The sequence below is a fragment of the Aythya marila genome (assembly GCF_965140915.1).
Source record: "Aythya marila genome assembly, chromosome: 9".
Classification (NCBI taxonomy): Eukaryota; Metazoa; Chordata; class Aves; order Anseriformes; family Anatidae; genus Aythya; species Aythya marila.
Window position 1 is genome coordinate 22,918,506 of NC_139050.1, and position 72,089 is coordinate 22,990,594.

Here is a 72,089-nt window from a genome sequence, read left to right on the forward strand (position 1 = left end):
AGAGAGTTGTCTTTTAGAACCAGGACTGGTATTTTGTAACCTCATAAGATCAGTCATCTTGAGTGCAAAAAGCCCCATATATAAAATACTCAGTGGGCTTAGTTTATATATGTTTCCATAACAGAATCTACACTGCAGAACTATGATGCTGCTGGCACATAACCTAGATTTGTGGTGGCCAGGCCATGCACTCATCTGGGCAGCTGATGTGGGCACCTTCACATCCAACAACTGGGAAAAAGGCTCGAGGCTGAAAGGCTTCTCTGTGAATCACAAATGACTAGCTGGAGCTGAGGAGCTACTGCTTTCCACTTTGGTGGTGTTTATATCATGCAACAGGTTGCTGAACCATGTAAAGAGCCGTGCCTGCAGCTTATGACTTGCACGCTTTGTGTACCACAGGCTAGTATTTTATCTGGACCATCTCTTAGAAAACTAACTCAGATTTCAACTGCAAGGTATGTTAAAATGTTTCAGGTATTTGGCTTTTATGTTATACAAAACCAGTAAAAAATGAATAGCCTGAAAATGAAAACAAATGGTTTTAAAGAGTGTTGGAAGTATAACACAGAAATTAACTCTTTTGGCACGCATTTAGACTACCCAACCTAAGTCAGTTGGGTAGAACAGCTGGGAAGCTAATGTAAACATTCATGCTATAACCTTAGTGAATGTATTTCTAAAATATAGGGCACTTTGGACAAGAAACTAAAACAATAACCTTCTGCATCCAATCTTATGAATGGACTGTATACCACAGATTTGGTCCACAGGACAGGTGTGGTAATGGTCCTGTATCAGTCTCTGTAGTGGCAAAGGTTTTGGAAATATTATTTCCAAATATTGCGCTTCAGAAGCACACAAGGTTTTTTTTCTTTGTTTCCACGTTACTCTGGCTCACATTTATATCTCAAAATGGTGCGAAAGGTAGCTGTCAAGTAAGCCAAGATGAGAACATAAACAAAAGCTACTGCTTCAGAAAATAAGAAAGTCAATATAAAATGTTTTAGAGGGACTGCTAATGATCTGCTTGATCTTTGCAAAAAGGTCCCTAAGGATCCACTTGTACAGATTCGAAAATACAACATTACTCGTAACAAGAGCTTTTAAGACTGTTTCTGCATTTGTTGGTATGTTTTACCAAAGAACGGTTCTTTTCCTGACATTCATGTATATGAGAAGCGTTGGGGAGTACTATTTTCAACTTAGTGTAAATGCATGTTATTAAAGCTTTAAGAGAACATTGCAGCATATAATAATGTCTGTGCCTCTCAGCCTTGGTTTTTCCTCAATATACTTTTAAGCACTTTTTCTTTTCTGAACTGTGTCAGAAACATAAAAAATCTGTTTCAAGGGGAAAACATTTAACAATATTGTGTCGTTATTAGTAATGACACTTAACCTAGGGACTGACTAGCGGGTTGCTCTGTCCTTGAAAAACCTTAGGCACAAAGTGTAAGAGTAACTGATTAAGGATAAAACCAACCCAAGCTCCTTGATCAAATCAGAACAAGCACAGGAATTTAGAACCTCACTGGAGCTTCAGCAGGGCATCCCAGCCCCACAGTGTTCAACTTCTGAGAAAAGTTGCTTTCTGACCCCTTATGTGTTTCATTGGATTCACAGTGTGGACTCTGAGGTTTGTAGAAATTTTTTAAGATATATAGGCAACAACCAAAACGTCATGGTTGGCAAAAGCAGATGCGACAAAGTTGTCCTGTGGTAGTTATTAAATGACAGAAAGACCCGTGGGTTATAAGGTGTAAAGTAATAGAGCATAAATAAGAATGGTTTAAAATGCAGTTGAACAACTATTGGTTAACATTACAAACACTTTAATTTTAATAAATGGGAAGGAGCATGAATCAATGAATCAAGATTGTTATATATATACGTGCAAAAATGCATTTATTTTTTTTTAAGGCAGTTACTAGAAAGTGTATTTTGCACAGTCTTTTAGACTAGATATATATAATTTTTCAAAGTGGGCTACCTGTTTGTGCCACTTATCATAGCATCTTGACAGGAGATCACACTAATATGCATTATAATTTTTCTAATCCATATGTGCCTGCCTTGGATTAAAGCTTAATCACTCTTTAAAAAGAGTGATCAAAATTCAAGCCTTGTATAATCACCTGATTTCTTAGATAAGTAGTAAAAGATTACCCTATTTTTTTCTGGCTGCATTTTGTCTACCTTCTGTTAAACACCTGCCTTTTGTACTCAGTTATCTCTTATATTCTCCTAGAAGAGAAATGAATAGATAGCAAAATTCTAACCTTGTTCAGTGAGAGTTTAACTATACAGCCTATAATTGCCTTTTTTATCGTCATTATTTTAGTCATAAAACCAGAATTTATCCTTGTATAAGGAAAAATGCAGACTTTAGAAATGTTAGACAACTTGGGAAAGTGAATTATTTTGAAGCTTATTTCTTGAAAAATGCACTGTGGAATAAATTATATACTTTCCTTCAGAAATGAAGCTTTTGCTAATGGTCAGACCATTGTTGTTACCATTAAAATAATGGCATTTCAGAATAAAAAATGTCAGTCAGTAATATACTGCAATGCTGACACTATACTTGACAAAGAATAATCTTTCCATCAAATGTGAGGTCTCAATCTAATTTTCAGATCATTTGTGGGATTAGAAAAAGGTCAATTATTAAAAATTGTAATGGATGTAATGGGCTTAAGCTGCAGCCAGGAAGATTTGGATTAGACATTGGAGAAAAAAGACAGTACGATTCTGTAACAGACTGCTTAGGGTGGTTATAGAATCACCAGCACTGAAGGTCTTTAACGAAGGCCAGACAAATGTCTGCTCTGACAGATGAAGTTAGAGCTGGTCCTTCCTTTGGGCATGGGGAGGGACCGTATGATCTCTGAGTGCCTTCTTTCCTTGTGTTTTGTGATTCTATGTAAAATGTGCCTAGGATCTTAAAATAAACAAAAATGAATGCTTATTAACATGACAGTGGCTGTTAGCATTAACTCGACTTAATCAGGCCTACTGTCCCTTTCTGCAGTGTAATAACAAAATGATAAAAGCAGTGCCTGCAGCAGTTACTTCTACTTATAAAGAAGAGAAAGTTAATCATGTCACATACAGAAAGTGTTTCTTTAAGAATAATAACAATAATATGAAGTTTTTAATGAAGACTAGACATCAAACTGATATTTTAAATTAAAAAATATCCAAAGCTCAACATTATATATTTTCATACTTATAGGAATAATGAGGCCAGAACATTGGGTTGCTCCACTTCAGTGGTTGAATGGGTCAGGAGCTGCTTGTTACTGAGAGAGTGGTTCAATCACGTCATGTATTTGTCTTGCAAAGGAAGGTAGCAGCAGCAGCTTGAAGCTTTCATCAGGACTCCTCCAAGCTTGACCCAATGTTTCAATGAGAAGACCAGGCTTAACTTTTTCCCAGATGGAAATTCCAATGCCAGCTTAATAATGTAAGAGGCTGTCCATACTCTTTTGTTTCATTATTTATTTTTTTAATTTATTGCATTTAAATTCGTTTCCAGTTTTGTAAATGAATATGAAAATTCTGAAAAAAGAGAACACTTATTTTGCTAGTAACTGTATCTTTAAAGCTATGCAATGCAAATGAGTTAAAGAAGATTTAAGAGTCTGTCTGATGTCTAGATTAGCATCTTGATTTTTCATAGATTTTAAAACTAGAGGGGATTTGCTAGACACCATCCGTACCAGGGAGAATAGGATAGCTTTTTGCAGCTTTTTTTCCATTGTCTGTATATCATTCTGATTCTTACAGACTTGACATCTGAATATATGAAAACTTGGGACTTTTAAAATAGCAGAGCACATGTGTCCTTTATTGAAACAGCAAATCCACTCAAAGTCAAACATTTGTACATAAAAGATCTTGACAGAAACGTCTTTCACCATCTTTTCCTTATTAAAAATTTTAAGTTTCATCTGTGAACACTCAGGAAGGTAATTATCAGAGAGGATCTTCTAGCTTTTAATTTTCATAGCCAAAATTTGTATGTTTTTATGACTTTTTTATTATTACAGAAACGATCATGTTTTGAATTCATCAAGTGACATTTTTATAGTATAAAGTCAATCCTTAAGAAACCATTTGCTTGGATTTTTAATAAGAAAATGTTGAAATATTTGTTAAATATATATATATTAAAACATTTAAATATTTATTAAATATATGCTAAATATTTGAATCAGCCTGTCATACATACCAGGAATGCAATCTTCACTCATTTCAGAAGCCTACAATTTTTAATAACAAAACAGTAAGTTCTCTCATCTTTACCGTAATAATTGATGTAATGACCCCTTTATTTCATGTTAGAAACTTGTTATTCTCTATATTAGAATTTCTCAGAAATCTTGGACGTTTTTTTGTTATGCAAGAGTGTTTTTTAGTTTGCTTAAAATGCTACATAAGTGCAGCCAGACTGCAAGTACATATTAGGTGGATCGTTTTCCTCTTTCTCCTGTGTTTATCTGTAGTACCCATGATCTAATGAAGCTGACAAATACTCTAAATGGAAGCAGCATGAAATTGAGATGCACTTTTCTACTCTGAATCTGTATTTAGTTAGTTGGATGATGATACTTGAGATCTTTGTAAAGCACTTTGTGTTCACTATGGAAAAATGCTATAGAAAAAGCTCTATTTTATTTCATTCAGCTTTTAGAGTTAGGTTGCAATTGTAGCATTTTATTACAATATAGATTTAGTATTTATACTATGATGGTATTTTTCCTTTATAAGAATAATCTGTTTATTCTACCCATCCATATGGACTAAATTTGAACACTTTTTCTTGCAATTTTCTATATTTTGGAAATTTCTAAACTCACCCTAGAAAGGAGCAACAATGAGCTATAAATTACTTAGGCTGTACTTCTCTTGGATAGATGGGTCAGGTAGTACATGTATGTATTACATTTGCTCATCAGATAGCTGCAGCTACTAAGGATAATTCTGACACAGCACGTTCTTTCTGCTTTGCTAAAATGAAAGCATGTAATGGGTCCACTAAGCTAAAGGAACAATATTCTTCACAAGCAGTATTACAAATTTCCATGTATGCTTATATATCAAGGATAGATGTTTTTCCTCTTAAAAAAAAAAAAATAAATCTGAAAAGAATCAACCCACCAGTCATGCAATATCAGAATCATGTGCAAAGGTTAAAAAAAAAAAAAAAGAATATGTGTTCCTAAGTCTGCGTGGTGTGAGATGTTGAGACTTACTTTAAAGTACCTTTACACAGTCAGGCTCGTAAAAATGGACATGTATGTCTAGGAGACAGCTGTGGGATTAGCAGGAAAAACAAACAGACAGAAAACCCCAATAAGTTACCCAAGTTTCTTTATAAAGAAGCTAATGTCTATTCTATAACATACTGTAAATTCACTGCCTCCTGAAATGTATACTGCATTTGTGGGTAGCACACCTGTATCAACTCGTAGGTGTAAGGGCATTTAGTGCCTTTGGCTTGTTAAAAATAGCATGCAGACAGTGGTTGTGCAGTACAGTAGGGAAAATGCCCTACCACTGCCAACATCTGCAGGAATGCTTTTCAGCTGTGGAAGCCAGCAACAAAAAATACACTGTGTGCATTGTGGGTGTGTAGTTTTTTAGAGAAGCTTGGTTTTGAAGAGCAATGTTGTGGCAAGGAAAAATCATTGGAAATTCATTGGAAATCACATTACTCTGATGCCATAGGCTACATATGGTTGAACAGATAACTTCTCTTTGAGGTACCTAGCCTACTAAAATGTGTCCAGAATTATTTATTTCTTGTTCTATGACTGAATTGCTAGCTGGACTTGTGCATAGAGCTTAGCTTTATTACAATGGTTTCTCTAGCTACACAATATAAAAATAAATACCTACCATATGTGGATGCAGGGGAGGTTAATCAATTAATATTTATGGAGCACTTCTAGTCAATTTTATAGAAGAGACTGTAAAAATGCTTATACAGATGAGGCCATAAAAACTTGAAATTGTATTCCTGCTAGTGGTAAATTTTTTGGCAGTAATGTCATGCAATTTGTTTTCAGTATGGGCTCAGTCCTTTTATGTAAAGCCTTAATTTAGAATGGGATAAAATTAATCTAGTTTTAGACACTTAAAATTTAAGTGTGTAGTCAAGTAAACAAGCCTAGTCAAGTTTGTTCCTGCTAGAGCTAGAGAGAGAAGACTTGCCCACTGGAGTGGTCTGTCTTCTGCCATTGGCTAAATAGCAATCTAAGGCTAGCCAGGTGCTTAACTTTTGGATTCTGACCATTTCTTGAGATGAATCCCATCTTTCTGATAGAAATGCGTTACTAAGATTGTTACTATGGGGACAAACAGCTTTAGAGTCTGTCTTCACATCTGTTTTTGGAGCTAGCCCAAATCTAGGCAAAGACTGTCTACAGGTGGTACAAAACTATAAGTTTCTTTTAATAGAAGTGCCATTTTTTTTTTTTTTTTTTTTGGTAAGAAAGTACTCTCTGGGCAAAATCTGTTTCTGAAGAATTAAAAGTTAAATTCTGGGTAGCTAGCAAAGTACTGTAGAAACTGTGAAGCTGCAATGCTTGGTGGGCTGAGAGCCGAAATATGACACCCTGTGGCTATTCTAACAAAGCAAGTTGGCCCATGAAATGAAGATAGGAGTAGTTATAGGCCAGCCTCACAACCATCACACCCTTCTGGAGTATTGCAGTATCTTTTTGCAATGAAACTGCTCTATGTGAAAGTTTGGCACCACCTCTCTTGGACCTCCTTATCCAAGGAGGATTTTCTGTTGTTCTGTTTATTCAGTTTTTAAGGCAATACTAATGCTAGAATCCCAAACAAAAATGCTCTTATCATGTAGGTAATGGAAGTATGTCTTATTTCATGTCATTTCATATTCAAAACAATGAATGTATGGTTATCTTTCTTTCAGCTTTTTAAAAAGAGTTGTGCTTGTTGCCACATGAAAGTGCAGGCTGAAGCTTGTTTGTTTAGAAATAGAAGGATGCATGTTCTTCCATGAAGCCTGAGTAAATTTCCTTACAAGTTTGAGTGGGCTGGCAATATAAACCTCCTAACATTCATCACTGAAGAACTTTATAGTCAAGCCTCTTGCACAAGCAGTAACTATAAGTCTGATTCCTATAAGCCTGATTCTAAGTTTCTGAGTAGGAGGAGACAAAGAGATGATATCTCCCATGGTGTAACTTACAGAAAAGTAACTTACAGTGGTTTCTACTTGTATGAATGTCAATATTGAAGAATTTTCATCCAAATTACATGTTCAGATAGTCTCCAAGAGAATTTTGCTTCTCCAAGAGAATTTTGCTTCTGTTCGTTCACAAAATAACTCATATTTGTTGCAAAACTTAAGACTTACCACAGAGTAAGAAAAATAAGCTTTTCTTTTTCTTTTAGTCTGACATTATGGAGTTGACTTGGGGGCCTACCCATTAAAGAACACGCATAATCTTATATTTTAGAACACTAAGTTCATCAGACAAATGCACTCGAGTGTAATGTAGAACTGGTTGGAACTGAAGAACTGTTCGGTAAGCAATTCTAAGACATAATTAACACTGATTTACTTAGAGAATTCAGTTTTCTGGTATGATAATGATCTAACTGTAATGAACCATGTCGTCTTATGGAAAAGAATCAACCACAGTTGTTGCACAGACCTCCTGTGTGTCTTGTCTGACAGCATGCTTTTTTTTTTTTTTTTTTTTTTTTTTCCCAGATGCGTGGATTTGTTTGTACAGAAATGACAAAGCATATCTCTAGTCTTAGTGCCTTAATGTGATAAACATGTTTTCTTTTATGCACAGTAGATACAAGTGCATTTCTGCTTTTAGTTTGTTCCAAAAGAAATTCTAGCTCTATAGTAGTTCTGTATCATTTGGAAGTCAATAAGCATTTTACATATTAAAAAATGAAAAGAAAAAAAAAAAAGGAAAGAAAAAGTAAACTGTACATCTGTTTTACTGCATTCAGTACCTCTGCTAGGTGAGCACAGTCTGCATGGTTTGTAAGTTAAATTCCCAGATGTTTTTATCGCTGATCATGATAAGGATTTCCATACATTCAGTTGGTTTGGAGAAATAATCTGTGTACTGTGTATGATGAATGCTATTTCTTTCTAATAACTCTTAACTAAGAAAAAAATATAAGAAAAGATAATTAAAAAAAAAACATATTTCTTTTAATATCCATGAAACTCTGTCACATTATTAATGATACTGGCACTGAGTTCTGGTAACTCTTCAATGAATGTCCTGTAATTGTAGCAATAAAGTGATATTTCAAAGTTCTGATTTTTTTTTTTTTTTAACATTTTTTTTTTCTTCTGAATGAGTTTATGAATATGTCTATATCTTACTTTTGGACATATTAATTAAAAAAATAAATCACTATTGATTTCCAACCACAGAACATCAATCAGACAAATTATTTCAGCACTTCTCAGTAATAACAGCAAAGCCATTGTTGGTAGCAAGCAAGTCATAGAAATGTAATGTAGAACTCAACAGTAGAATGGCACCTGCAGTCCTGATGAAATCTGCAAATAAGTAGGGTGTAGAAATGGTACCAGTGGCCACTGTGACTGCTGGTAAATGAGACTCTTTTAGGTAGAACAATCTAACCTGATTCTTGATGATATAAAGGATACGTGCCTATGTGTATTCATGTATACATGTAAAACTAAGCAAAAGAGGGTTAACAGTTATACAAACACACCCACCTGGGAGTTCACAATAATACTTTGCAGTTGTTGACTCGTGCCTATAGCCTATACAAAGTTTGCAAATATAACCAAAGACAAACTTGAGATTTCCACATTGTCAAGAACCTTTGCCAGCTGAGGAGGAGATAGCATGAAGGGGAAGCCAAATGGAAAAAAAAAAAAAAAAAAAAAAAAAAAAAACCAACAAAAAAGCAACAACAACAACAAAAAACAAACAACAGAAAATTACTGTATGCTATCAAAACAAGGCTTGCAGTTTGCCTTGTCAGCTTAATGTAAGGCATATTTTTCATATAGAAACTTGATCTCCAGGAAAGGAAAACATATGTTTTCTTTCTGTCATAAAATTTAAAACTTTAATTAAGTTTCTTACTATAAAGGAGGCTCAACAGGCAGAGAGCCTCTCTAAACACATAATTGATAATAGCATACCTGCTGTCTTTTCTTATGTGTAATCTTTACAGCTATGCCCCAAAAAACGATTTGTCTTACTGTGAATAAATATTATTTGGGTTGTACATGAAGAATGATTTCTAAAGAGACCAAAGTTGAAAACAATCACGATTCATAACTCACATACTACTATTATCACTTAATGAAAATACTGTAAGAAATAAATTTCTAGGTTCTTCAAAAATCAAGGTGTCAAAAATCTTCTACTGTTTTCTATCAGAAAACACAATATGCTGACTAAATAATTTAGGCCTCTGTAAAAGATGTTAACACTTAAAATTGCACAGAAGTCAATGTAAAATATACATGAACTAATTCTTAAAAGACAGTCAGTGTGTCAACTAAATCAATATCAGCTGTGAAGACAATCTAGACTGTGGAGATATGTGGAAAAAAATAATTTTCCTTAATTTGAATTTGAGAAAACAGAACAATTTGAGGGAGACTAATATAGGGTATAGATATTTAGCCAAGACATCAAGTATTGAGCTTCTCTAAAACATGAAAACATTTTCTTCAGTATTCTGAGAAAGTAGGTTTTCTATAGCATGAAATGTGAATCAAGATTTGATTTGAATTCTTAAAATTATAAAGTTTTTTGTTTGTTTGTTTCTTTTGTTTTCTTTGGTAAATAATATATGATTGGGACATATGGTGAATAGTCCTAAGCAATGTTTACAACATATATATATATATATATATATATATATATATATAAAATTATTGTAATTCCCACATTTCTGTCTCTACCGGAGTACCACGAAGAAAATTAGGTGAGACTTGTCTGCATCCCATCTAGGTCTGTTGTAGTCTTGATATGAATTTACTTGATTGAATCAATGACTTTTTGGGTTCATAAATATGGTGTATTTATGTAGGTGCAAAGGCGTAGAGTAAAACAACCACTTTGAAGTATTTGTCACAATGTATTTCCAGAACAAGTATTTCAGATATATAATGTCAGCTTTGTTCTGGATATCTGTTCCTCAGGGCTGGTGTTTAACCACTGAGAAAATAACCTATCCTGTGGACTTTTTGTCCAGTAACTTTAACACTTTGAAAGTCATTTGACACTGGAGTGCTATGAAATGCTTTCAACAAATAGATTCATAAAGCGGGTGGTCTAAATGTTTAGTGAAAAAAATACTGAAAACATACATTTAGATAATCAAATCTGATCATCAATCGTGAGTCGATCATGGTCAATTCATGAGCTGTAAATGAGATATATGAGATATTAATCAAATGCGTTAGATGATTTGCTACGTGCTAGAAAAAAAAATCCCTCTTTTTCTGAAATTGAAACATGTATTGCTGAAAAATAATGAACACAGTAGTTATGTACTGAGAAAAGACCAGTATCCCATAGTGACAGGAGTCTCTCTCTCTCATTACTGATTGCAACTATTCAAATACCTTAATGTAAGCATCTACAAAAGTTGCCAAGAGTACTTGAATTAGTCTTTTATATTGATAAATACTGCAAAAGAGACTCTTGCCTATGAAAATATTTGCCAGGTGGCACAGCAGCTTTGCTTATATTAACAGAAAACTTTAATAATTTAATAGTTTTTGGTTAATTCAATGTCTATAGTACTCAGATCAGCAATGCCACGAGGAGGTAATAGATGGTGAAATTATGAAATTATGAAATTTCCTTTCAGGGCTAGTGCCAACACTGGGGAATCCAGTGACTTTTTTTTTTTTTCCTTGCTTCCCTCTTTTGCATTATTCTGAACTGTGATGTATTTTTTGAGATGTACTGACCTACAGCATCAGAAGAGGGTCTCAAGCTCTCTCATGAGCAATGAGCTATGATTCAGAGATTGGTTTTCTTGAAATACTGAGTCATCTTTTCCTTTGTTTATTTATGTTGAGGAACTTTCACATTCAGTAATCATCCCTACTTACATAAATATATAAACACACCACTACAGAGATAAAAGTATAAAAAGACCAGTAAAACTGCATTTCATATAGCTAAACTAGGCATGTGACTGTTTAGATTTCAGGAACAAGCCATTCCTGTAGCCACATTTTGGTGCCATTGCCAGAGATAATTAGCAGTTCTTACTGATTTTTTAAACCACCTGTCCCATTTTGGAGGCATACTTTTAGATGAAAAGGATATTAATCATTGTGGCAATTCAAAGGAAAGGCTGCAACTGAGGCTTGGCTTTGCCTCTCAGAGTAAATCCAAACTAAGAACCTGCAACTCTTATAAAGTAATTAACTTCTTATTATTGCAGTCCTAGTATATGCAGGTGTTTATATTATGCAAAATACAGAGAATCCAAAGTATCTTGTTGCAGAGAATCCAGCAGCAAGATTAAATTAGGTATGAGATTTCATACTGAAGTGTTGTTTTGCGACCCATTATGTGTCAAAAGGTTCAGTACAGCTCTGGAAGATTTTGAAAGTTAGGAATTCATTGTAAACCTCTAAAGAATTCCATCTGGAGCTGCATTTCATGTAATATAGTTATCAGCCAGGTTAAGGAATTTATAAACAGATTGTATATGATCTCATACTACTTCTCTACTGCTGAATGTTGTACCAGGAATGGCAATGATAGCTATAATGATACCTAGAGCTTACTGTAAATCCAGAATTGTGCTTGTCCTGGTTTTGGCTAGCATAGAGGTCATTTTCTTCCTAGTAACTGGTATGGTGCTATGGTTTGAGTTTAGATTGAAAATAATGCTGATAGCACACCAAAGGTTTAGTTGTCATTCAGCAGTGCTTACACTAAGTCAAGGTCTTTTCTGCTTTTCATGCTCCCCTGCAGTGAGCAAGCTGGAAGATGGGAGGGGACAGAACGAGGACAGCTGACCTCAACTGGCCAGAGGGATGTCCCATGCCACAGGGCATCCTGCTCAGCGATAACACTATGGGGAGCTGGCCAGTGGTGGGGGCCACTGCTCAGGGTCTGGCTGGGCATCAGTCAGCAGGTGGTGAGCAATTGCATTGTGTAAAACTTTGTATATTCTCATCATCATCATCATTTCCCTTCCTTTTTTGTCCTATTAAACTGTCTGTATCTCAAACCATGATTTTTACCTTTTTCCCCCTAAGTTCTATCTCCCATTCGACTGTGGAGTGGGGACAGTGAGCAAACAGCTGTGTGATGCTTAACTGCCTGTGGGGGTTAAACCACAGCAGTGTTCTGTGTTAATCCAAACTTGTATTATTTTAACTTGCTGCTCTTCATCCAAGAAAGAAAAAAAAAAAAAATAACAGAAAACTTCTGCTTTAAGAACTAATATATTTTATATTGCTGGTGTCTGCTCAGAAAAATTTTACTTACATTGCCAAAGATTTAGTACATTTCAGTTAGAAAATACATATTTGTTATTTTCCCATCTATGTCCTCATCTTTACTCGGCTTAAAGTTTATTAACATATTTAGTGGAACTATGCAGCAGTTTTATTTTTCCTTGCAGCTCTGTGAGTTTTGGTAATGTAATAGATTGCCTTGGGCAATCTCTCTGAGTTTATCTCTCTCTGAGTTTATTCTTTGATGTAATCTTGTTTCTCTGATGTAAAAAGTACATCTTGATCTGTCACTAAGATGGAAGAATAGAATTTTGTTAATCTGTAATGGATAAATAACAGTGGCTCTCAATGGAGCTTTTTGAGAATATGTTTTTAATTCAGTTCATTTGCATTCAGCAAAACAAAGCATGAAAATTTTTTATTTCTTATTTTATTAAAAAAAAAAACAACAAACTTCTCTGTTTTATCAGGGTCAATCTATGTCAAACTGTATTCTTATAAAACAACCTCAGGCAGCTCCAAACCCGGAGTTTGACTAAATTAATGTAAAAAATGTAGATTAGGTAGGGATATGTATGTTCTTCATACAGCAAGAAATTATTAGTGCTGCATGAGATACCAGAGCAGTTACCCCAAAACTGAATGAAAGAAGTAGAAATCAGGCAAAGAGAGAACTTGATATCTACTGACATACCACCTCTAATACAGTATAATAATAATAATGTTCCTATGCTACATTAGTCTATTTTATTTCATGTTGGAGATTCAGAGGTGTTATTCTAAACCACTGATGTAGGGAGCTAAAGTCCCTTCCAACTCAATGGGAAGAGGTGGACTGCTTCAGACCCGCAGATCTGTCAGTACCTCACCAAACACAAGGCCTGATCATTCCAGCAGGTATTTATTTTGATTAGAGTAAAAATATATACACTTCTTTATTACCGTAAATATGTATATATTTCCATATATAGTATGTATATATATATATATGTACACTTTATTAGTATAAAGATATTTCAAAGAATAACATTGTAATTAGAGTTGCAAGCACCAGTGGTGCTGTAAGAAGGATAATGTTTGGAAGAATGCTTCATATTTAAATTTTTTTAATATTTAACAATGTGAACAAAATAAATCATGTTGATAGGAATTATATTTATTAGCTCTTTTCTTTTTATTCAGTAATATATATTTTATTAGCATGCAGAACTCTTTTTGCCACAGCTCAAAAAGCTGTCTATTATGTCTTATGCTTTACACAGCGTGGCTGACACATTGATCGATTTCCAGCCAAATATGAAACTAAATATCATTAAGGTGTATTGAGTGTATTAAGAAAAAAAGTTCATAGATAAAAAGAGAATTATTGCTGCTTATTTTATTTTAAGAAATTTTTTGGTTAAGTCACATTGCAATGTATTTTTCATGCATTGCACTCTGGTTTTGCTCTAAACATGCTCACACATACATAAAAGATGGAAATCAATATATGCAAAGTTATTTTATTTAAAGAACTACATTACATGTCAACTGGACAAAGCGCCATTTTGGTGTCAGTTTCCCAGGATGTTTGGATTTCCTTTAGTGCAAATCTCTGCTAAACAAATGACCTTTAATAAAGTAGAAAATCACTTTTCATCTGAATGAGCCTAAACAAACTTATACATTACAATGTATAAGCACTGAACTAATTTTTCATTTGTTTTTCTTACATGTCAAATTCCCCAAATCCTGAAGATCTGAGTGCAAACAGGACAAAGAGGATTTAAAAAAGAGAACACTCTCCATGTCATTCACCTGAAGAAGAGATGACCCCTTAATAGGTATGTTGAAGTCATAAAATAAGCCTCAAGGTCCATGCTTTTTTTCTTTTTAGATATAAATTTAATTGGTTTTGTATTCAGAAACACACAAAATCAGAAAAAAAAAAAAAACCAACAACACAATCAAACAAACAAATAGAACTGTAGTCATAGCCTTATCCAGTTTATTCTATGTAAGAATACCCTTTTTAAGGTTGTACCAGTAAATTCAGAAATGCAAATATTCCAGGTGCTTAAACTGTATGAAGAGATCAAACAGAATCTGTAATGAAGCTAGTGTGACTATTCTGTGAACCTTAAACTGCAATAGGAATTTGTGATTATTATGTCTACCTCTGTAACTTTCCAAAATAAGAACTGAGAATTTTCATTAACTTGCTTTTGACCTAAGTGAGCAAGAAGAAAATGATTTTTCTTTAGTAGAAACCCATTTTACTAACTTCCCCTTAAAGGTGAAATACTCTAATATTTAAGGTATATTTTCAAGATACAATCTTGAAAAGAAAATGCAGATAATTAAATGATCACGAACTGTAGTGCAATTTGATGAAAGATGTGATTTAATTAATACATTTTAATGGCAAAAAGAGCAGTTCTCCACCCAAATGCATGTTAATCATCACAGTATGTGTGCTTTATTAGCTGTTGATAACTTAATATTTCTTACTTTCTTCTGCTCTCTCTGAATAATCAGCTATCCTCAATAGCACCAAGTGGAAAGAATGAGTCTGACAGAATGACATCCTCTGCTCAGTATAATAGTATCTTTCTTTTTCTTTTTCTTTTTCTTTTTCTTTTTCTTTTTCTTTTTCTTTTTCTTTTTCTTTTTCTTTTTCTTTTTCTTTTTCTTTTTCTTTTTCTTTTTCTTTTTCTTTTTCTTTCTCTTTCTCTTTCTCTTTCTCTTTCTTATTTATTTATCTATTTATTTATTTATTTTAAGTAATGTATGTTGGCAAAGGGTTGAACAATGCTTGGGACTAGTAGACAAAGCTGAGAAATTTATGAACATGATTGTGTTTGAATGCAGATTCTAAACCTTCTCACTTCTCCCAACCATCCAGTATTTATTTAGTGTAAAGGTACTAAGCAAAATAATTCTTATTGCTGTTTCAGAACTTGCTAGAAGTCTCAGAGAATGGTGATGGCATAAGAACAAATATCCTTGCTGGGATGTTTAAGTAGAATCATAGTTGTATAGTGCACTTAAATGCTCTTATGATAAAAGCTGGCCTAAAACCACCAAGTGGGAACAGATGCAGCCTGGACCTGTTCTGTAAATTTCCCCAAATCTTAAAAGTTTGGCTGTTGTGTTTTTGTTTTTTTGACAGAGCAATGAGGTTCCATTCTGTCCAATACTGTCATATGTGTGTGAGAAGAATTTGAAAAACATCTGTAGAAAATTCACTAAAAAATATATTTTTCCTCTACACAGTTTTACACATTTTCTGAAATTAGATTTCACTTCTTATTTTCTTACTATGTGTTCAAAAGACTGTTTTGAATTAACACCTCAGTCAATAGTATGTGTTTGAAAGTAAATGTTCCATAGAAATGTGAAAAAAATATTTGTTAACCTCCCATAACAAGTGAATTGTCTCAGATCTGGGAGTTCATATTGTAGCCATTACAGTATAATAGAGAACAGTCTTAGCTGTGGGGAAAAGACGGAGACATCTGCAGTCTAAAACAAGTAACAGAATTAAACACAATGGGAACATAGAGAAACTGGTAAAAATTATGCTGCTGTATGGCTCAGTGGAACTAAATGTTGCATAACATGTTTTTTGTTTTTATTTTCTCGGTGCTTCACCATTCAAATTAATTAAAGAATCTTCCAGAATGAGCTGCAATGTTGCTTTGGAAAATATTGCTTTAGCAAGCTTTAAGCTTTTAAGCTTTTCAGCATGCTTCTGTAAAGTAAGTTTGTGAACTTTTACCAATTATAGTTGCTATACTATAAATGATTTTTTAAAGTTCCTTATTTCTAAAAGCCATTTTTCATTCCTCCCATCATTAATGCTTTTACATGCAGTTATAGTAGCACACCACTGAAATATGTTTCAGTTTGTTAGAGGCTGTGAAGAAATAGATGATAAAATTTCATACTGATTTTCTTTTTCAATATACAGCAGAAAGAAGCTAGCTTATTTTATTCCAACCATCAGAAGAATAGGCATTACATTTATAATGCAGCATTATATCTGTATCTGATGTATGCATTTCATTGAAAGTACAGCTAAAGATCTGTCTTCAAACTTTGAGGTGAGCTGATTTGCAGCCATTAGAATCTGTCTCTATATGTACATAATGTAGCTGAAGTTCTGGTTAAGGAATTACCTCAGCTTAGTAGCACAAGAGAAAAGATCAAGTTGCAGTAGCCATATGGCACCTGTTAAGGACAGCCACTAAGACAAATAGAAGAGTAATAAGCTGCTTCAAAATTTGTTTGACTCAAACTGTGATAGTATTGTATCATCTGATGATTTTGATCTAATGAAGAAGTGTAGCTTTCACGAGAGGAAGATTCTTTGCTAATTTAAATTGCCATAGAATCTTTCAATTTAGTGAAATAGGGATGTCTTACAGCAACTGAACATCTGCTTCATACTAAATTCATACTAACATTTTTACCCCATTTTTTGTACACATAGGGGAAAAAGTCATGAGAAAAAAAATAAAAGATCCCATTTGTAGAGTGGATTCACAGATGTCTGCTTGCCTCAGATATCTAACATCTCAGTAAAGAGAGGCCTGCACCATAAATAATTAAGAGGAAAAGAGAGATTCATAAGTATTTCAGCAAGATTTATTGAAGCATTCTTAAGTGACTACCCACAAATACTGTGTAAAGAAGCAGAAGAAGAGGGAAGGCCACTTAGTCTGAAATATGCTCAAAGAAATATATGTAAACATGAATGATTTACACTGCATTGGAATTAAGGGAATTTATGACTTATTCTTCAAAATCTTTTTCTTAAGATGTGGGTAAGGGATTTAACAGCACATTCTGGATAGCTGATCTCTTTTTATTTTTTTGTGGTTATAACGCTAAGGATGGATTATAAACCTGAGGCAGGGGTGGGATAGGGCTTGATTATGGGACAGAGTAAGACTGGTATCATCCTGTGAAGTTGAAAATTTGTTTTTGCCAATTAACAGCCAAATATATATCAACATGGCAGGAGGTTCAATCCCAAATACTCATTTATGAAATTAGAAGGTTTTGGGGAACCCCCCTAAAAAGCTAATTTCAATCCAGCTCTATTTCACATCATCAAGGCTAAATTCTGAAAGTCCCTCTGTTTATAGGGTGGTAAGCATTGAAGCTAGTGTTGTTTTTCTTTTTTGTTTTGTTTTGTTTTGTTTGTTTTTTAAACAAATGCCTCAAACTACCACTGTATTACAAAAGTTAGATTGAATGAATGATGAATTTTAAGGAATATTGCTAGCTGTCCATTCATGGAAGTGAGATTTAACTTGGTATATATGCTTTTTATAAACTTCTCACTATGAATATTATTTGACACTCTATGGAGCTGTCTGCCAGCAGTTATAGGTAGGCTCTGCTCAGCTGACCAGGCACTGTGAACTCCATGTTCAAACTGTTGAAAATGTGAGCATTAAATTACTGTGTGGTTTCATCTTACTAAGGTTTTTGTAAAGGTTAAGCTGAGAATTGCCATACTTGGGTGATTAAAGCCTTACTGAAATTTCATCTCACTAGACATTTAAAAGTTAGGTAAATACATTTAAACTGGTCATCATGAGCTCCTTTTGTAAACTGACAGAGAGGGCTCATCACTGTGAAATTAATTACCCTCAGACATGCTTATTTTCCTTTACTGACTATGATGCAAAGCTAGAATGGCTGGTTTAGATGTAGATGTCTCTGGTTTAAATATCTGAGAAGAATCAAGTCCTCAATTTCATTGAACCCCACCACCCACTTTTAAAATTTTGATTCAATTACCCATACCGAATTGTTATATAGTTTTTATTTCTCATTTAAATAATTATTTGCTAAAATGTTGCTTTCAGCCATTTATGATAACTTTAGTATAATTATGGCTCTATAGAATCTGCTACCTGAAGGATGTATAAATGATTTTTCATCCACTGCAAACTCATTAGCACAACAAAATACAAGAACAAAAACTGTCATGGGATCACAGCTGTGGAAGAATGCTTTTGAGTTATTTCTGAATATTTTCAAGCACGTTTTTATTTTTCCAGGTGAAAAGTAGGTACTGGTTTCTCAGCACTTCTCAAACTGTCAGACATTCTGTATGCTATCCTTTACTATCTCCACTTGCTAATTTAATTTATAAAGATCAACACCATTAAGAAGAACAGATAAGTACAGGTACAAAATATTTGAATACTTTACGTTATTCCTGGTGCTTGTAATAATGCATCAGTAATGCATCATTCTTGAGTGAAAGAATTACTTAAATGACTTCTTTCCCCTCAACGTCTCTCAATAGCAGTGTAAGTGAAGTTAAGATCAGAGAGAGATACACTTTGGTCCCTTCTCTGTGACAGCCAACAGTCGGCTGTTATTTCTCTTGCTTTTATCTCCTTTTTTAAATTTTTTCAATGTTTTCTTGGTGAAATTGATTGTGACTGCTGTTTTAAGGATATTAGAGCTCTGTGTCACACTACCGCAGGCCTGTGTCTATGTAGAAAGCTTAGCTTAGCTTCGCTTTCCGTGTTGCTTATTGCTACCGCTGCTGTTCTTGGTGCACTAAACATGTAATTTATATTGAAGTATCTAGAACTTTGCATGCTTTGTACTTTGTTGCACTGCTTCCTCAGGAATCAGGTCAGAGGAGCTATTCAGTTAGCACAAGGCTTGCTACTTCTGAACTGTAATTTCCAGTTGACAACCAGTTATTGAATTTGTGATTGCAAAATTTGTTGTTTCCTGAAGATCATCTTAAACACCCTGACACTGATATGTTATACTTTGCTATTGTTATAGTTATGCTATTGAACATAAAATGGCTTCTCAAAGCTTCCATGTGCAAGAGTGAACAAGTTAGTGTATATTAAAGCAAGCATGTGTTTTATGAATTGTTGGTTTGTAATCTGTCATATGCAAAACAGTCCAGATAAGATCTGCCACTCATATTCCACAGTCATTACTCTAATAGCTGCAGTTCTTAGTTTTTATGGACACTATTTCTAAATATTGTCCACTGCTAGATCCTGAAAAGATATGGGAGTAATAACTCCCATAATGTAACTTTTGTTGGAAGATAACCTACCAAATCCATAAGGGCACCACAAAATTTTCACTCTTGTTAATGAACTGGAATTACAAGTCTTCAGAGAACAAAATATCATGAAAGCAAAGGCCACTTGGGTGAAACTGAAAATCATCTACAAGAATGTATGCCATATTAGGTTGTATAGTCTGGGAATTACAGAACAAATATATGAAGAAAACTATACTGTAGTGCATAGTCACGCTGCAGGAGAGAATAAATTGCATGTTATGTATAAAAAAAAACTTGAAATTTTCTTTTTATTTATTCATTTTCCTTAACTGATTTTTTATTTCTACCTGTTCCTACCCATGTTTTCTCCACTTGCTCACTAATCAGTGTCTACTGTCATTTATCTTCATTTACTTAAGTTGACTGAAAGATGGGACATTGCTCATCCTAATCTTTTTGGCAATCTCTGTTTGACATTGTTCATTATTGTTTGCCTCTCATTGTGTCGCCATTTCCAGCTGACATTGCTTATCTTTGCTTACCACGCGTTTATCTGGTGATTGTTGTCTAATATCATTAGTCTTGGCAATCATTCACTGACAGAGTTCACTTTTGGAGGGTCAACTGCCATAATTCAGTGCTAACATGAGCAGGAAAAAAAATCTTTCTTTCTGGTGTACTGGATAGAGTCCAAAAGAGGGCTACCAAGATGATGAAGGGGTTGGAGCGCCTCTCCTATGAGGAGAGGTTGAGAGCTTGGACTGTTCAATCTGGAGACAAGGAAGGGTGCAAAAAGAATGGGGCCAGGTTCTGGAGGTTTTAGGTATACTGTATACTTGCAGCTAACTCTGTATTTTATATATGTAGGTATATAAACAAGCAGACTTGGAAGAAAATAATGAATAGACTAGATTTCTTTTCAGATGTCAGCTTCCATTTCTTATCTACAGTTAAATATAATTCATATTGTTGATTAGTTCTGTAAGTAAGTTTGAACAATTGCTAGATTTTTTAGAAATTTTCAGACACCAAAGAATAGTTTTTAAAAGTAAAAAAAAGTTTTTTATTTTTTAACTAATTTGCATAGACAATATATCCAAATCTTTATCCAAATCTTTTTTTTTTTTTTTTTAACCAGTCTTTAATTTAATTTAATAGGGTTTGAAATTGAAATTGAAATTTGAAATTGAAATTGAAAATGAGAATACACATTTGCTTTCTAATGTAAAGTACTCTAATTTAATCAGGAGTATGCAATTATTTACGTTTGAACAGGTATGTAGCACAGTGATTTTAGAGAATGATTTTGAATTTATGAAAATAATGAAAAAGGACTCAATTTTCTACATATATATCCGTTCTAATATAGGCATCACATCTCTGAGTCACTCTGCCATTTCTATGAGAACTGAAGTCCCTAGTTGCTTTTGCTGCAAGCATACTGAATGATACAGAAATTAGCCTTGCATCTGCTGGTACAACAGTAGTTAAAACATATTTTAATTCCTGAAATAATTGGAGATCCCACTTTCATTCTCTGTATTTACTTATATATAGTGTATATCTCAATGTAGTAGATACATTCTAGTGTTACACAGGCCAGAAGTGTATCGAAGATGTAAATGGGGAGTGGGGAAGCACTTTTATGCAGTTGGAAATGTCAGAAAATGATCAATATGTTGAACAAAATTTCACAGAATATCTTTGGAGTCCATTAATCAGTAAGTTAGCCTTTTTGACAGATGCAGTCATACGAGATCCAGAAAACCAGTTGCATTGGTTGATATTTTATGTCCTTCACACTAGAAAGTGCACTAAAGGTTACTGAATAACAAATACCTCAGTGTCCACAAAACACAGTGTCAGGAACTCTGCACTTATCACAAAACTTATTCTTTTATAACCTTATCCACTTCTCCCCTCACTTTACAAACTTTTTTCTCTAGCAAAAATCAAGTTCATGGCTGTGAGTGGCTCAAGGTAGTCTAAGCTTCAGGAACAAGGTTGTCTGAATTTCCTGATCCTAAAAATCCTTAGAGGTAGGAATGTTGGGAGGGTACCTTTTAAGGAATTATGATAGCTACCTATTAATGATGCATGTCCAAGTGAATAGTCAAAGGAGTCTGTTTTCAAAAAGAAGCTAATTTTTTCCTCATCAGTTTCTCAAAACACAGCAAATTAGAAGAGTAACTCATCTGACACGTCAGCCATTTTGTTCACTTGGATCACCTAAGCAATTTATCCTCTTCATTTACTCTCCTCAGTGGTAAAAGTCAGGACAGTAAGACTTAGAAGTCACTAGGGAATCAGGTGGGGCTCCTACTGGTGTGAAGCTTCCTTCTTCGCGTTTAATGTTGGTGAAAATTTCAATGTCTTTCACTGCACTCCCAACAATATTTTATACTCTTTTCTTACTCTGTATTCATTGTGCACAGCTGTCACTACAGCTAAATGCTGTTGGCCCTGGATTACCTCAATGCTTTGATCCATCACTGAAGGTAAGCGCATAATAGCTTTGGTACTGTAAGTAATGATATTCACTGTTTCTCAAGGCAAGACAAAATGCAGCCTCATTCAGCAGAACAACAAAAGTGGGTCATTGTGCTAGTTTTGCTTTAATGTCACATTAGCTATTTCCCTTCACTAACACACTTCACATTTCTTTGTAATAAACATTCTTCAAGTGTGAACAGTGACAACTGTTGGAAAGAATTCTTTTCTTCGCTCATTTTTGTCAGAGTGAAAGTTGCTGATGTACAGATAAGACCATCTCCTGAAGACTATCGCCAGTTGTTTTTACACTAGTATGTAGTATGTTACTGAAGTGAGAAGAATGGTTTTGATAGTGAAAGCTTTGTTATTCTCCTATTATCTATAAAATAAGTATTTGATCCCATACCTTTTAGAGTCAGTGAGGGTTTTCTTGTTGCTTTGGTAGGCTTTGAAATACACACAGCTAAAGAAACCTTTAAATTATATTATGTTTAAATTAAGAAAATTTCAAATGTTAATTTTTCAAAAGCATATATGCTGTACTAGCAGACAAACAGTATTGGGACTATTTAAGGAAATTAAGGCAATCTTTCTCTGATGTTTTTATAAGGCCATTAATTCTTTATCTCTGTAATAATTCTCTATCTTCTAGTTCTTGCTGTTAACAAATTCTTGAATTCTTAATATTTATTTTATTTTATTTTAGTTTAGTTTAGTTTAGTTTAGTTTTTACTACTACAGAGTTTGCATGACTATGTAATATTGTTGCTATAGTGAACACATTGTCTGATATCAAGGGGCTGACAATCAGGAAGAGTTATGAAAATAAATGATGTACTGTTCATAGTATTCAATGAAACTCTTGTTACTAGAGAAACATGATGATGTGTTGAAATTTTGAAAATGAATGATTGTGAAATGAAATAATTCTGTCCTTTACTTTTAAACTAGAAACGGTTTTGTGTTATGTGTGTGTGTATACACAATATACATATACATATAAGCGCATAATATATATATCATGGAGAAAACTAGAATTTTTAACATTTCTTTTACAGTATTCTTAGATTCTTCACCAAACTATGTTCATGCTGTCACAATGCTCTAGTTAAACTGTAAAAGTGATAGTCTAATTAGCAGACGTCACTAGGCCACTTATGTCAATTGACATTAATTAGCTGAGGGAAGGCAGGAGAGACATATAAGCCTTTCAGCCCTCTGGGGGAATCAGCCAGCCATGGTCCATCTCTTATCTCCGCACAATAGAAAAAACAGAATGAAAAGGAGGAATTAGTTGTGGTACTTAGTTTCAAATACCTTGATTGAAATGTTCAAACTAACTATGGGTAGAACGTTGAATCCTAAGAGGACTTGTTCTTGTGCATAACAAGCTTGGAGGATAGAAAATAAAGAAGCTGTGCCTTAAAGGCTCACCTTGTGACAGGGAAGACAGGGTAGATCCCAAGATCTTCCAAGATCACAGGTCCTTGGAATGCTGGAGAGGGAAAATCTCATTTTCTTTCAACATTGCAACTTATGGTACCTTTCCATTAAATAATATGTGCAGTCTTTAAGAAGGGTTATAGTTACCTGTTTCGGTAAATGAATCTAATTCTAGTCTCAATTCTCATATGATTCAATACATGAAAGGAATCAGCATGTATGATCTTCCATTGATATTAGCCATTTATAAGAGGAAAACAGAGAATAAGACAGAAAATGTAATCTTCTTCCCTTCTTCCCTCAAAATAATATACCTGCAGAGGTAGTCTTTGAAGTTTGTATATTTCAGATGTTTCTGCATGGAATTCACTGTAATGTTACCTAGGGTATGTATGATTACAAATGTAAGTAGGCCTCATTCTCTTCCTGAGTTACTGATTATGTGTTATTTTTTTTAGTAAAGTAGAAATTATTAACCTCTGATGTTAACAGATCTTAGTCCTAATTTTGACTATGTGTACAGTAAAATTTTTTTCACTGTGTAATGTTAACTGATCAGTTCACATTAGTGCCTTGAAACAATCAATATCACACTGTGTTTAGAATTATCTTTTAAGGGACACAAAGTAGTCAGGTGGAAAAAAAATCTCAAGAGACCAGCATGAAACTAATAAGATTTGCTAATAGCTTTTGCTTTCGTAATTTGAAGAGAAACCAAAGAGTAGACTCTGAATACCCAGACCTGTAATTGGATATTGATCTAAACAAATATTCTCTTTCTAAGTACCTGTTAAAATCACTTATTGCTATTTGTTAGGACACATTATATTTATCTTTATTTCTGTAGAAGTGGTACTGCTGTTCTAAGTTATACAAAGATGCATTAGCAGTACGCTTTTAATAGACCTATTAGATTCACTTTGCTTTGATTTATTTATTCGGTATTTGAGCGTAGGTTGAGTATTCTATACGGCTGCAGAAAGAGGAGTATTGAAAGTAATGTAATTATCACCATTTATGCTGCTATTTATTTTGTTAATTTGCATGGAGCAATGGTTTATGAAGCATTTGTGTGGTATCTAGTTTTAAACCTGCCATACATGTATATGTAGCTTAATACAGTTTACCCTCCAGTTCCACTGAAAGATCCCATTTTCATAGGCATTTTCTGTTTTGCTTTTGCTTGCTTCCTTGTTTTTCATTGTTGTGGTGTTATAGCACAGCATTAGCCCAGAAGTTTTTTATCATTTCTTTTCCAGACAGACTCCTGTCAAGTTAAAATGATGTAGTCACACAGGCAGATCTGTGCAAAGAAACAGAAAGTACCAGTGACCCATTTTTTCCCTTTGCTGAGTTTCTGAACAATTAAAAAATAAAATAAAATAAAATAAAATAAAATAAAATAAAATAAAATAAAATAAAATAAAATAAAATAAAATAAAATAAAGAAGCAAAAAACACACTTAGAAATTTGGAGAATTACATAAATTGAATAAATTTAAATTTAATAAATTTAATTTAAAATAAAATGAATATAAATAAAACTTTTGTGGATACTTTTGCTCAGGAGAAAGTAAGACTTGAGAACTAAAGCACAAAGATCTAAGGCTACTTGAATTTTGAGGGTAGCATATATTTAGAATTTCATTTCTAAGTTCCTGGTTCCAGATCTTCATGGTACAGGTAAAATTCCTTTTAAGGATCTTTAATAGGCAGCTGAATTGACTATATTGGAAGCAAGTCAAGCATTCCAGATCCTTGACTCTTAACTGAGTCAGAGCCTTCCACACCACAGAACAGTCACAAGCACGCTGTAGATTGTTAACATGAGTGGTACTTTAAATCCACAGTGTGCAACAATTGTGCTAATAAAATGCATTACTTGGACTTCTAAATCCTCACTCTACAAATTCAATTAATTTCCATGGAATCCAATTTTGAAATACAAGAACTTTGCTCTTCTGCTGTCACTTTGTAAAGCTTCAGCATCTCACACAGTATTACAATGAATTTCGTATACAAACATGCCATCATGGCTTATAATGTGTGTTTGTAATTTCTAAAGCAAGCATGTAGCTTTTTTTTTGTTTGTTTGTTTAAAGACAAACTGGTAAATAAAAGTTTGAAAAACATGCATTGCCTTTAAGCATTTCAGTTTCTACCATCCTGTTTATCTCAGAAATTTTGGCAGTATTCCATCCTCCACTCATTTTATGTACAACAATTTTCTTGAAAATTTATTCATTTGAATGCATGTCTTCATCAGTTCCTACTTAGAAAAATAATTGTTTATTCTCTTACTTTACATCAATGAATTTATTTTATTTATCATATTATAACTCTGATTTTTCCATTTCAATCCATTGCTTATACAATTGTACAAAACACATGAAGCACAGTGCATTATTCACTTAAAAGATACCCATGGATTTAAAAACTTTGCTGAATCAAGACCTAAAATAGAGCACTTCAAACCCACTGTGTTTTAGATTATTTTATTAATAACCACATTTGTGTGTGTGTGTTATTTAGTTTTGTTTTGTTTTTCTAAAAAAACAGTAGAGTTTGGGGGAACACAGTAAAACTTTTCTGTAATTCAGGCAGTCTATGATCTTGTTATCAATGGACAACAAATATATGACATGCATAAAGGGGACTTATAGCCTTATACTCTGCTCATAATTCCATGATTGTATATGAACAGTTAACACACTAACACACACATTGTAGGAACAATAATATAGTATATATTAATCCATAAAGATATATAAATACGGACACAATGCAGTCTGAAATTCTTCAACTGCTCCATTAAGTTTTTTTGTGCAAAAGTTTTTTTTTCAATTTACACAACATCAGGATGAGAAGCAGAACTGGAATTCATCATAGCAAGATCCTTAAGCAATATATGTAATTAGATATTATATGTGATTAGGGGTTTGAATTGCTTACATGCAAGTGGCACAGACTTCTTTAAGGTTAGATGGGTGCTTTATACAACTCAGGAACTGGGAAATTCATTTTATCTCTGGCATTGTGGGAGTGCAACTACTTTTACAGCCTTTCATTTGATGAGTTATAGGAACACTGAAAGACCTTCATCTCATGGAGTTTCAGAGTTTCACTAACCTGTGTTAGAAGAACCAGTTTCCAAGTTTGTGAACAGACTAAATTACCTAAGTTGCTTGAAGAGGAAAAAGTTTTGACAGCAGAGCTCATCGACAACTCTTGGCAAGAAGGACTGTGCTATGATTCTAGAGAGAAAAAAACCAAACAAACAAACAAAAAAAAACCACCAACAACAACAGCAGCAAAAAGCATGGATTTTTTTTTTTAATTTATTTTTAGATACAGCATTTAGTAATGTTGTGTTTAAACGACAAAATTTGGCCAAATTAAGGTGTGCTGCATATTCAGATGTTCAGCATTAGTCTTGAGGGAGAAGGCTATAACTTCTATAAGACTATAACTTAAGGTGAATGAAAATTTATAGGTTGCTTCCACTTTTTGCCACTTTGCTAAGACTTGTTCAGATTTCAGAACATATTTCAGGTGTCCAGTAGTGCTGAGGTTACTGCTTAGATTTATACGTTGGGATACATTGATTAGCCTCTGTCTGTAGAGCTGTCTGGTGAATTGCCTGGTGTTTACTATCATACTGCTTATGATTTCTGAGAATATATATCTTTTTTATATATACACACATGTAGCTATTTTTCATACTGTTATTGAGTTTTGTCTCAGAAACAGAGCCTGCAAGAAAAAAGTTCATCTAAGAGATGAGCATAGTTAACATTAAAATTCCAATATTCTTGTACGTTTATACATACTACCAAGGATTAATGTTATTGATAAAATTTTCAAACAATAACCTTATCATCTTATCCTTAATTCCTTTGCATTAGCATTAATTATGATGATCTAATTCAGTGTTGCATGAAAGATCAAAGATATAAGCAGGTCAATGGGATTTCCACTGTAATTCAAAATTAATTAACACAAACATTAGTTTAAAGTCTTATTGTGTTTTGAAAATACTCTAAGCATATTGAGAAAATATTCTAGTGTTTGTGCTCACAAATGCGGAACATGTTTTATTAGAGCCTAAGCATGCTCATGGCAAGAACCTTCCTTCTGCCATTTTCAAAAGCTCATTGTGACAGCAAATAGACAAAATTTAAGGTAAGGCATAAAGACATACTAAAACTAGATAGTAGGGGCTAAATTATCATATTGTATAAATTACATAGATTCTTTAAAACCAGTGTAATCAGTGTAGATAGATTAATTTAAATATATCCAAGTAATTAGCCTTATTTTTCATTATTGAAGGGAAAATGATAAAGCTCTCAAATAAATAAGAACACAGTGAAGATGTCTGTCTTCTGTTTGGCAACACAGGGTCTGTCTTAATGACATAGTCATTGTGACTGTGCCTGTTTCACTTTCTTTTTACCTTTGGATAAGGCAATGAGAGCATAAAACAGCTGAAGTAAAATTGTGTTCTCCTTTTTGTAATGAAGATTGTGGCTGAGCTGCTTGATGACATTTAGAGAGTAATATAGTTTAAGGACACTGCTAGACCTGTGTTACCTTCTGCTCAGAAGAATAATATGATACTACATTTGCTTTTATTTGGAATATTTCTTGCCTCGTTACTTTCAGTATCAGAGTGGCCCACAGTACATGCTATAATGCCTGACAAGAATGAGGGTCTTCTGGGAATAATATCTGGTCATAATCCCAGATAGTGATATATGATTTATGATATTGATATAGTAATGATGTGCTGTAAGATGTAATTCGGCAGATAACAGAATGGTGTTCAGTATACAAATTATTGTGATTTCAGAGTGCAGGATATGATAAAGATCAGTGCATTGACATTGTCATTGATATTGTCTTTATGTTGGTTACCTGCAGTTTTGTGCTGTTTCATGTCCTGAAGCTTCAAGAAGTCAAGGATTGCAATAAAGGTGAAGGTATGTTAATAGAAACTGGGTTAGGCTGCATTTTAAAAATCTGTTCTTTAGGTTCCTTATTAGGGAGGAGTAGTACTTTAGGCAGAAGTACTTTAAAGGCAGATGTATCTTTCCTGGACATCTAAACAAAAGTTTGTGCCTGTAGGACTTTACACTTACACCCTTCTCTTAATGAGACCTTTGTTCTTTACTTTATGAAAATGTGTCAAGAATTGAGAAATTCTTTGTAAAACTACAATGAGATTAATAAAGACGAGATTAACATAAAAGCTCAACAGTTTTGTTTTGAATTGGTTGATTCAGAACTGGAAACCTTTTTATGTTAATTAAGATTAATTTAATTTTTGTTTTGTTTTAAGATTTTATTCCTATCCTCACCAAATGTATTTGCATTGTGCATTTTCATTTTTATAATAATAACAACAATAATAATTGCTATAAATAGAAAATCTGAGGTTTCAGAGCTTCCTCTAACTTAAAGTAGGGTGATATATTGCTAGTGTTGAAACCAGGACTGCAAGGAACTATCTACTGAATACTAGGGCAACTAATTGAAATGACATTATTAACCAGTGTACCACTGCATTATCATTTTCCTTCCAGGGCATTACTTTCTTAATCTAACTAGTACAACGTACGGGTACTCTGTTTTTACTTAGTTTTACTTACTTACTTTTACTCCTTAGACATGAGAAGCCATCCAGTTAATGGTTGTATGTGCAGTACTGTGTTCACATTTTGGAAAGAGCGTAGAGCACCCTAAAGAAAAGAATTATTATTAATATTCTTTTATGGTAACTGCAGTTTGACATCTGCACAGACTTTATGAGCAATAGCTGAATGTAATTAAGATAAGGAGCATTTATTACCATCCCACTCCTGTTTGTAAACAAGTAACTCATAGCTTCCAAATAACTTGTGCAGAAACTCAGACAGAACTAGTTAGGATAAGAAGAAATAACAGAACATTCATTTTGCAACAATAAATGAAGTAAGATTTCTCTATAAAATAAGATGAAGGAGTAGTCAAGGAATTTAACCTGAGAAATGGCACCTTTTAATTAACACATTTTTTTCTGTGGTCTAATTCTGCCACCTTTTGTTTAGCTGAATGCACCTTCGTTATGCAAGCATTTTTCTTTGGAACTGAGTTGTGTGATAATGCTCAGAGGAATCAATCTTCACTTCTGCTTTTACCTGTGCTTCTAGCAAGACACAGATTAGACTCAGATCTTTTTCACAGAGTTACATCTTTGCCAGCCACAGTACTAACGCAGGAATACATGCTCTACCATTTTAGAAGACTGACCCTTTTTTATTCAATTTCTTTCAATATTTTAAAAATAACTTTTTTTTTTTTTTTTTAATATATATATATATAAGAGAAATCATGATGAATAAAACTTACTAAGAGCTCTAGAAGTCAACAAGTTCTATTTTGATGTTAGAAGGGAGATTAAAGTAGAATATAAAAGAAGACATAAATACAAAATTTATTGAAATTTAACAGTACTTCAGAAGATCACACTTCACTGCAGAAGAGGATTTTTCACTCTCGACACAGGGCAATGCCTTGGAAATTCAAGAGCTAAACGGAGCATAGACTGGGGACATCTACTGTTCTCCTCACAGCTGCTGCCACATCATGGAGAATATTGCTAACACAATGGAAAACGAAATAAACTGCCCGTCTGTGCAATGTAGACTGTTTTGTATGCTCATGGTTGATTAGTTAGAGAAAATGGAGTTGTGCTAATGTTAGGGCACAGTTCTGGAACCCAGATTCAAGTCCTTCCTCTGGATGATTAAGGTAAGAGCTTTTACTGCTATTTCCCTATATTTCATTATTTCAGCCGTATTTCAGTGCTACTCCACAGCTGCAGTTTTCAGTTACCCAGCTTTGAGTTTTACCTCACCAGGGCAAGCTCACTGCTGAACTCATGATGTGAGGCTAAGTTCATCTCTGCAACTTTTGTTAGTTACATCCACAGCTTAGCAGAAATGTGCCAAGACTTTCTAGGAGGCTGACATGCTTCTTGAACTCAACTACAACTGACCGCTTTTTCCTATGTATTTCACCAAATTTATTTTAATGTCTTTCACTGTGTTCTTTCCCCAAAATGGCCTTGGTAGCTCTGGCCTTTTACTATTTGTAATACACTCAGTAAATTACCTTTAGCTTTGATGCAGGAAAAGAGTGGTTTGTATTTCAACAGTTCAGGGACGCTCAGCACCTTAATTTTTTTTTTTTTTTTTCTGGTTCTTTCCAAAAATTTTAAAAGAGTGTGGAGTGAGAGAGGGAATGCATGTTTGTTTCTATACTTACATAAAATAAAGAGTATATGAAAATGTTAACTGATTTTGCTTACCTTAAGATATCTATTTCAGCATCCATTTCTATTCTGCACATTTTTATTTCTGTTAAAAGATTTAGCTTTTAGTGATGAATGAAAGAAATACCTGAAGCCTAGTTACTCTGAGATGGAAATGTCATTTTGCCTTTGGTAGCTAGATGGATTGGTAAGAGGAAACATTTCGCAACATATCACAGAACCAGACAGTATCTAAAAGGTCATTTTGACTAAAAGTAGGAGTTAGAGAAATCTTGTGAAATCTTGAAGCCATGTCTGTCAACCATTATAACTTACTTATCTTACAGTGCAAAATTTGACTGGGTTGAGCCACAGATATGGAAAAAAAAGCACCTGCTATTTTTTGATCTCAAGGTCTTTCTCCCTGCTTTCACTTTGCATCAACCATTGCCATTGCTGCTTCTAAAAGACGTTATATTTTTTTACATTTCCCTCTTTTAAGTACAAAAGGTAGGACTGTGCTTCCTCAAATATAGCTTCCATCTAAATACTACTGCTGGGTTGCTGCTCTCCACTTCTAAATCCTCAATTTTAATTATAGTTTCAAATATGTTTCTTTATGTCTATATGTTGTGCTACTTGCTTTGGGAGATTAGATAAATATATATATTTATAAAATTAGAATAGCGTAATTTTCTTAAAGTCCATTTGGCAGGGTTGATCACAGTTTTTTTAAGATCCCAGTTAAAACTCTGTTGAGGTCACATTTACTATTATAAAAATCAAGCAACCAGCAAATGAAAAAAGAATTAGAACAAATTAGAATGAAAATGAATGTAATTGTTTGGAGGTGAAAAAACTTTCCAATCTAAAGGCACAGTGTCTCTAGGGCAAATCAGGTTAAAATAAGTCTTTTGCAGTTGACTTTTAATCATTTGGAACTTGTTCTTTGAATGGTCAAGAATCATTTTCTCTGGATTATATGATTAAAGAGATCAAAGGGTTCATTATTGCTCCAAGCAAATGCTAGGAAGTTCTATTATCCTGCATGCAAAGAGAACAGGTCTTCCAGTTATCTCCCACCATTTCAAGACTTACCCCAAAAGTGCCCTATGCACCTTAATTAGTCATGTATCAAAGTCATTTTTTCACTAGGAGTTAAAAAAGGGAAAAGGGGTGAACTTTGCTCTCAGCTATGCCAATGATGACTTAGTGAAATTAGAGGGGTTATTCAGCTCTAATTAGGGGCAGAATTAGGGTCATGAAGAACACAGAAGTTCTTGATGTTTGGGATTGTTTTGTCTCTGTTAATTTCCTGAAAATAAAAAACTGGCGTCTTACCTCTTCATTTTTTTAAGCCTCTCACTTGTGTTTCCTGACTTTGATTCAGTTCACTGTTTCAACTTGCAGCCATGCAAGGAAATTGGTGCTGCTCTTGTTAGATGCTGAGAATGAAATGGCCTCTCTTTGGCAACTGCAGCTCCAGATGGATCTTGTGCCATGTGAGCACTCATCTCAGCCTTGGGATCACTCCAGGGATGCACTTTTTCTCCCTCCAACTTCCGTCTGTAATCCCAAGTCCAGATCTACGACTGTCATGACTGAAATGGGGATTTTTCCCTTGCAGTTTTGTTTGCAACTGCCAAGTTTTTACTGTTCTTGCCCTTTCAGCTGGGATTATTTTAATCCTGTACAAAGCTTCTTAGAATTATGTTCTCCATGGTAATTCATCTTGGATCACAAAGGGTTATCTGGGAAAATAACCCAACCAAGTCTACTGTAATTTCAATTGACTTAGTAAATTCTTAATTATCATTTTACTTTGATTCTGACAGAATTTGTGGAACTGTCCTGTTTTTCTCCTTTCTGCTTCACTGTGAACAGCTATACTCTACTCTCATTTGTCTTGTCTAAGGCATTAATACTGGCAGCTACAGGCTTTAATGACTGCCTTTAAATTTAAAGTGCCTTCCAGGGCAATTTACTACCATAGCTGACTTTCCTCAAGAAAACAAAGCAGTAGGACTAACGGGGTTATCATATCACTTAAAAAATAAATGGAATTGCCTTGTTCAAACTGCCAGTACTTTTATTCTTAAAGGCACAGTCTCATAACACATGGATTTAATAAGACCTGGACAAAATGTTGGCCATTAGCCACTCCATAGACTCATGTGGTTGAGATAGCAGTTGGAATTTTTGGTTAAATGAGGAATGTGAAAAATTTAGGCAAAGGGTTTTCCCCTTCCTGTGGCTCAATATATGAAGCACCATGATACTTGCTGTGTTAAAGAGAAGGTTTTCTTATAGAACTGTCATGTCCAATGTATAGATAACATTCACTGTCCTGGATTATGAAGGTATTCTCATAAATGTTCAGTCAAATATTTCAATACAAAGTAACGCAAATGGGAAATAAAATCACAGAACACAATTCATTGTGGATTACATGCTGAAAAACAATATGAGTATAATTACTTGCATTTCACTTAATGAGTAAAGGAAGTCTGGAAAAATGATGGCACAAGAGAGTGCTTATTCTCTTTAAAAAAATACCCTTTTATATTCAGTATGTACAGCAACACTAAAGGATTCAGGATTCAGGATTACTTTTCCTTTCTGTAATAGACTGTGCTGCCTACCTAAATAATTTTCTTCTCTTATGTTAAAGGTACTGTGTCAGCTGTACCACAAACATTTCATTTCTTTACTTTCAGAGCAGTCACTATGTCTCTTAAGGAGTCCTTACAAATCTATTAACTAAGCTAATGTAAGTTGTGAGTGCACGCTTCCTCTTTTTAGTCACTCAGCAGTTCTGAAAAGTGAAACAATTCTGTGCTTATTTAAAAGAATAAGGTACTTGCATCTTATGACATTCATTTAAATAACTATATCATACTGTTAACTTTTTCAGAATACATTTAATCCAACTTGTACACAATCCAATAGAAACAAAAATCACTTTTTACTTAATTGAGCTTAATGTTTTATTGATTATAAAATTCTATTTTATTCATAACAACACTTTGGAGATATGAGAGAAATTTTCTGGTTTCTCAAAATAAGTTTTCCCTTTTTGTAAATTTTAGAAATACAAAAATTTACATGCTTTTTCAGAGACTCGGGATTCTCATGAGAATCCTTCTAAGTGCTTTTCCAAACTATACATAAATTTGAAACTTTATTTTTCCTAGCATAGATTTTAACACTTTAAGTAGCAGTGCAAAGATTGTGCATCTCTAATTTATCAAGGATTGAAATCCTTGATCCTTGCATGTTTCTGGAAAACAAGCATGTGGGTTCAGTGACATGTGGCAGAAAAAAAAATACTGTTCTCAAGGTCATCGTACAATATATATATGTATATATATAGAGGTATGTTTGGTTGCAGAGTTGTTTTTTTTTTTGTTTGTTTGTTTATTTTAAATAAGTAATGGAGGATAAAACAAAATGTGTGTGGCAGTAGGAGGCAGGATCTTTTTTAAATTCCTGTATATTTGCTTGAATATCATAAAGGTTACATATAGTGAGGCAACTGTAAGTTAACTTCTTGTGAAGACAGGATTTGAGTTCCACCTAATTTGCATCTCTAGAGATTTGACCAACATTTTTCTCCAAACTCTAAAGCATTCGATCTAAATAGAAGGGATTTATTTATTTATTTACATCTCATGAAGGACAATACAAGTATGTTTCTTTTCAGTGATTTAGTTACGGCAGCTGACTCTATATCTGAACCAACTTTTCTGTCATACAATGATGACGTTACCTACTTTTTTAAGAGCATGTTGATCATTCTTTTAGAAAGTATGTACTATCAAAAAAGTATTCATTTCAATTCATTTCAATGAATTAAGTGGAAAGATGCAGATAAAATTGACTTTACTAAATTTTTAAAATTTTACTTTTCCTTTTTTTTTGGTATGATTCAACTAAATTTGCCTTTCTTTTATCCTGCCAATGCAAAACCTGTTTAAATTGGTCCAAGGGAATAACTTTTTTTTTTTTTTTTTTTTTTTAACAAATCCCACCCACAATATTTATACTACAAAATCTTCCCTTGTAGCATAAATTCATCCCACTACAAATAATTTCCAAAGAGTTTATGCAAGGGATGTTAAATATGAAAAAGGCAAAGCTAAGAGAACACTGTAAGATGTCAATGGAAACATTGAAAAAGAAGACTGTCACAGTGTGTGCGATTAGAAGTTCAAACAAGAATCTACTTTGTTCATGGGAACATCAATCAAGATGCTGCAGCAGAGTCATTAGAGGAAAGTTTATCTGTGGTGCAGTTAAGAGCTTCTAAGACAGTTTTCTAATACAGGGTGTAACAAAGAGAACGTTTTGTAAATATATCCTAAGATTATGAATCTTTTGCAAGCTTGATTGCATATTTTAATTGCACTATAATTGTTAAACATATCTGCTTAGTATAATTTTATTTTTTAATTAAATCTAAATTCTTGGTGTTAGACAAGAATTCTGATGTCACATTTACAGTTCGTTAGATTCATAATTAAAATGTGTAACTTGAATAGAGAATTAGTGAATATTTAATTTGGAAAAGCTTTTTATTTCATTGCCTCTGGAACAGGCTAGGCTAGGTTTCTGAAAATGAATTGTACATTTAACAGCTACAAAAGCTCACTGCAACAGGAGGATTTCATTCTGTTACTAGCATGTTCATGGATATAAGGCTCATACATACTACTTGCTGAAAGTCCCTGTAGCATCTGTGTTACAGGTATGCCTCCATCTCAATCTCACAAATTTTTAAACCAATGCTGAAGAAAAGTCTACACTGCAGAAAAAGGAAGCAAACAAACAACAACAAACACAGCAGTGAAGTATCAATGTTATATCAAAACAAGGTAAATGGAAATAGGATCATGTCTTTTTCTGACTAGGTGTGCTGATTCAGACTATGAAATGTGACAGAACCCAGTGCTAACTTTTCATGTTTGACGGCAGTTTGTTCTAAAACACAATACATATTCTGTCCTCTTACTTTTACTCGAAAAGTAAAAATTAATCAATTACAGCAACAAATAGGTGTTTGGAACTACATATACTGTATAAGAGAAATTTTATCTCTAGAGAAGGTATGTGTGATGAAAATTCGGTTTACTGAATCTGTAGATTGGCTTTTTATTCTCCAAGCAAGGACAGTATCAGTAAGGAACACAGTTACAACACATTTTCCTCCTTGGAAACTTGACTCCTTTGGATCCCTTCTGTGACCCCTTAGGGACTGCAGTTCTGACCATTGAGAATTATGTTGTGGAATTGTTTCAGTAAACAGATCAGTAATGAAGGTGAGAAAAATATTTCTGTTTGGGGTAGGTACTACACAGATAGAATGTTTTATGTTACATTTACTACAGTTACATGTCACAGGGACATTGTGCTTTAGTCTGAACCTTTCTTTTGGCCCCTTTTGGAAAGGGCTCAGTTGCTAAATTAATCATATATTTCCTTTCTAAACTTAAGTCACACTGAAAAGCTGCTCACTGACCTCCATATGGAAGGTGTTCATGCAACCAAATAATAATATCTGGAATAAATGCGGAAAACTTGCTTCTCATGTACTGAAGTTTTAAGATGACTGCTGATGTTTTTATAATTCTAAAATGTGAACGTCCTTCTGGCTCCATGTGCATGTGTTCTAGGGAGTTGATGCTGTTAGTTTGATGACTTGTATACTCTTTAGTTACTGTTGATTGCACAAATATATAATGGAGAGCTACAAACAGCAACAGAAACTTAATGCTTCAGAAATTTTAGTAGAGTAAAAAATTTACAAAGGTAAGAAAATGAATAGTTGTCTTTAATGTGAATGACAGAAAAGGTAGATAACCTGGTCTTTCAGAACTTGATGAGAAATTTGAGAGGGATGTCTTCTGCACTGACGTATGATAATTTATTTTTTTTTCCATTTCTGTGTTACTTACTGCAGTTGACCGGCGGGAAGGGAAAGACCTGCCCTAAAGAAGATAACCCATCTCCTAGGTCTCGCAAGGGACAAAAATCAGCAATATGTCAGTTCTTGCTATGTCAAAACAAATTATTTAGATTAGTTTGTATTTACAGTGCATTTATGCTGATGATACAGGCTGGATATTTGGTAGATGATTCTAAACATATATACTTCCTCAGTCATAACCTTTCCTTACCAATAAGCTTCTAACTATACGTATGTTGTATTTGTGTGTGTACGTATAGACATGTGTATATATCTATACATAAATATGATATATGATATAGCTTTTAAAAAATGACCAGATCAGTGTTCTGTTACCTAAAATACAACCTCTCTATATAGGAACAATCACTAATATAATATGCATATTCTATCAAACCATCAAAATTAAGTATCTCTGGCAGGGAAAGTGTATGGATTTCAACATAACTATGTGATATTTTCACTGATGCCTATAAAATATTTTCATCAATAATTTCCCTGTTATTGAATGTTTATGCTTTCTCTACATTAATTATGAATATAAAATTAATTAACAAGTTAAAATATATGATGGTTATATTTTCAAATAAAATTCTATTCAATTGAGTTAAAGTAGTAAAGTAGTTAAAGTAGTAGTAAAGTTAAGTAGATTTCAACATAAAAGATCTATATCAAAAAGAGATTATTTTAGGAATGTGAACATTCCGTTGCCATTCCATTGAATATACGTTCTTTATTTTCAAGGACACCTAATAATTTAATAGTGTTATATACTGTGTGTTTTTTTGTTTTATTAACAGAATATGTAAAACCTTATAGTTATAAAATCACTAAATGGTTATCTTTAAAATTTATACTAGAATAAATGAAATAACTATCTAACCTGTTAAAACAAAGCTCCTCTGTAAAATTTCTACCTTGTAGTGATGTATTTTAATCCACTGGGTTGAAAAAAACAACAAACAACAACTATCAAAAACCCCACAGCCTTCTAAATTTTTTTGGAAAAAAAAAAAAAAGTGTGATAAACAGATATTTAAAACTAAGATCTTTTAAATCTTTTATCTATTTGTTTCAGCTGTAAGTTACCAGTACCTTGTAGACTCAAAGTTGAACTTTTATATCTTTTTTTCAAGACAGGTGATGATGGGGAGAAAATGAAATAATGACACAGAAGCAAAGCAAGTAAGTGCCATACAAAATGTGTAAACTATTTCACCAGCCTGCCTGATTCAGCTTCCTTTATGTACTGTGAAATCAGAATAATGTTAGCACGATCACAAAGTCATATTTATTCCTTCATAAATCCTTCTGCTTCAGAAACTAGACAATTAATTTCTGGTTATATGGTTTTAACTCAGTATACAATTGTTCTCCCCTCTTTTTCCTTTTGGTTTATATGCATGGCATTTGTTTTGATATTACACAATTTAACTGTTTTGGTACTTTCTGTTCATAGAAATGCAATTTATTATTATTTTTTTTCCTGTTTCAACTTGTAGTGAAAACAAGTAATTCAATTCTTTAATTTTTTTTTGCGTGTGTGACAACCCAGTTTTATTTTGTCTGTTTCAGTCTCTAAGTACTGGAGCTGTTTGTAACCTCTGTCACCGACACTTACAGCCCTAATGAGTGTTTCAGTAGAGGCTCTGCTACAGAAAATGCAACAAACATATGCTTAAATATTAAATCTGCACTTGTGTGCAGAATTGTAAAATATAATGGAATATTATCATATTAAGAGGTTCATTTTTTCTGTTCTTGGATCTCAAATACATGTTATATAAAGCATGAAAAACAAGAAGGCTCTCTCAAATGAACATTGTCTACATAAATGTACTAAAGTGCAGTGACTCAAGGCAAGATGTTTTAAGTAAATTTATATATATTTGGACTATTACAGACTACAAAATCTGTTTTATGGTATGGATTCTTAATATGGTAAATATATGGTATCTAAGCTTCTAGTACTAATGACAATTTGAGACTTAAATAGATGCAGTGCACATGTCCTGTCTTTATCAACTCCATCTGTAAAACATAGATCACCCTCTTTTAGTCCCGAGCACCACTGAGAAAGCTATCTTCTAAACATTATTTCTAAAATCCAATATAAGTAAATATCTGTGGCAGCTGTCTACCACTTTCACTCACTTCTTGTCAGAGCATTGAATCTGATCAGTTCTCTTAATGTTTCCACGTACACTGTTTTCTCTGGTTCTTAATAGTCATCTGGCAGCTTTGAGAAAATGATTATCAATGAAAGACAAAGACCAACTTACAGAAATCTGTTCTAAGAAATAAACTCAGAAAATGTAATTGAGTCTATAAATAGAAAATCAAAGCTTGCTGTTGAAGTAGGAAACAATGAAATATTTTTCAATATAGAGGCATTTTTCTTTTCTTTAAGACAGGTCCTATTTTTGTTCCACAGAAATAAATGTAATAAAAATATCAGTACCAAGGACTTTAATTACAGAAGGATTAAATCCCTAAATATTGATTGACATCTATAATGGAAATAAAATTGGGACTTGAAGCACAAATACTGATATAAGGAAAAATGTATGCTAGCGTAGCTGTCATCAATTCAAAATCAATGATACTTCTCTGTAGTGCTCTGCCTAGCATTTCTCATTTTTCACCAGGAACTCATAAATATTTAGTTCAGTTTCTATATTTCCTGAGAATTCTAAATATATCAGATAGGGTCAAAAGCTTTATCTCTAAACCAACTAATGCAAGAGAATTTACATCAGAAAAGATAATATTGTTTTTTATATGATTGAAATAATACATTTCAGTTTAGAGTAATACTTTAGTAATACTCTCACCTTACTTAATGCCCGTGTTTAATAGGTATAAATCCAGAGGCCAGTAAAGTACAGAGAATTTGACACATCTCAGAGAACGTGGGTATTATTTGATTTGTTCTGTTAGCACATCCTATCTCAGAACTGGATGGTAAGCCACATGATGCCTGGGGACATGCCCAAAGCTCTCCCTCAGGCTCTCACTCATTGCTGTTTTTCAATGCCACTTGCCACTTTGATTGCAGTTTGAACCCTTGACTCATGAGTAGAGAGAATAACTCCACTCTCCCTTAGACCATTTGGGAGTCGTTTATGTCCAGCTCTTACTGGATCAAGCCATGAAAGAAACATGAAGATAGAACCAGTCGTACATTTTTTGTTTTTACAATGGCTTCCTTAAGTACACGCTCAAGATGATTAATTTTAGTCTTTCCTAAGTTTAAGGAAACAGCTGTTTCCAAGTCAGTCAAAGTTAAACTTGTTTAAAGTTAGGATCTATTTTAATTCTGACATGTGCTATACTTATAAGGATAGTAGCTACACATTTTGGTCATCTCTGATCAAAGTAAGTCCCTTCAACAAACCAAAACTATTTCTTTTTTATTCAATCAATTATTATTTTTTTCTCTCTCTCTCTTTTTTTTTAATTATATTTATATATTATAGTGTATGAGAAGATATCCTGATGCCATTTAATATATATATATATATATATATATTTGTTCTTGCTATAAATGATATTTTGGTATTGATTATTTTTCATGTTTTCTATTAAAATATTTTCATATTTGTATGTTTACTATTCATTAAATTTTTCAACAAAAACACCTTGTGGAAATGTTGGAAATTTTCTCTCTTTGCCATTATCCACACAGTTCCTTTATACAACTGAAAAGCAATACAATGGATATGAAATTGGAGTTTTAAAAAATATTGTCTCAGAGACGAAATTGAACATACAGTCAAAATAGATGACACATCAGGATCATATTCAGTGTTTACTTTAGCAAGCTAAGTACTTTATCTCAAGCTTATGAAAAATGTTATTGAAATACTGTGAAGTAATTGCACATCCATTAAATTAATGGAAAAATTATTTTCTAAGAAAATGGCAAATAATTTCCATCTTGAATGGAATGATATTATGGAAATATTACAATTTAAACTCATAACTGTAAAAACTTACATTGTTATGAGAACAGTATTTTGAACATATGTGATGTTTAATTACCTTTTCACAGTTTTTTGAGCACTGCTGTTTTAAAATAATTAGGCTGGCTAAGATAGAAAATATTTGCCATGTTTCTGCAAGCTGTTTCATTTTGTTAGATGTATTGTGGATTAATAGATTATGAAGATAGCTTTAGAATACATTTTCCCTCCTTTAGCTCAGATCTTTCTGATATTTTCTGTATTGGTCACAATAATAAACAGACAAAACCTTCTGCCATATGAAAATGATACTATGCACAAAGAATGCCTTTGATAAGTATGGTGATAATTAAATTTTCTCATTTATCTTACACAATTTTTGACAAGGAATAACAAACTTTGACTTGTTAATCAGTATTTTTTTTTATCACTTGTGGAGTACTCAGCATTTATTGTCTTCATGTAATTTCCTTTTTTTTTTTTTTTTTTTTTTTTTTTTTTTTCCTTTAATGAATCTGGAAGAACCAGGAATACCTTCAGAAACTTTTTCTGATTTACTCTGAAATTGCTGCAGTTCTTCAAAACTATATTCTTTTTCATATAAATACTTATTTAAAGTGTACTTTAAGTTATAATACTTTATAATACTTTTATAATACTTTATGTATTTTAAGTTACAATTTTAAGTTATTAAGGTCTAGATCAATTGTAACATATCTTATTAGTTAATAGAGGTGAAAAGAACAAGAATACAATAAATATATGTTGATTCATTTTTGAAGAGAGACAAATTATTTAAAAGGAGAAGAGACTGATTACACACCCTGATTAGGAATTTCTTAAGTGAAGCACCTGCTTTTCACAGCTGTGGTCTCTGAAGATGTAAAGAAAAAAATATTTTCTCTTTGCAGTGTAATCACTTTAATTAAATTCTGTAATTAAAGCATGGATATTATATTAATATTTTGAAATTTGGGCCAGAGGAGAGGGAGGAAAGAATTGACTGATAGATGGCAGGGGAATAAATGAAGATGGTGGGAAGATAAATGCAGCAGAAAGACAAACTAAGAAACATGCTACTTCATTTGGAATGATTCTGTTTCCTGTATTTTGCTGTTATTGACCTGTAGGGAAAACTTAAAGTACTAAGGAAGTGTTCTAAGCCACAGTGTCACTGCAATTTAATAAGTTGCTATTTCTTGATTGAGTCTCAGTAACTGACTCTGTGATTCTATAAGTTTATTCCAAGTGCAGAATTAAACATTAGGTCAAAACTTTATAATTGCTCCATAAACGATATTAGTTGTTTTTGAAGACAAAGAGAGGGTGTCACTGCAAGAGAAAATTAATGTGAACTTAATATGTATAAATATTGTAAACTGGAAGCACTAGATAAATGTATTTTGCATTCCTACGATGGTAGGTATTTTACTACACAAGGTTCTTTAAAGCTAACTTGGTATTTGTTCCTTGCAAAAAAAAGCGATGATTTTTTTATTTTTTTTATTTTTTTTTTTTGGGGGGGGGGGGGGAGGGGCAAGACTGTTTGTCAACTGTCATTATGAATTTCCACTGCTAACTTGTATAATTTTGAAAGAAGCTTCATAACAGCAAGTAGTACTAATCCATCACATTTGCAAAAAATAGTAAAGCATGAATTTTTACATAAAGGGATGATACCAATGTGAAAAGATATCCAACAAAAAATGTAAGACTCCCTATGATCCTTCTTTCCGTGCTGGATGAGTATATAAGATCTATGATCAATAACAGATTTTAAAAATCTATGAGTAGATATTTTTTTAAAAAAGTATATTAAAAAAGTATATATACACACAGATATTTATCATTATTTGATTATATATATATATATTTGTCATTAATTAATTACTTTAAAATAGACTAACCCTATTCTTGCTAATAATCTTAATAATATAATTTTTTGCGTGTTTGAATTAATTGTGCAAGGACTGTCTTTTTAAGTTAAAACGCATTTTCCTCTTCTTGAAACTAAAATTGAATTGCAGCATCCCAGATGGATTAAAATTTTCTTTTATTACAATTTAAACACTGTATCATACCTAATATTTTTTTCTGTTTTTCTGAGCAAGCAAAAACTTCCTTTCATTTTCTTGTGTAGAATGGGCTTTGATAAATATTAATATATATATTTTTTTTCTTTAGTGTAAATTAGTTAAGGTACCAATCATCCACTGATGGCTGTATCACCCAATATTGCAAATAATCTCACTGAGCTCTTTGCTGAGGCACCTTGCAAGAATAAAGACTACAAAGATCTGAAGGGCTAAAGCCTACATCTAACCAGAACACAGATAGCATATCTGGCAACAAGCCTTTTATAAGGATTTAGCTGCAGCCTTTCTACCAACTTTGGTGACCTCAGTGATCTTGCTCTGTGACAAAATTTCTGCAATGCTCCAAGACAGTCGTAGATCATGCCCTCCTTTATTTGAAGATGGAACTAGACTCTTTTGGACTCCAACTTAATGCGCTGTGTGTTCTGTTTTGTGAATTTGCCATATCCACAGTAAATACATTTTTATAAACCTAAAAACCTGAAATTAATCTAGCTACAAGCAGGAAAGCATGAGATAAAAAAGCTATTTTTCTTTTCCTGCAGGTGTTTGAGTCAGTTAGGAACCAAAACACATGCTTCCTACAGTGAGAGAAATCAAAGCATCCATATGAAAGCAAAGAACACTACCTCTTCAAGTAAAATAAACAAGGTAACTTTTGATAGCTTTTATTTACAGGAGGAAGCTACAAAGCTACTGTGGCTGCAATTATATGGATGCAGCAGCTTTCTAAATATGAAATAATATCTAGATTACATGTTGATCTGTTTATTTTGGTTTGTACTTTCAGAATTTTTGGTTAGTTTAGTGCACTGGGCAAAAAAGGGAAAAAATGATAAACAGATGACTTCTAGTCTGATCGGTTTCATAGCTATAATAATGTTTTCTTTATATTGTAGTGTCTTCAGTTTTCAATGATGTTTTCCTAAAATAAGGTCTGTTCTTCCAAATTGGAACTTCGCTATAGTAGAATTTGCTAGTCTGAAGTAGCAGTGACATTGGTGGGAATGCATTAAAATCCCATTCCTCTACTGAGAGTTGAACTTTGTTCAGTAGTGAGGCCTGATTCAGCAGGTGGGCTGAGAAGAAGGGAGGAGATTAGAACTGAATGTGCTCCTACTACAATATTTTCCTTCCTGATTCCTTTCTGAGAAATAGTTTTGCTCCACACTTCTGTTTCATCCACAGTAACAACCCTCAGCAAACATCATTATCAGATGCTCCAGTACACCACATGCTACTGACAGCACCAGCTCCCTCACTTCTTGTCCCCTAGCCCTCTCTACCCCATAATTAAGACCTTTGTTTCATTTTATCATGTTTAGATATAGATATAGACTTATCTAATAATATCTGTGTGCCCACAGATGGGTTTGCCAGTGTCTCTTCCAGACGTCTGCTCAAGTTCCCTGCAGGAACTACGGGCACTTTTACACATTTTCCAGGTACTAAGCATGAACTGCATATGGTCACATGCTTCCTATGAGGTATCATGGTTTGGTGAAAATAATTTCTGTACAAAGCAATGTTTACCTGTGAGAATTAGATTTTGTGTTATATGTGTTTTGGTTTTCAAAGATGCAAGATAAATGTCTTATTTCTCTGGAATAGCAGCTCCAAATTATGGAAGCCAGACCTTCATTAAAAAAAAAAAAAAAAAGATTTTAGATATAAAGAGAGTAAAACCATATAGGGGAAACAGCTGAGCTCTTAGAAGGCTTTCTAGTTACCATTCTGATATTAGAGAGCTGGAAGAGCAGAAATGTTGATAATACTGACTGGCATGAAAAATCCACAGGATTCTGCACTTTCCATTTTCTTCTCACTGTGCTCGCTGACTCCACAAAATGCTGAATCTTAATTTCACTTAAGATTTTCCATAATAGCAAAGGCATTATAGAAGAAGTAAATACACTTCTAAAGTACTGTGGACTCAAAAAGGGTACATTCCTTTTACTTTTCAACAGTGGTATTTGTTTTGAATACAATTTAGGTTTACAATATTGCAAATCAACATATAATTTATATTCATTATTGATAAAGCAGTGACTTCAAATTAGTGAAAGTACACTTGAGTACTGCTTGACTAATGCTGACGTCATGAGAAATGATGAAACAGCCATTAGATTCTTCAGGAGGATATTTAACTGTTTTATTTGAAGAAGAAAGATTAACAGTACTTTTCAAACCTTTGTTGTTTACCACTAGACAAATATTTAACTATCACATCTGAATTGTTTAAGACTTGTGTTTAAGCAAAAGCAATATTCTCATTATTGTCAAATCACTGCGATTGTCTGGTGGCGTTATTGCTATTTTATTCTCATCAGACATGACCTTACATTCTGCAAGGTCTCTCCAAATGTTGACTGAATTGGTCATTTATTGATCATACCTTCATGCTAATGCATTGGAACTTTTCATATGCAATTGAAATAATTCAGAGAAAAGGTGACAGGTTGATTCTCACAGAAATATACATTAAGCTACCACAGGCAAGGATATTGAAAAAAATAAAAGAAAGAAAAAGAAAAAGGAAAGGTATTGAAAGGTATTTAGAGAAGGCATATCTTTTATTTATAGTCTTCTGAACCCAACAGTTTATTTTAGCTGCATCATTATTTAAAGAAACTTAAAAATGGTATATGCAGTACTTTTAGTTAATTCTGAGTAGTCATAATACAAAATGTAAAACATGAATGGTTAGATGAAATCATGATATATCATACGGTAAAGACAATAGATTAATAGATGTATTGAACTGTGAAACTGCAGAATAAAATCAACTCTACTCTACTCTCAGTATTAACAGAATGTGCCTTTGTAGGCTTTCTCATGTTTGGTATAGTTAAAATGTACCCCACATGCAAACTATTTTGAAGACCATGATGTTAAACAAAAAGAAAAAAATTAGTATGCAGTGCACAGAGTCTTAGATAAATTGCCTTCTGGTTTATTTGGAAACTGTTCTTGAGTGTTGCTTTAATAAAATTACTTTACTATCTGTTTTTCAAACATATGGTTTAATTGAACTCCAGAGATATAGGGGCCTAACCTCTAATTTACTATGTCATTAGGTAGAGAGGAATGTATAATCTTACATACCTAGTATATATGGTTATTGTGAAATGAATTATATATTACTTCTTCAGATGAGTTCTAAAATATCAGCTCACAAATACATTACAATTATGTGCAATTTCAAAACAATATGACATAAAGCAGAATTGTTCATGTTATTTCTACCATTGGAAACCCATGCAAAGGTCTCAGAAAGTTATGAAGGCCCTACATGGAAAGAACATGAGTTTCCAAACTGATAAAAATCTGTACAATATTACTTCATTGGAGGTGGACTTAAGGTCAAAAAAGTCTTGAAAGATGAGACCAGCAAAAACTACTGAGTTCCAAGTGTGCTGAAACCTACATAGATTGCTCACTTTCTGTATGGTGGGACCCAGTTGTAGCAAGCTTTCTAGCTCTACTCTCCTGGTATTTCTGCCACTCTTCCTTCACATAAATGAATGGACACTTGAAGTTTTGTTTTCTACAATTCTTGAAGTGCTCTGACAGTAAATGGACTTCAGAAGCAACTCACTGTCTCTGCTTAATTCAGCCTTGCTGGTTCCAACTTCATGACTGCTAACAACAAAAATGTTTCATACATTTCTTTTTTTCTTTGGTGGAATTTAAAGTTGTTCAGTTATGTTTAGTTTGATACAATCACATATGGAATAATAATCAAGGTTCAGCTTTCCTTCCTGATTTTTTTTTTTTTTGACTAAAAATGTGCAATTTTCATTAAAGTTTTCACCATACAGGAAAATTGATTTTTTAAAAAATGTAATTTTTCCTGTGGGAAACAGATGAAATGAGTATTTCAATTTATACAAAAAAATACTTATTGAAATTCAACTCTCTACCTACCAGTTAAGGAGATTTAGTTGACCCTAATTATTTTTTTCAAAATTAATCATATTGAAAATGAAGTGTGAAATCAAAAGCAATGTTGCATATGTTCACAGAGTTATGCAAACTAAAACCAGAATTTTACATGATTTTTATATTGATCATTGAATTTATATCTAATATTCTCCTTATTGAACTTCATTTTAAAAAGCTTCTAGATATAGCATGTTCTTTCAGAAATCCTAAGATTGTGGTAACAAGACAGAAAATGTGACTATAATTGGACTGTGACTGAACCTGAAATTTGTTGATATTTAGGACACCAAGTCTAATTAATATATAAAAGAATTCATGGGAAATTTAGATCTGGATTCATTTTAAATGCTCACCAGCTTCAAAGTGTATGTTCTTATCTCTTCCTTTCCATTTTAAACTAGTTATTTGCAAATGGCCACATTGTAGAAACTCACTATTATGTCTAAAATTAAATGCTTTAACTTAAAACTGTAATCTTCTTCTAAAACCACCTCTGTTCATATTGTTATACTAGTATGACAGCCATAATTTGAGTATCTTTTGCAGGTTCTGTGTGGGATGGTTAGCTAGGGTGGAGATAGTAGATGAACCTTTATTTTTAGTGAGAGACACTGCAGTCTTCTACAGTCTTCATTATCAGCTTTACCTGGCCTTACCTTCACAGCTGAGGCATGTACTTATCGCAGCTGGAAAACGTGACCTTAACAGACTAACTTGAATAATTTATCTTGAACACTTTATTTTGAACATTTTGCTTTCTCACAGATGACAGTTTGTCTCTGGCCTTAAGAGAACAGAGTAATATTTTGAGGACAGACTATCTCAGAATACTCTAGGCCTTGTCCAAGTACCAGATATGGCAGCACAGAACCAAGGGGAATCCCCCAATTTCACATGCATGCTCTCACAACTGTGCGTTGCAGCCACTTCCATGCACTAATGTCTTTTGCCATTTTCTGCTACTCTTACCTCCTATTCCTGGTCATACTTGAATTATAGTTTTCAAATTATCGGTTTTATCAGCAGAGCACTGCTTCACAGCTACATATAAAATATTCATACAGGGAGAAGGAAAAGGGCAGGAGTTTAGATCAAGAGGTATCCCTGCTTAAGCAGGGAGTAAGCTTTATTATTCATGATTTCATTTTCTGCACTCAAGACCTTCAGGTCACCTGCACACAAACATTCTTACAGTTCTAGATCTCTAGCTGGCTCCAACACAACATTTCATTTCCCCAGATATATCAGAATTATTTTCCAGGCAACAGACTGCACAACAAGTAACCCATTATGAAAGAAAAAAAACGATTAATTAGGTGTGCTTTGTGCAGGATATTTTAAAACCCTCATTCACTTCTTAAGTCAGCATTAAAAGACCAGCTTTGAGGTGTATTTTATATATATTTAGAAATAAAAGTAATATTTTCAGACTTCAATGCCATAAAATTAGGTGCCTAAAGGAATATTTAGCATAAGTATCTATGTTTACAGTAGTTAGAACTCACAGATTATATTAGGATCTCAATGATGTCAACTCTGATCACTTAAAACACAATAAACACGGAAGCCAATGGTAGTTTTCTTTAATTTAAAATGCCAATTTAAACATTTCAAAAGCTGCTAGTGAAGTGTATACATATCTGAATGACTCTTTAGAAATCTGTCTTGGCAATGGATGGACTCTAGTGTAAAGGTGTGAAATTGCACGACTGTTATTGCACATTAATTATAAAGAGTAAGATACCTTTTAACTTGCATGTATGTATTCTATTAAGCTTATTTTAATGATGAACTTCCTGAAGAAATGAGAGGTTAAGTTATTTGGTCAGACTTCTATGACTTCTAAGAGAATCCAGAAGCCCTGCCTTAATTTACATTCTGCAATGTGCTTGAAAAGAGAACAGGGAAAGAAGATACAAATCTTTCTGGATTGGAGACAGAGTGACCGAGCTTTCAGAAAAAGCAAACCGAACACAGGCAGTAAGTAAGAAAGAGGCTTATTCCTGTCCAGTGAGACAGAGATAACTCTGGAGAAGACCATTCTTTTCATGATGTTTGCATAATTACATCCACTGCAAGTTTGAGCCTTGAACAGCTCCTGAAATGCAAGATAAAAGATCACTTCAATCTGCATTTGAAATCTTTCACCTAAAAAATATCTTTACTTTGCTCCTTTGTGCTGCTGTGCAAACTTGTTTTTTTATTGCAAGTGAAACAGCAGCCACACATCTGGCAGGAAAAGGAAGTGTATTACGTATGGGTCTGGTTGTGCGAACAGTTGAGGAATAGAGCAATTAGTTAACCAGTGGCTTACCATTATTAATTATTTTTTATGACAATTACACACTGCTTGATGTGTTTTATTTTTATTTATTTGTTTTTATTTTTTTATTTTTTTATGTTTTTTTTTTATTATTATTATTTTGTTTTTATTTGTTTATTTTATTTATTTATTTTATTCATTTTGCATGCCTGAGTGCCCAGGGAAGATGTGTGTATTTCTCAGACAGAACTCAGCACTGTCAGCTCTAGTTGCCATTTTTTCACACTATGGTTTGTCATTGTGACATATTCCTTTTATTCAGTTGGGAAACTGGAATTGGGATAGACATTATAGGAAATGTAACTTCTGTAGATTCCACCCATGAATAAAATAACAAGGAAACAATTCTGTTATCTAAGAACTAAGCAAGGCTTTTAGCTTTTGCTAACAGAGCTACATACAGTCCTAGTTGAGGTAAATGCTGATGGTATGTGGTAGTGGGGAAAAAAAATTCTCTTGTGGCTCTGAATAAATTGATATAACCTTCATATTATTTCCTTTGAACACTTTGAGTCAAGTGTATGAAGTTTTTCCTTTGGTATTAGCAGAATTTTATGAAAGATATATTTTTTCAAAATGTTAACCTTTTATTAAACAATATATTGTTTTCTTTCAGTTCTACCCTGTTCAGGATCTACAGAGACTAGACTGATCAGTATGGTCTCTTTATACTTTTGATAGCAGCCACTCCCTGTAATGGAGGAAATGTTGGTGCATTTTGTTCTGCTGAAAGGCAGATGAAAGATATTGATCTCAGATAAGTGCCAAAAAACTCAGACTCTAGTGAACTGGGAGAAGTGATGCCCACAGGCAACACAACTGTTTCTATCTGATTTATGTGAAAATATATGCTGGGTATTCATATGCCTGGGGTGAAAAGACTTAGTGCACTTTTATATGTAGTCCTCTCAAATAACTCACGTAGTTGCTGAAGTAGCTGTCCCAGTAAATTCTAGCTGTCACAATGGTAGTGTGCTTTTTAAATTATTTTTATTTTTTAAATTGTCCTATGTATCAATAGGCACCTAAATTGCCTTGTGGCAGTTGCAATGACCTCTTTCTTCCTTCTTTTTCTAATTATCAGTCCAGATTCATTAACTGAAGAAAAGGAGTGCAGTGTGCTTTGTCAGGGCCTGATTAAAGTTGTCACACTAAATGTTGTGCCATGATTTGCACTTGTACTAATACTCATAAAAACTTCTTGGGCTTACAATTATACCATCTGATGTGTACTATAAAGAGTATTTTTATTTATTTTCTGCAAATGAAACTAAAACCACATACACGTATGCACATATATACATATGCATTCAATGTAAAGCCAGTAAATAATATGCTCTTGTTTTAAAGATGAAGGTGAAGCAGAGAAACCATATCCCAGTTAACATTCATTTTCCTCTAATTTTATATTGAAATATTGATAATACATGTTTTTCATTTGAAATACAAAACACTAAAATATCTCTGGCAAATCAAGAAGTAAAAAGATACTTATTGCTCAGAATTCAGAAACATGCTTTGAAAATAAACGTTTGTCCTTTTCCTATATTTTCTCCCTGTGAGGAAGAAGAATTTGCTTCTGAAAGCATTTAAAGTTGGTGGTACATGATAGCAAGTTTAGACAATTGTCACAAAATCCCCAAACTTTAACAAAGTTCATATTTATCTCTAACCTAGAAAGAGTTAAGAAGCCTATTTTCTACTGGAAGAAAACTTCAGACGGAGCAAAAGTTTTTGTTTTTACTTTTTTCTTTAAGATTTTGATTGAGATACTATTTGGAGGCAAAGTACAAATTTAATTATACAGTTTTACTACTAAAAAACAATTAGGGCAGATTCATGAAGCAATTACATCAATTGCCCTGTGGCTCCTGTTAGATTTAGTAAATGCTTTCATTTTTTATCGGCTGCTTGAGCCATAATAAAGCAGATGGATTTTAGTTGCTCTCAATCAGTGGTTAATTTTCAGATTTTTTTTCTTTTAGTCTCACTGAACTAAGTAGTGAGGGCCATAAGTTGTCATGTAAACTGCTAGCATATCTTTCAAAGGAAATGGATATTTTGTCATTGCAACTGCCCAATTACAAGTTTCCAGGCAGTGTATGAGCAGCCATCAAATTAAGTGAAGTCAAGTTTGGTAACATCAGTTCGTAATCTTCAGTATTTAATATGATTCTTGTCTTTGTAGTCAATTTCTGCATATTGGATTGATTTAGTCAAATTGTTTGGTCAGTTTGAGATTGTAGGCAACATCAGTACAACACAAAAAATATTACATTCTTAATTGGCATTCTTATTTTTTTTCCTCTGAAGATAGTAGAAGTACTTGAGTACCACAGAACAGAAGTATCCAATGGTGCCACTCTTCTCCTATCATTTTAACTTAAGCAAGCTGAATTCTAAGAATTAGATCTGGTTATTTTCTCTTACATGATATTTTCTAGTCTACCAGGGAAAGAAATCAAAATTTCTGTACAAAAATTATTTTAGGTATGTTATTCGTATTTCATAAATATAAAGAACAATTGAAAAAAAGTTAGGGCTGAGACATAATGAAAGCAGTGTGTGTAAAAAACAATATATATTTTTTTCCAGTTAAACATTGAGTTATGAACAACTTCTGTACTTTTACTTCCTTAGAAATGAAAAAAAAATTCTACAATTCATATTTTTGAAACTTGCTCATTATCCCAGTTCTACCCACAATGTTTAAACTGCTGGAAAACAAAACTGTCAAAGTGCCAAAGCAGCCGCATCTTAGATTTACAAGGTAAGATTTGTGTAAGAGTGATTGAATGTGGTTTCTCTTGCCTTCCATTTGACAAAGAATACTTTTGAAAGGAATGTAATCTTAATGACAGCAAAGAAGAAGCCAAATAATAAACATTACTGTTTTGTATCCCACTGTCCTGTCATAAAAATAGTAGTATGCGCAAGTGGCCTTTTTATGTATGTAGCATGAGGATAAATTTTGTCTCCTTGCTTTCAATTGAGTAGTAAACAATAAGCAAGGTCTATGATGGATCTTGATATTAGTACAGAATTATTTTGTACTGAGTTTCAATGGATAACAGAGTTAGCTAGAAAATCCACCATAGAGTGCATGTAGGAGATGCACCTAAAGAGTTTTAGGATTATGAGATGCACACAGCTGGAGAGTTTTAAGATTATCACTAGCAGTATATTTTCTTTTTAACACTGTTCTTGTTTTGTTAAAATTAAAAAAATAAACTATGGTTCAAAAATGGTTTCTTTACAGAATGCCGGTTAAGTAAGAGGATTGTAGAATGTCCTTTACTATACACTGAATTCTCCTTAATTGCTTTTAATCTGTAGACGACCACAAATGAAACACAATAAAGGGACTAACCTTTTCCTCTAAGCTTGATCGACAATGATCTGCAATTTCCATTTCCCGCTGCACTGTTGGAATGATTAAGCTTTGTTTGTTTGAATTTAGTATTTATGATTATAAATTATCTACTCATAACCAAAGTCATTTGCATAAGAAAATTATCTTCCATCAATTATGATTTTACTGCAAGTACTTTAATATTGTAACAGCCTGTTAGTACTATATGGATAATTAAAGGGATACTGTAAACTCAAATTTAGCCTATAATTTATACTCGGCTGCCCTGAACTACCATCCCCCCCAAAACCAATGAACCAAAACCAAACCAAACTGTTATTAAACTTACCATTACAGCTGAAGTGTTTTCCTGAATCAGGTCTTAATCCCTACATTTTGTTCCATTGGATGTCAAACTGAAATTGGAAACTTCAGTATATAAAAATGGAAAATGTTTACTTTTTCACTCACTGCATTTTTTAAAACCTTTAAAAAAAACTCTCTTGAAGAGCTAATAAAGCCTACTAGCTGGGGGAAAAAAAAATCATTTTATTGCTTTTTCTGCTGGGTTGTTTATTTTTGTCTTGCAGGAAGGGAGGATATCTTCATCTTATGGCTGTGGTATCTGTCTAGAAATAAATTAATCTTTGAGCTTTCTCCTCCACCCCTTTCTCAAAAAAAGACCTTTAATCATTATACAAGTCCTAGCACTCTGGTACATGTCAAAAGGACTTCTTATCAGGTTAGTCAGACTCTTCTAGTCACTTAAAGGAAACAAAGTAGAGAAAGACTAGTAATCAACCTTTAATAATCTTTACTAGCAAGAGTGAAATTATTTGATAAAAGCAGTAGATAGTTACTGTAACTGCTTATTGTTATGTTAATTATTTCATATACTAGAATAGCCTTATCCTATCAACATCCCTAAGAATTTATTTCTGGACTTAATATTGTAACTGCTTTTAAAAGATCTCTTGCCCATGAGCTGGGTGAACAAGAAGACAGAAACAACTGCATAAACCCTGGAGCTACTTTAGTCTGCATGTGATATCTGTGCTGGGACCATGCAGAATTTGTACAAAGATTTGTAATCTGAAAACCAATTTTTAATTATAAGACACATGACCACCTCTAACCTGCCTTTATATGTTCTGTACTTAGATGTGCAAAATATCATATCTTCTACCAAGCTCTCTTCCCAGTGTAGTAAATAGAGGAGACGGTAAATGAGATCTTCAGGCTGTGTCGGTGCTGTGATTTTTAACTCTTGAAATAAGACATGTGACTTCATAAAAATAATTTTGTTTTCTATTCTGTTTCTCAAAATAGTCACCATAGTAAATACTAGTGGTGCCTTACTCTTCCCAGATTAAAAATGCATTGTTTGCTCTGAACAATCATTCCTACATGTTTATTATAATCTCCCTAATGCTGACTTCACTGATGAGCTAATCATACTTCAACTTTTTCCTCCTTATTCATGCATTCCAAATAAGTTTTTTTGTTTGTTTGTTTTTGGAGCACTTCAGGTTTTATAGGTTTTCAGGTTTTTTCCTTTCATTAAATGATTTTTAGAAGTATTTCTTCATCATAATAAAACCCACACCTAATTTCTTTTCCAACTCAAAAATATTAACACTACTCTCTGTTTTTGGATTCATCTACTTACATCAGCGGTCACTACTTTGAACTTGTCATCATTTTATGATGTATGTATTTTGTAGGCTTCTTTCTGTTATTTGATCATTGATCACTTTTTCCCCTTCTTTACAATAGGTATGCCAATATCAATTAGTCTTGAACTGCTTGTTATTTTGTGACCTTTAAAAATGCCATATTGCATGATTTATGTGCTTCTGCTGTGTGTGTTCAGATACAGTTTTGCTGTGGTAGAACCATGGGCCTTCTCTGATTTGGTAATTCATTTCCTTTTTCTGAGTGAAAACCCATCAAGAAATATTGACATTCTCACTGTAGTGGAGACTAGTAAATCTTACCTGAATAACTGTTCTGTTTGATTTCCTAATTTTAATTGCTTGAGGCAATTCTTCCAACACTTAACTAATAATAGGAAGACTTTCTATAGGAGACTTCCAGAAACAGTGAAGTGAATGAGGTTCTGCTGTAGACAGCAGAATCCAGGAGGCAGGAGTGGATACACGGGAAGACGTAGGTGTCATTCGGCAGCAATGAGTAGTGCAGCACTGTGAAGAAGGGAAGAGATGGAAGGGAATGAACAGAAAAGGAAGAACAGGTGGGTATCTTCATGTGGAAAAGCAGAACACTATTTTAAAAAGAAAAAGGGTAAGTTTTTTATTTTTATATTTTAAATCTGACTTCGTTAATTTATTTTACTTCTTACGTCTAGCATTTTAAAGATCTCAATAAATAAATCTAATAGTATAAGATTTTTTTTTTCTTTTTTTTCCTTTTTTTTTTTTTTTTTTTTTTTTTTAAACTAGTTGAAGTGATTCTAATGTATCAAAATTAAATTGCCCTTTTTAGGTCATTTTTTAACAAAAGGATCATTACCCCCGCTCCTGGGTAAGTGCAGATATTCATGTTCTTATGTTAATCTCTTTCTTCAGATTGTAATAGTCATGTTCTTTCTCTGTATAATTTAAATAGACTTCACAGGAGAGAAATTTGCCTGGAGGGGCTGGAGAGGGTAAATATTTATGTAACTTTTACAGTTGGTGACTCCTGCTATTTGAGCTATTGGTAAGTTCTGACTTCTATTTATATGGGACTATTTCTGATATATGTGGGATATTTCTGACTGACTTGGAGGAAATTGAATTTGAATACCAACCCACAAAACAGAGTATGGCTGGGACAGTCAGTGTAAATATGTTTCACATCTCATATACTTTCTTACTATAGAGTATATTGTTTTAAGGATCACTTTCACAATTTATTTATGTAATTTACTGGAATGAAATAAAATATTATGTAGTAAGCAAAGTGTCACTGACCAAAGTTTGAAGTACCATCTCAAAGTAGAATTTATAAATGAAATCACATCACTTATTTGGAAATAAAACTTTGATCAAATACTAAGTATTTAAATATATTAAGTTCTTTAATTCAACAAATTATGTTATATTAAACTTTTTTGTTTTGTTTTGTTTTCTTTTCTTTTCTTTTTTTTCAGCAGAGAAAACATCATATTTCATTATTCAAACTAAAGAAAAACTTTTTCAACTGTGAGTTGGACCAGATCAAAGTATTCCAGCTTCAGTCATGTGCCTCACTGATGACAGGCAAGTGTCACCTAAGTGAAATGAAATGCATCCAGGCTAATGAAATCCTTGCCTTCTGGTTATTCCTATGGAGAGCTGCATTTCTAGAGTTACCAAGGTCAAACTATTTTGAATTGAGCTAAAATCACCAGTAATTTAACGTAGCCTCCCAGGCCTCTATTCAAATAGGTAAAGATTAAAAATATTGCTTCCTATTTCATTCCCCTGAACTACCCCAAACCTGAAAATCTTAAGCCTATGTTTTCAGGTTAAAAATGTATATGCTAAACCCAGTTTTTGCATAGTCACCCCCTTCTTTATTCTAATGTCCAAACAGGAAAACTGTAACCTTCTTTGCTACCTGGCCAGGCCAGAAAAAATGTCCCTCTCTATTTCTCTTTTTCATCACTCTTAATAACAAGGTAGAACTTTCTGCCTGAGAGGTAGTGAATGAGCCATTGTAGAAAACTATGACCCAAAATCATGGACAGACAAATAAAACTATGACTCTGTTATTTATGTAGTCCAAAAGTTAGAAATGTTACTATCTTTGTATGCAGTTGGGTATTTAAATACACTGTGCCCTTTTAACATACATCAGGTTACTTCAGCTCAGTCATCTGTTCTGCAGTATTTGCTCACGTGCATAGTTTTAATTTGAGACAAATATGAGGTAATGCATCCTGACCTAAAGTCACTGACTTTAAATTAAACTGAATTACTTCACATTTGTTGTGAACCATGAACCATGAACACTCACATGGACAAAATGAACTAATCTAACAGTGTAATTTAGTGAGACAGATAATTAGTCTGTGGGACTGGCCCTTATATATTTTTGTGAAGAAGAAAAGAGGAAAGGATGAAGAAAAGCACATGTGATAAATGTTTGTCACATCTAATGATCTGGAAAGCCCTGGGCTAGAAAGTAATGTAAGAACCGTAGTCTTTCTGAGAAAATGGAGGCTTGCACCTTACTTTCAGATAAATTGTGCTTGCATGAGGCAGTTTAGAGCTCTAAGTTTAGAGCTCTAAGACCAGCTTTCTTAGTGGATACATTTCCCAGAAAGAAGAATTCTAATGACACAATCCTAAAGATTATTCTGCAGAAGAAGTTATGAAGTATGGGTTTCTATTCAATTACATTAAACACTACTTTTAATATTCACAAATACAACATTTGTAGCACTCAGAAATACTAGTCAGAATTAAGAGCACAGTGTTGAGTGTGCTGAGCAAACAATAAGTCTTTGTATCATAAGGTGTATGCAAGAATTTCTTAGTGGAAAATAATATATCATCTAAGCTATCCAGATTTAAAGAACTGCAATTTATCTCAGGAGTACCTGTCATTAAGTGCCTATCTACACTTCGGAAAGAAATGACATAGACCCTTATAACATGCGTAATAGGAATTTATAGCACGCAACAGAGTGTATTTTGAGGTATGAATTACTTACATGTTCTTAATTATTCAAAGTCTGCTGATAGAGGTTATCCTAACAGGGATGACTCTGGATTTTGCTAATAACTGGAATGGAGTTTGCAAAAGAAAATATAACACACCTAAGAAACTTTTCAAAATCCCTCACAGATGTTGTTTTGTGGAAGCTATATATACATGCTCATGAGTATCAATAGAAAGCTGTATCCTGCCAATAAAGATGGATTTTTGTGTTAGCAAATAACTTGAGGTTGAATTTTGAGCATTGTAGCAATAATGTCTTCTACATTCAAACAAATGGCAAAACTAAACATTCTTGAAAAGGACTCAGAAACATGGTTTTAAATCATGAATTATTATGGCTACGTTCTGAGAGCATGCCACTTGTTGTGGAACAGTTTACTTGCTATGGAATAGTGTGGAATAAATAGTTGTGGAAAGTCAAGTAACACTGCAGTTTTTGTGAGAGTTGCCATGCAATTTAAAGGAGTTAATGAGAATCTAGTCTTTCAAAAACAAACAAACAAACAAACAATAAAGAAATAACCTCTAGATTTTGAGACAGTGATATCTACTTGTCTTCACTGGTTTAGGAAACTTTTCCAAATTTTGTTAAATGTCTACTTTCAAAATTAGACTGCAAATAAAAGATTAATGTATATGTTTGAATATGCAGATAATTAGTATAGACCACATTTTCTAGAAAACATTTTTTATGGGTATTTTAGGCATAAAATAGTACCAACATTTTGAAAGATAACATTAAATTAACAGATAAAATTCAGGAATTTCTGTGGCAAATCTGTTATTCATGTGATAAAAAATATAATGAAGTAGGATGGTATATACTGTAGAGGTGCTCTTGCACAATTTATCCTCTAGAAAGTGATGAATGGTCATAATAGCTCCTGTTTTACACCCTTCTCCCTGTGAATGAAAGTTTCAGTCCAGGAATCTAAGTGTGTTTCCTTGCATTAACAACATATGGCAGACAAAATAACACCTTAACATATTTCTCCAATTAAATTTCTTTTAAGTTTTTCTTTTTAAGTACTTATTGGAATTGAATCTGTATTGAAGCTACCTTTTGCTCCCTTGGCTGTGCACAGCTTTTATCCAACACAGAAGCTGGTGTTTTTTTTTTATTATTATTATTTTTTATTTTTATTTTTATTTTTTTCTTTTTGGGAGATGAGGAGAAAAACGTCTTATGTTTCCTGACTCTTCAATGTGAATAAACCCTTAAAACTTCCAAGCTATTGCTGTCATTTTAAAACCAGAAGAGTTGTCACCTTTCTGAGACCAGTGGTACAAGCAACACTGCTTTGTACTTCCATAGTGTTTGACATTTTATTTTCAAGAAATATTGACTCCAAGACTCCCTTGACAGAGGACAAAAATTGTATTGACAACCAAAGTAGGTTTTCTTTTTCACTTAAATTGGCTGCTCTAATTTATTATCTCAGTCTTGAAGGTTTTGAATATTTGACTCTAAATTCCAGATATATTTATAGTACAGTGTTTATTTTTATATTAAAGAGACATAAGAGGGAGGTTACCGTGCAATCAAATTATTCTAAAGCTTCATATAACATCCAAATGATAAGTAGCTATTCTCAAATGATAGCCCCTAGCTATATAGAGGTATATATAGGTATATATCAGTATAAATTCTAAAGAGTTAAAGCTCACCCATTTCAAGTTAGTAAAACAATTTTTCTTGTAAATGAGCAACTAAAAATTTACAATTTAAGTTATGCACATGAAGCTTCAAACAAAAGTGCCTTGTAGTAAATGATACCTCTACCCTGTCCAAAATGTTGTATTACTTGAATTGCTGTACTTGAACTACTTCATATGGTTATTATAAAAGGTCACATATGTGGGTGGCAGATCACACAGTACTTATTAACTCAACTGCTGAAATGCAAGTGCAAGTACTAATGAACTTCAGAAATTTGACTGGTAGCATCTTCTTGATGATTTCTCCACTTAAAGTAACTTGAAAAATGACAAAGAGCACAAATGAGGACTTTTAGGTTGGTGATGCAGCTGGCTTCTGCTAGGAGAGAGCCATTTCTAACTGTTTTGAGCAGGTTCTGGAAACATATAGCGTTGCTGGATTTGTTTATTTATTTATTTATTTTTATAAATAAAAATATAACCTATATCCCTTTAGGTACTAGGGTTTCATTTGCTGAAGTCCTTTAACACATTGACCATTTTACTAACCTTTTAATGTTAACCATTCAGTTCATCTGTTCTTTGGCAATGAGGCCAGCTGTTCCTGTCCTTCTGAATGTGCACACTCTTTAAGGTTGATGAAAGTGGTTGTCTTTGACAGTCGTCAGCTTAGTAATAATCAAAGAATAGAATTACAGCCTATCCTGAGTCAGAAGGGACCCACAAGGCCCATCAAGCCCGACTTCAGGTTCCACATGGCACCACCCAAAAATCAGACAATATGACTGAGAGCATTGTCCAAATGCTTCTTTTAACTCTGTCCGGCTTGGTGCTATGACCACTATTTCATGACAAACTTTCCATATTCTTAAGGAAGTCCCTTCATCCTGAACATTTAGAAAATCAATTTTATTTATTTATTTATTTTTTAAGTTACAGTTATTAACAGGATAATAAATAAATACATAAATGCTGGAGCATCACTGAAGACTACCAGGTTTGGTCTGGTAATTATCAAGCATTCTGATTAGACAAGGAAAAAAAAAAAACAAAAACAACTTCATGAGATGAAGCTAAATAATTCATACAATATAAACTGTGATGAGTTCTCTGTTCTATCTGCTCCTTTTCTGTTCTGTCTGCATATATTTCCAACTCAATATAATCATGCTTACTTACCTGAAATATCTACCTTTCTGCTAGCTGTTCAGCTGGCCTTTTCAAAGAATGACTACTGTTTTAGGTCATTATGATGTGGTCTGTCTGCTGTATTCACATCTTCGGCTGGTATCTTTACAGCTGGTTCCCACTGCTTAGTTATGGTTAGTAACACGAATGCATACTGTTTTAACTTGCAGAGTTAGTTAGAAGGTTTTATGAAGCCATTTTTAATTGAGTGGATATTTTTATTTCTTCTGGCTATCCCTAAGCAAAGTGCAAATAAAAAAAAAAAAAAAAAAAGTGAATTTATCAGAATGGATGAAATTTTTACCTCCTGAAGAGGTGAAGAGAAACTGGACTGATACTCAGCCTCATTAGTGGTGAACTCACAGAAGTCGGTAGGAGTTTTGAATAAACATTGACAGCAGTGTAATGTCCTTAGAGGTTATTTCTGTTTCAGAGGAGTCTTCCTGTCCTGCATTACCACCTGTGCTGTCCTTTGTTTGACAAATTAAAAAGAACCATTACAGATATTTTAATGAAAATCACAGAATGCTGCCAACATTTTAAAGGAGAAGGAAGTGCCACAGTTTTTTTAAATTCAGAGTAATAAATAGCAGCTTCAAAATATTTCAGTCTCTGTGCCTGTCAAACAGCATGATCCATCCACCTAAAACAAAATCAATAAATGAAAAATAAAGTAAAATAAGTTTTCTAAAAACAAAAGTAATAAAATCTGTAACTTGTTTTCTGAAGAAAGGATCAAAGAGCAAATAGTATGTTTGAGCGTTCATCTTTCACTTGTTGAGCTGTTTAAAAGTGCTCAAGCTGAGCAAGAATTGAAAGAAAATATAATGAATAAAAATTTGTTTTGTGGATATTTTGCTGCCTGTTTTAACTTGCCTCATTCCCTTTCAACACTGTTAGAATCTGTTTTAAAGATACAACCGGGTCTTCTATTTGGGAGATAAAAACACTTAGTTTTCAATCAGATTCATCCTTTCTAAACACAGTATTGCCATTAATTGTCATCTGTTTCATAATTAATAATCCAGATTTTCACATAATGTTGTCTAGAGACAATCAGTCTCTTGTTTGATGTTCCTAGATGAAGCTTATGACTACTTGAGGCTACATTTCTCATCTTCAGTAAGTTACTTGCTAACTTTAACACAGTTGATGTGTGTTGTGTGTGTATTGGCATTTTAACTACCAAAGTTTCATCCTTTCCTGTCTCACTTTTCCTTTCCATACATATAGCTTCTCAGTCAGACATTGCCTTGACTCAGAGGGATGGGGGCTTCCTCTTTCTGCACGTGCAAGACAAAGAATACTGCTAATTCCCAAACTACCTTTTATATTTTTTCCTTGACACCCTCTACTCTCTGTCTCCCTTGAGTTATCCTTGCTTCTGTTATCTTGCCCTAAAATTTCATTCTGTCCTTGGCTCACCAGATACTGCCACACACTCTGATTTGATCTGGGTATCCCCCTCCACCAGTTAAATGAGTTTAGTCTTTATGTTGTCTGTCTCATATTGTATAACATTCTGTGTTGCTGAACTGTAGTTGAAAGGCAGAATTTAGGTCAAACAGTAGGAAATAGAGTTAGAAAAGAGCTTCAGATATGTCTTGTCTGTTGTCTTACCTTTAGAATGTCATTCCTTATACGTTCTTGTCCTTGAGTGTTGTCTTTTCTTGTTATAGATATATGTTTCAGGGCGTATGTATTTGTCCTCCCTCTAGAATCTTACCTAGTAGTTTCCTGAATTGTTGACATTTGTTTTACAGGAACAAATTATCTTGATTTGGCTGTACTATTTCCTCTCTTACCTAAACATGGTCTAAAAATTGCCAAACTTACAGTTTTATTTTCACTTCTCCAGAGCAAGAAAGGAATATGTCTTAATTTCACATGTTGTTGTGCACCAGTTGGACCTTACATCAAGACTGTTCAGTTATTGTGACTTTTTATATATTTATTTTGTGATAATATATGCTAATTTAGAAGAAGTCTAAACTACAAAACATCTATATTTTTAAAATGTATTATTGTTTACTATCTGGCTATCCTCAGTCATGTTTTTCATTGGAAAGATACAAATAATGTCAGTGCTACAGCAGAGTCAACAGACTATCCACAGTGAACATAATTGTGAACACCACAGGATATTACAGTAGTTAATAAATATGTGCATTATTAAAACAGCTATAATAGTTGTAGCTGCTGCAAATTGCATTCAATAGTTCATCTTGCTTATTGGAAAAAATTGTAAGAATTATTTTTTCCTATTTGTTTTATTTCAGAGTGGTAAATCCTTCATTTAACAAAGTTTAGAAACAATAACTGTGATTCTTGTTTTCATAGTGTAGGTGGCTGTCAAAGGAAAGTGCGTTCAAATGAAGAACCAATTTTTCACGGATTATCAAACAGCAAACAGGCTGACAATGATTGGCTGCTAAAAGAACATTTGAGTTAGTCAATGAATACTGGTAAAAAGTGTAAAGTGCTCAGAAACTTTTCCTAGTATTTGATATTAAATTTTCTGTGCCCTTAGGAATAGGTGTTTTTGATGTAAGTGTTAGAAGTCTTTGATTACTTTCAAAATAGGAACTGGAAATATTTTCCAATTAAGAAATGTGTCACAGTTTGGAATTCTTTGATTAGAATACATCATTTAACATTGCACAAGGTGGTGGCTTCTGACTTTCAGAGGAAGACGATGTTTTGTTGTAAAAAGGTAGCTGTGGAGATGTCAGTAGATGTTACTCATTGAACATGAGTATGCAGATTGAGAGTTCAAAAACAAAAGAAATATTGTGCCTTGGGAATATTTCCTTTGTTGTTTTCTTTTCTCTTTTCTTCAGAGAGAGTGTTGTTAGGAGACTAAGAATATTAATTATTATAAGTATATATACAAATTCTGAGTTATGTCTATTTCATAAGGGGTATTTTTTGTGAGATTATAAACTGCTGGACATACTACTTTTCCCTTATTGTTTGAAGTAAAACCAGTTCTGAATAATTTACAAGATTAAATGAAAATGTAATTTATATCTCAGTGATTTTTCCTTGGTTATTTTGTAAGATATATGTGATAAATTAGCTGTAAAAAGGAGTGGTAACTTGCTTCATAGTGAGTCATAAGTAAATCAAAATGGTATTCAATGTAAAATGTGTTTCATGAGAAAATATGAGTAAGAGCACAAGGTTACATAGAAATTCCATTGTAATTTGGCATTTAGTTTACACTTACAGTTAAAACCTGTTTTGCAGCATATTTGCTAATGTACTTTGAATACTCTGTTTCCTAGTACAGGTCTGGAGCTCCTTGGGTGGACAGATGAAGTGGAATTCCTAGTTCAAAAAACATTTATTCTACTAAACATCTTGTAAAGTTGCCGGCTTGTGTTTGTTTGGCTGGTTGCTTGGTTTTGTTTTGTTTTGCTTTGTTTTCGTTTGCTTTGTTTTCCTTTGCTTTTTCTCACATATGCATTCATCCTCTGCCAAAAACAACAGCAAAACCAACATACAAACAAACAAACAAAAAAACTACTTTAAAAATTATTTTAATCTTAAAAAAAAATAATATATAAAAAAAAAATCTGTGTTCAGGCAACAGCTAATAGAATGGTGACTGTACTGAGTCCCAGTGCTCTAGGTCTGCCTAGTGTAAGCTGGCAAGATTTTCCCTGGCCTATACACTAACTAGCAAACATTTTGCTTTCAATGTTATCTCTCTGCCCACTATATACCTCCAGCTTTATCCTATTTGTTGCTCAACATTTACTAGAGATAAATATAGTGCAGGTAGACCTTGCATTTGCTTCTGATGATACCCTTCAGAACTGACCTTCAGTTCTCCTGTAATCTCATTGCAGGGTCTTACTTGGGCAGAAGTTACCAAATTGTACTAAATTATAGTGAGCTGTGGTGGTCTGGAGATAACAAGAATCTATATGAGTAAGTGCATCCTACTTCCTTGCAACTTTCTAACAAAAATTCTCCACCTTAGCTAGAGGGATTTGAATTTGTAGCTGTGCAGATGTTTGCTGTTCGGCTGGCATTCACATAACACTGTGCATGACTTGCAAGATGGAAGAAACACTGTTACCTACCAGGTTTCCCAATTTTATAATTTTCTCTGGATATTGAAGTTTTATTCATTTGTCCCTGGAATTTGTTTAATACAAGTCCTGGGATGTGATGGGCACCATTTACATCAGGCCTCAAACATAAATTTAAATTTGTGTTACTGAAAGAAGGGAAGCTGGACCCATGGGTGCATCTGATTGCTTCTTTCCGTAAGGTTGTCATCTGGATGCCAGGTTTGTAATCAGTCAGAAAAAAAGATTTTTCAGCAGTTCTTGTGATTTTGTTCAAAGAGATGATTCTGAGCTTGTACCAAGTTTTGTTTTCAGGCAGGACTAAGGGTGAAATCTACTGTACAGAAGTATGGGGTCAAATCATGAGGTCACTGTCATTAAGAGCAGAATTCCAGTGATTCTGATTTTGAACAAAGCCTGTAGGCTTTATTATATTATTTATTTTGAATAAAGCCTGTCCCATGCTTTTTATAATTCAGCCAGGGCAGATTTCTTGCAGCCCTGTTCTCACAATGACAGCTTTTATAATTGAATGTTTTCAGTATTTTAGACTCCCACAAACCAAAAGGAAGCCTTTTTATGAACAAGTAAGCCTCAAGCTAGGAAAGCAGTCAGCCTGGTAAAATCCATGCTGAAGAACACCTTCAGTGCAGATTCATTCAAGATAACCACTTTCTGCATCCCTTAATGTCCTCAATTAGCATATCACCTCTTATAAATAAATATGTGTAAAAATATATAATGGATATGTGATATTAAAAATGATTCACAGCTCTTTCAATTACATTGAATCACACATGAATGCTGAAAGAAAAACAGGAAAAAACAGAAAAAACAAAAAGAATCACAACACAAGCAGAAGTTACAACACCAGAGGACTCCTACACAAGCACTCATTCAACCTTGACAGCAAGCATTAGGTAGGGCAATGGTCACAACTGGAGCTTAATAGGTAGCTAGCGAGATTTCTGCTGAGGAAGAAAAAGAGAAATTCACAGTAAGAAGGGAAAGTCTTTCATTTTGCACTGATTTTTGTGAGGTAAAATAGTCTATCATTAGAAAGTGACAGGGCTTTTGATGTGCTAGCTGGAATTTTTATTTGCAAGGTCTGGCTGTAACCTGAAATGATGCAGGCTCCAGCCAAAACAACTCTTACCATGCTATCTGGATCTTTCCAGCACAAGGTTTTCCATGTTTAAGTGCAACATCATGCTGACTTCATTATTAGTTAAGTGGCAGAAAAGCATACATCTTTTCCTTGAAAATAATTTTTGAATTAATTGAATCATTTGAAACATTTTCATGTGTCAAAATTAATGAGAAAGGTCTAATTCACTCTAGACACAGTAGTATTTATTAACAACACTTTCATGAAAAACGATTTTTCAAAGCAATTGTACCTTTGCATGCTACACTGTTCTGCTTATATTGCAAAAATAATTCTCTCCTTTAGGCTGACTTTATATTAAATATTGAATTTGTTTGTTAATAATATCAAAGCACCCAGTCCTTCCATAGGTATAATTCAGTTTGCTGTGATTGGTAAATCTATCCTGATAATGTGAGTTATGCCAAATTTCTTTTTTTTTTTTTTTGTGTTCCTCTTTGGAAGCAGCATGCAAAGCAGAGAAAATATGCAGCTGGTTTGCTTAAACTCACCTCTACTTTGACAATAAATATTGATATTCCTTAAGAAGCTGTTCATGAATCCATCAAATTAGCATTATTGAGTACAAGTGTTATGTCTTATAAGTCATTAATTATTAACAAGGTTTTTGCTGATTCATAGTTAAAAATAAGCTTCTCTGTGAAGCCCCTGATTGCAGCAGGCAGATGGTGAAATGGTTTGAAAAATACAGATGATTCAGATGGCATATTCAAAAGCATCCATGGCTCAAAAGCTGGATTTGTAGAGTTTTAAGAACACCTAAATTTAACTCTTAGAAATCACTGACACTGTCATTGCTAATGAAAGTCTTGAAGTATTTAAATTTTGCTAATGAAGTCCCCATGACATCTGTTTTTCTTTCTCATAGTACACAAATGCACCACCAAGGTGTGACGTTTCTGAGTTTGTTGGTGTTTATGCTCTGAATGAGTTAACAGATTAGATCTTCTGAACTTTCTTTCTCTGGGTCTCTCATACAGAAGTATGAGTACAACTATATTGTATCAGTTATATTTGCCACAGACCAAATTTTTAACTCTTTTAACTCTTTTAACTCCTTTTAACTCTTTACAGGATGTCTAAATTGAGATTAAGAAAGGATTTTGGTGTTCATGAAGTTACTGAATGGTCTGGTTCCCATTTCATTTGCAAGGGAAAAAAAAAAAAAGAAAAAAAATAATTAGAACTTGGGTATCATTTTTATATTGGAGTGTGCTGTAACTTCTAACACTCCATAAAAAGGCAATGGGTATGTCACAGCACTTTATTTCACGCTTAATCTTGTAGTGCTAACCAACTCTGCAGCGTGAAGTTCTCAAGTTGCTTCCAGGTAGAAGTATCCAAATGTTAGCAAATTCAGCTATTTTCAAAAGGCTAAAGGAGATAGAACTATGTTTTATGCAGCATTTACTCAGCCTTAGAATTAATTTCTGAAGGAGCCTAGAAACTCGGATATTATTGTGGACACTGATTTTGTTAAATGAAAACCTGATGATTAGTAATTTTGTGATCAAGAATATAGGTTTTGTACAGAACATGCACAGTCAGATCTCTTACCTTGACCTACTATAAGCATCACCACAGGTTTCCATCACTGCATGAAACCATTGCAGAATGTGTGAGATTCTGGGCTTTTTGAAAAACATGACATTTTGAAATTCTCTTTTCAGAGCTGCTAGGGCACCTTATTTACTTTCTCTTTAGCAATGGAGAATCGAGTTGTTGTAGCCACTAATAGAAAGATGTAAAAATAATACATGAATAGTAACACCTTTGAAGAATTCTACCACAGAATTAGAGGCAAGATTCAAGATGGGTATATTAAAATACAAGAGCAGTGCTAGTCAGGATTTGAGTCTCATTTCAACTCAAGGCAGTTCGTTAAAACAAAGAGGGATCGTGTTTATCTTCCCATTAATCAGATTAGATGTTTTCCCTTCATTTTCTCCGTTAATCAGTCTTTGATTTCTTCATGGCCAACTTGCAGTGCAGTGGCTTTTAGAGTTAGTAAACAAAGTAATTAATTAAATAAATAAAAGAAACCCTAGGCTGCTGAGCTGGGTTATTTCAATACCCCCTTGGATAAGCCTTCTGACTCATTAACAGAGTCTTTGCTGAGCTGCTAGACCTTTCAAATGCAGTGCAGTGCACTTATCTCTGTTCATTTGGAAGGAATAGTGCTTGATTTAGTTATTTCACATGGTAATGTATGTCAGTTGATAATTTTCCTTAACTTACAAAGATTACATATTACCTTGCATTTACATTTGATTTGCTGGCACATATCAACATTCAGGAGCTTGTGGATTAAATATAAATAGAGTGTGCCTGCTTGATACTCCAATTCCAGTGAGTTAATAGCTAAGGGTGAATTACAGCAATAGAGCCCTAGGAAGGTTACAACATTTTGTAAAATTTCACAGAGTTTTCCCCACAGGCCCCCAGGCTTTTCAGATAAGTTGGGGAACATATGCAGTCAAATTTTCCAACGTTTGTAAGTAGATCTCACCATGCTTGTACTGCAATCCAGAAACAAGACTTCAAGTCAGCTATGTGTAATTGAACCAAGTCTAAATAAAATGCAAGTAGTTAGTGATATGATGGTGACAGCCTGTAGCTGACTGACTGAAAATTCAGTTTGGATGCCAGAGAAGTATCTGGTTAAAAAGCCAACAGGGAAAATGGTGCATTCTGCCTACTCTTTTCTCAGGAGATGAGTTAGTTTAAAACTTGTGTGTGTCAGTAGGCATACTCACTCTCAAGGGAACCATTGAAAGTGCATTAGACTTGAGCTTAGGTGTTTTTAGCCAGTAGGCATAGATCCAGCTGGAATAAATTGGCATCTGCCCAGAGAGGTGGGCAGGTCTATGGTGAACTGCAGCTGCTGAGGATCAAAGCTTGTCGATGGTAAAGTATTAATGCAGTGGCCATGCCTTCAGTCATCCCCAGCTAATGCAGTGATAGCGTGGTTTTATGAGTAACTAGTGCTTTGTAGGAAATAAATGTGCTACCTTATTGCTAACATTTGGAATTGTAGAAAAGGGGTGAATAGTTGCTGGAGCAGGAAAACATGTGCCCTACATGACATTTAGGGTATTTTCCAACTGAAAAGCTGAATTCCACAGTATATTTGAGAGTTCCAGTAGAATAAAAAAAAGAAAGAGAAGAACATATTCTGAACAGGACCGCTGACATCCTCTCTGTGGTTGCTCATAATAACAGAGCCTGTATTTCCCACAGTCCCACGCACTTGCACTGCAGACCAATTTTCACTGGCTGGTTCACAGAGCAGTATTTGCCTATGGGCTCCTTTTAATGTTAGGGAAAGATTGTGTTCACATCATGCTCAATTCAGTAGTGCCAGAGACTGGCCTGCAGAGCAGTTGAACTCTAGGATGCACTTTATGGTTGTAGAGCACTGTGGGTTTTTGTGTTCCCACTCCCCTCCCCCCGAATGATCTTCTGGGCTTATTCTGACGTGAGTTATCACTCAGACTTTAGTGGAAATGCCTTAGGATCACACAGCTTATGCATATCTGAAGACCAGTGCATCTCTGTGGGACTGTCATTTTAACACTCCTGTTGGCACCCACACAATCTGTACCACCCTATTCAGATTTGTGCCTCTCATGTCATGCTGTCGGGGTGTCATCTGAGTGCTAGCAATGCACTAATACATGTGGCCAGCCACTGCACGTTTTTGCTACACACTAATCTCTCTGCCAGATTGAGTTTAAAATATTGATCTGCAACTTTGTAATGGGTTTTCTAGGTGATATCCACTGCTCTCAGGGCTGATTCAGGATATTTTCTTCCAAAGCTACCATCTTTAGAGATCTCAGAGAAAAACATCTTCACACAGTTCTGTCAAACAATTCAGATGCCCTTCTCTCTCTCTTTCTCTCTCTCTCTTTTTTTTTTTTTTTTTTTTTTAAACTCTCAGTTTCACTATTCTTTTTTATTATTATTCTTTTCTGTTAAGATAAGGCAGTGCTAGTACCTAGCTGAAATTTTTGATCCTTGGGTGCATTGTTCCAAGACTTGTAAGTGATGGACTCCAACCTCTATAGAAATATCACTGCGAATTACTAAGGGCTGCTGTTTTGGTACATTACGCTTTACGACTTTGGAAGAACTTTAATATCAGAAATACAGAATGCTAACATTAACCCTTCAAAAGGCTATCTGAATGCACCATAAGGAGTAATGTCAGCTTCAGTAACTTCAACTGCTATCTTTTTGGCAACAAAATTCTGTTCTCCTGACATGCTTTTTGCCTCAGTTACCAAACTTCTTCAGTTAATCAATCTTATTCACACTGTCATTGCTTGCTTGATTGCTGTTAGAAGCTGTGTTGCTGTACTCCCCCATTCCCCCCTAATCCTCCCCTTCACTCATAACCCTGCTTGGGTGATAACGATCAGCGCTGACTGTTTGGCAGACAGCTGAAAGCATCTGATTGTGATAGCCAAATTGGGCTCAAGGTGGATTTGGGGGAGATAAATCCAAGGGCTAATAGAGCACACACCAACCAAACAAGGCAGTACACAAATACAAGTAGTTGTCAATCATCTTACCCTGTAAATAGGGGACAGCTAGAGCCCATTAAGTTCTCTTGTACTATAGTGAGGCTATATGCTAGGCTGCATGCTAGGATCTTCTCCTTGAGCAGGGATGCACCTCAAGGTTGCTCCTCATTATTGAGAGACTCTTCTACCTGTGACAGATACACAGTAAGTGACTAAAAGCTAGCTTGTTGAAACTGTGCAAGTAATTTGCTATGCATGCTGAAATTGTAATTTTATCTAAGCGATATAAAGAATTAATTGTGTACGTAATCCTTTAGGCGCAAACTGTTAAGTCTGGGATTGGGATAGGATCCAGTCATTTCTAAACTCCTTGGAGTTTAGATGACAAAAGGAACTCTGTTCTGAACCTTGTCACTCAGTGTGAGGGTCTCCCTGATGCTTTTAGTCTGACCCTGTCCTCCATGCAGCAAATAATCAAGTGACTTTGCCATCATGAATCTGCTTAATGTTGCATTTACTATTAGAGCTTTATTAAGTCACTGTCTTATTCACGATTAAGCCCTGCTAAATCCCTATTTTCTTCAATAAATATATTGCTGCTTCTCTCTTATGAATGAAGTGCATAATTCCCTTGTTGACAGAAGCAAATTAGCTGGTCAACAGCAAGTCTTTCCACCTACTATCTAGTCATGATCACTTGTCCTGGTAGAAAGGTAACTTTTTTTTTTCTTTTTTTTTTCCCCCCCAATCAGAAAGGGATAGATGGAAATGAGTGGTATAGACCTTGTGCATACCCATCAAAGCTGATGGAAAGACTCCAGGTATTATGAAAAAGTTTAAGTTCAGTCCAGCAGTGAGCAGTAAATTAATCATGTAGATGTGCTGTAGGCCATTGAGTGACTCATGACACAGTTTGAGACTGCTGGTATGTGTATTAGCAAACAAACCAAAGAGGAAAGTTATCTTCAACTTCATATTTCTGTCTAACTTCCCAGAGCACTGTATGATAAACAGCACTTACCTTCTTTTTTTTTAATGGAGTGATTTTCAAGTAAGGTCAAAACAAATGAATATGGAAGTAAATGGGCTCTTTAATTGCAGACAACATTATAGCTTTTGCATAAAATACCTCGGATCATTTGAATTCATCATTTGCCGGAATAAGAGGAATTGTTGTGCACTTAAAGTGTCACTCAGAAAGTCACCACTCACAAAAGGATTAAGTAAGGGCATGAACTGTCTGTGTGTGCACCAGCCATGCTCCCCTTTGCCCTAAGAAAAGATCACCCTTGAAGGGCAAATTTTGACCTGCAGGGCATCATGGAGACAGAATTATTCATTTAGTCAATTACTGTAAATTAGCAGATGAGCTCTAACTTCTAGAGATATTATAAAATAGTCAGCTTCATAGGAAAATTTCTCATCTGCTTGCCATAAATCTCACCAGGTTGTGTCCTGCCATGTTTCAGATACTGTTGGCATATAATAATGGATTCACTACTTTTAAAACTAAATTGGCTCTCCATCTCAGAAACGATATACAAGCAGAGTGCAAATGCAGATAGCGGAAAGGTTTCCTATCTCTTAAAGCCTCTGTTAAGGCCAGTCCTTTTTGAAAAGAACTCAAATACCTGAGGTACCTGAGGAGGGAAAGATGTAGGGAGGAGACTGCAAGGAGAGCTTCAGGATATGAAGAGCAGTCAGTCAGAGTACCTATTGACCAGTCACATCAGTTCTTTTTGTCCTAATGCACAGAAGCTCTAGGAAAATCAATAGAGTGCTCCTTTTTTTTTTTTTTTTTTTTTTTTTAAATAATTTATTTATTTTTAATAAATTTTCTAGAAAGCACTTTTTGGAAAGATATCAGAGAAATTGGGGGACTATGTTCTGAAAAAGAACACAACCATCCAGTTCTATTTCTGTTTTTCTTTCATTTTATAAGTAATTTTTTTTTTTTTAATGATTCTTTCAATTTGTTCCTTTTTGCTGTCCCTATTTGCACATTTTAAACATATATTTCTTTACTGTGTCTCTTTATTTTCAGAGTCCAGAGCAAAGAATGCTTCAGTGTTAAAACAAAGGTCTTGCAAAATTGCCGAACACATTCATTGCAAAAAGTTTTCTAAAAATAACTACTCAGTGTTCACAGTCCTGTGTGTTTAGTTGTGGTTCAAAGATGTCAGGTTTTCCCAAGCTGTTCTAAAGTTGTCCTACATTTTGGATCGTGGATTAGGTATTTTCAGTAGACTGGGTATGCCTCCTGTCAGAAAGCTATAATGGGGGGAAAAAAAAAAAAGAAACAACATGAAGTATAGAACATATAATCACTGAGGCAGTGGTGTGCAAAA

The 72,089-nt window shown here is 33.8% G+C and overlaps 1 long non-coding RNA gene across 1 annotated transcript; it reads right to left on the reverse strand.

Moving 5' to 3' along the window:
- Positions 1-20,666: 20,666 nt before the first annotated feature.
- LOC309881331 lies at positions 20,667-53,000 on the reverse strand. Its single transcript, XR_014318115.1, has 4 exons — positions 52,758-53,000; positions 29,124-29,209; positions 26,598-26,722; positions 20,667-24,771 (listed from the first exon to the last, which is right to left on the reverse strand). It is a non-coding gene; the product is annotated as an uncharacterized lncRNA (long non-coding RNA).
- Positions 53,001-72,089: the final 19,089 nt, after the last annotated feature.